Genomic DNA, 54,418 nt, shown 5'->3' on the forward strand with positions numbered 1-54,418 from the left:
GGAAAAGACTTCAACAGAGAGTTCAATTCTCATTAGAAATCTGTGAATTGAGAATCAAGAAATCCTGACCTAAAAACAAGCTGAGTTCCAACATATTCTGAGCTGATATCACAGCATGAATGTGAGCTCCTCCTTGTGTCTGTTGAAGATAGGGTGACCATATTTTCAAGCCCCCAAATGGGGACACCTTCATTTTACCACAAGCCCACATGTATGGATCCACAGACTGGTTATCTGCTCTGTTCACACAAGGTCAAGGCAAAGGTGTCCTCCTAGCTCGCCTAGGTAAGCAGCATCAACAACCCTGAAATTGATTGAAACATGTACAGACAAATCACTATTGAACATTGATAAGTTTGGGCTCATGCAACCCTAATAAAGCACGGGACTATTTCAATCGCTAGAAACAGCAGAGTCCTTGACAGTTTTTACGGTTCAAACTGGCGACTTTCAGCCCAATGCATCTGTGGTTGTCGGACAGAACGTGTCTTAAAAATGCCTCTTTTTTAGCTTTTCATTGAAGACATATCTATTTTTGACCTTGTGATAATACAAAACTGTAAAAAAAATGCATTTGGGGTCCTTGGGTCCACATTAACAATAAACTGGACTGGTCACACAGAGCAGGCTGTTCTTTCTGAGGTGACTCAGATCAGACTCCTGAAGACCTTCTACCAGTCTGTGGTGGCCAGCGCACTCTTCTTTGATGTGGTGCGCTGGTGGGGTGGCATCAAGACTGGTCAGGAAGGCATGCTCAGTGGTTGGCCTGGAACTGGACAGTTTGGAGACAGTGGCTGAGAGGAGGTTGAGGGACAAAATCTCAGCTCTCCATGATGAGCTGTGGCAGATCTTCAGTTCCTTTAGCCAATGTCTCATCCCCTCAAGGTTCAAAACTGCGTGCTTCAGGCGCTCCTTTGTGCCTACAGCCTTGTTCAACAGCAGTGAGTCCTACAGTCTGTCACTGACATTACCCACAGTGGCTGTCACACTGCCACACCCGGGGACTCTTTTCCCTCTCACCGTCATCGACTGCCTGAATCATTTCAGACACGCTTCACTAAATTAAACTGTCACTCGTCATATTACTCAAGTCAATACATATCAAAATGTCACTTTATCTCATAACTGGTCAAAACTTAACTTAAACTTGCCACTTAATGTGTCTAAATGTCCTTTATAGTTTCTAGTGTATAGTTTGGATCTTAATTAGTGTATAGTTTACGTAATACTTGCTAGTTTATAGTTGTATAATACCTATAGGTTGAATATGCTACTTATTTAGTTTTTATCTAAACAAGCATTTTTACTCGTATGCATGTTTTTCTGATTGTCTTTTACTGCTGCAACACTTGAATTTTGTCATAAATAAATCAATAAAAAGATAAATACATGTAGGAGGCAACTGAGACCCAAAACATATCTGTAGTATAAAGTGGTATGGAGCTACTCTTGCCTGCCAGGTGGGCAGTTTTATAAGCGTGACGTTACATGAAAGCTATGAATTTGGGAAGTATGGTTACCTAGTTCAACCTAGTTAAAGAGCATGTTGTAAATTGTCATTCAAAAAGTGAAACCGCTATTCACAATGTTTTTACTGGCTTCAATTACCGGGTCTGCTTGTTTTGGAGAGAAAGGGAACTTTGGCAAGTCAAAAAAACACTTTCCCAGTGAAATGGTTCCCAGGCCCCCGCAGGACGGCTCACAGACCAAATGAGGAACTAACTTCTCGGGAAGTGTCCATGTGACTCTCATAGCATGTTTCCATCTCATGCCAGTAACTCTGCTTGACCTCTCCTTCTTCACTGCAACCTGTTGAACCTTCCCCAGGAACAGACTCGTGGACATGCAGCATGGAGGCTCTGGGCCCTTCAGGGTTCTTCCAGGCCTAGCTTCTCCTGCATCTTTCAAGGTAAAAAACCAGCGTTGCAGCACATCCTCGCCCTATAAACATGCCGTGATAGCCTGGTGAATCTTAAGTCCCCTTCTTTTGGATATCTTTTCACACCTGCATGCAATGCTTGTAACGGCTTGTCAGCTGTCCTGACTTCATTTTTATTACAATTTTTTAAAAGTATGTTACGATTTTCCAAAATTTCCATACTGCTAACAATGCATAGTGAGTACTTGTCAAGGAATAGCCTATATAAATGATATACTTATGAACATTTGCTTCTACTCTAAATGTTTGGAGCTCACACACTAAATAATAGGAAAATAATAATACTAACTACTGTCGGCAACAGTGCAAAAGCTCTGTATACAAAGTGGATCCTACCATAAACTGATATTCTGTGAGCAGGAAAAAGAACATGAAGAAGCCTAAGCATGGTAAAACATATTAGACAATAAGCTAAAGCCTACTGCATCCTGTCTAGAACCTATATGCACACCTGACTACTGGATTGAACGACTGTATGGAATGAGTCTCTGACTTCTCAGCAAACAGCAGAACTATGAAAAAACACACACACGCACACACATTTGTCTTACATGGACTAAAAGGTTACATACACATTTGGGCTGGAGAATGCAATCTTTGTGCACAGATGCCCTATATTTTGTTAATAATAATGTAGGGGCTGTATATATTATTTACTTATTTACCTCTGTGTGGTCTCCCCTGCTGCCCTTAAATACAGTATGTTATGTGGCTGTGGTAGGGCAGGAAAAGGAATCACCTGTGTGAATGACAAAATAAATATGATATGATAGAACAAAACTTTAATTAATGCAAGTCTGGAAAAAGCAAGGTTAGGCAATTCTAGCTAGACTCAATGTCACTCTCAAAGTGTGCATTTGACATAACATCATTTGAATTGTCTATCTAGCTAAACAGCCATATCACTGTGCCCAAATCAACATTAGGACTTTCACCAACAAATGAAAGGTCACGTTTACAGCAGCCTATATTAGAGATTTTAAGAGCAAATTGAATTGAAATGTGTTGTCTCACTCATCTCTCATTGAATTGGATCGATGATTATCACTTACGTGACCAATAATGTAATTGTTATATTCTCCAAAACGTTGAAGTCCTTCAGTGTTGTTGTAATTAGATGTTATTTAGTAAACAAGTCGCATGAACCATAACAAGGGGCTTTGAGTGTTTACTTATCACTATGGTTTCAAAGTTTAGATACAGGCTGATCACATCCATCGCATTCATTTCAAATGGGGTACATAGTTTTGTGTGAACTAACTTCTACCAGTTCAATTATATGGAGTTCAGTCAGTTCAGTCAAAAAAGAAAATGTCACACATTTTGGAGTTTAAGAGTACAAATAAAATAATAAATAAATCCTGGGTCTAAAGGCAGCACAAATATGTGTCACTCTGACGCCTTGGCCACACTGCATTCCTGTACATGTGCTTCTGGAAACCTCTTGCTTTTTATTTATGCGTCCATACTGACAGATTAGAGCTCTCTAACCTCTAGCTGTCACCATGCATCATGGGTGTCTCTCCTCTTTATCACGTCATGCTTAGTTCTCACACTTTGAGAGTGAACATAACCTTTAAATAATAACATATCGCCTATGGTTTCACTTTTTGTGTAGAATATGTCAGACCGGTGAAAAAAACAATACAATGGCTGCATTAGTTTAATATTTCTGGCTTTACTAAATACATTAGGAATTTAAGATGATGTGAAATGATATATTAATTTATTGATTACTTTTATCAAACTCTAATTTGCCTGCCCGTAACAATTTGGCCACACTACATGTGAGGCTACAGACACATGCTGCTCCTTGCTAGCCTCATCTCTGAACAAACCCTGCCCTCTAGTGTCCAAACCCGCTCATAAAACCTCCCCTAGTCCATGGGCTTCCTGAAGTCATCAGAGAGCAAAAGGTGCAGGGCTCAGGGAAGCAGACAGAACATGCGAGTCCACTGACCTCAGCAACTATAAGCAGAGACTTCATTCTCAAGTTTCTTTTTTTAACTCACTGCTCTGCCCACCTCCTCCTACACCCTCCACCATCAGTGACAGTGATTTAGGATGGTTTTGATGATTGTGCCTCTGTCTGTCAGCACGTGTCCCATCAGACTTGCTTGTATTGTACTTACTCTTGGGATAAAACTAAATGAATTGTAGAATTTGCAGGATGGTGCTCTCATGGAAGATAAGGCTAAAGGAGCAGCTCATGAAGTGAGTCAGCAGAAGCACTGTCTATGTGTGCACATCAGAGCATCTGGAGTATAATGCACAGGTTGAGGTCGGCAGTGAGACCCAGGCATGAGATCTCTTTTCTTTCTCTTTACACACTTGATGAACACTGATTAACATTGTTGACTTCACTTCTTTAATTGTTAGGTCACTAATATAAGAGCTGAGTTTTATTAAACAAGTAAAAATGTGATATAATGTGGCTGGGATGCAAGCCAGTGTTTTTAATTATGGCGGTTTAAGGTGCAACTATGGAGAACTGTTTTTTTTTTTGCTAAATATAGATCAGCTTCCTTAACCCTTTCTCTTCATATTCAATTTTACTAGTGAAGGTATACAGTATAGAACAACGACTGACAGATCTTTGAAATGCATGCTTATGTATCAATGCTGGGAATCTCCCCTGTTGTCAGTATCTTATGGAGAATCTTTTGGTAGAATGGGGAGAAGACGAGCTTGTTGAAGTTGACCAGGCGACTGAATCGAACAGCCAGCTCTTTGAGCTCCCTGCTGACTGGAGTCAGACCTCCTGGGAGAGAAGGGCTCTTATGTTGACTGGACTCAAGGGAAGCCAGGAGATAGCTCTGAACTCGTGAGTCTGAGATAAGAAGGGAGGAGAAGAGAGGACATCACTGTCATTGCAAAATAAAACTGAACATTTAACACAGTTAATCAGATGCTGTGAGCTTTACTACTTCTCATATGGAGAGTGAGACCCAGTGAAGACCATATGAATGATAGATTTCCAAACAGGCATGGCGTTTTAAACAGATTACTTCCAAACATTTGTAGCTATACTACACTTGGCTACAGGTACAAAGAAACACTTCCTTCTAACAGGCAGAAACCTTGAGCCCAACCAGAGGCATTGGTGAACAGCCATCTGATGCATCTTGATGGGCAGATAAAGTAAGAAAGATTGCCTACAATCATCTAATGTGGTAACTTTCTTCCCTTAGTTTAAACAGAAAAAGTTATTGGTCGTTTTTTTGTTGAAAATCTACACATTTCTTTAAGGTATATCTAAATGATCATGATCTTCATCTTACCAATCAGCTTGCGGACTGTGTTGTCTGGCTGGATGGTGGCTGAGATTTGTCCCCTGAAAGTGTTCTGTTGTTCAGCTGAGAAGGGAGCATATCCATGTTTGCTAAGACACTCCGTCAGATCAACGCACAGTTTCTCCCCGATGGTGGCTAAGGCCTCCTGTTCACTAAATGACCTTGGAATCGGCAACAAAAAAAGTATGTAAGAATATAAACACAACTTTGGTAACAATATTACCACCTTTTAAACAATTGCACAAAAAAACACGGACGAAGAAAGCAAAGAACCAAAATGCAACCAAAGGTAGCAGAATGAAAACAGAACCTACATATCCTGTTTTTTCGACTAAGTCCAGAATGTTATCATTTATACAATTATTGCTAAAACATCAGTTTGTATGTTGTAATAACATTCTGTCTTCTCTGAGCATTGGGAGCAAAAAGGCGGCAGTAGTAGGTTCTGCACAGTTTGGGTTGGATCCGGAAAGGTCACTGGTTCAAGTCCTGGTACTGACCAAATATGGAATTGGGACTGCTTGGTGAGAGTTGCCAGTCTTACTTCTAGGCCATTGCTGAGGTACCCTTGTCTTAGGCTACAAACCCACAGCCTCCTCGTGTAGCCTCCTCAGTCTGACATCTAGGTACTGTCTGTGTATGCTGAGCCTATTTGTATATCATATCTCACAAAAACAGTGATTCATAAAAAATATATCTGTAACAGACAATTATGTAAATGTGTATTTGTAAAAGATGCCAGAAGGACTTGACAAAATGTCAGTATTTGCTGACGGTCTGCTTTCTCTGTATGAGAGTTGCAAATTTGACAGCAACCAAATGCAAAGCAAGCAATTTGATATTTTATAACTGCTGTGTTGTTTTCATTTACAACACTCGCTCACAATCTCTCCTTCTGCACTAAAGGCTCTTTCATGAAGGCTGCATGGATTGTTACAATCAGTGGAATATGATACACCTTTACACTACCCCTGTTAAGAATACAAATTGTGATATTTACAAAGATTACAACAAGCTCAGGAGTTTGTGTAACTTACAAATATATTCACTTGAGTTTCATAACAGGAGGATTCATTATCTGTACTTCTGAAGCCAAACTGACCAGATAAACTCCCCTTGGATTGGTTTGAAAAGGGGCTGTTTTTCACGTCTGTATCCTCATCATGCTACTTTATTTTTTTCTTTGATGGACTGCCCATACATCACATTTCCTGTTCATGTCACTCCAAGCCAATGGATGCATAGTGTATGCATTATTGTAGTTGATGCACAAAAATATAGGACATGTAACTTCCCATACTTAGTAGGGCACAGAGCATGATTATCTTGTATGATTAACAGATAGATCAGTGTTATATCATCCGTCATCTCATTACACTGTGATATTATCAAGTTCCTAAAACTGGCTAGCCCCTTCTCACACTCTTCCCTGGTCAATGCTGGATCATCACATGTTGAAAAATATAAATACAGTCTCCCTTACTAAATAAATACTGACTCAGTTATATACTGTATTTTATGCAGAAGTGTCTTAAGCTGAAACTACCTCTTAAGCACTTAAAGAGACAAGCCCATTTCATTAAAAAAAAAGCTGTTTTAACAAGACAAATAAAGGATCAGTCAAATATGAGAGGTGAGTGGTTTGTTACTCCATATAATCTTTGCAATATGCATTTGATCTGACATTCAACAACACAGATCTAGATCACTTATCTAGGACCCATGACCATTTAAAACAAAGAAAAGGCAATCAGCAATACTTATAAAAGTGAAAAAAATACTTTGGGTAACAATAAAAGTACTAGTACTCACGGTGTGTGTATGTTTGCAAGCATGACATTGACAGTGTTTTTAAGAGTCTCAATAAGCCCTGGGAGGCCAGAGATAGCTTCTCCTGTGGACGTGTAGACGATGAGGAGCACAGAGGAGAGCAGAACTAACTTCTCAGCCTCCTGCTGCATGTCCTGGAAGCGAACCTGATCCATCAACACTGTCTAGAGACGAGGGGAAATACTGTTTCATACAGGCTCAGTAAAAAAAAGATAAACAACTTCAAGAAATGGAAGTGAAAAGATGTTTACCTCTGGGAATGGGTCAGACGCGTGATCCCACTTCAGCAGGAGTAGATAGGCATGATTATGGACATCAACTGGACTGAGTGAGGGAGGCTCAGATGAGGCAGAGCCAGTCTCCCTGGCTTCTCTCAGAGATCTCATTGAGTTCTCAAGCCACTTCTCAGTGTAGTCTAAAGCATCTAAAAAGAACAGATCACTTCAGAGAGCTGTATGTATATGTATGTATATATATATAAATAAAAGTATCAGTTTCTCTGATGTTCCTATTCATAGGTATGTGTTTCAGTAAAATGAACAGTTTTGTTTTATTTGATCAACTACTGACAACATTTCTCCCAAATTCCAAATAAAAATATTGTCATTTAGAGCAATTATTTGCAGAAAATGCCAAATGGTCAAAATAACAAAAAAGATGCAGTGTTTTCAGACCTTAAATAATGTGTCTTAAAAATGTTAAGGATGGAAGCAACCTGACGCAGACACTCACTGTATCCCTCTGCCAGTAAAGCCAGAATTTAGCCCTTCTTCTTTTCCTCACTCAAAACTTTTCTTTTCAACTCTTTTGGCATGGTCAATAGTTCTGTTTTTTTATTGCGATTACTTTTGAGGCACTACTAGCACTGTTTGTGCCATCCAGCTGGTCCTATTGCAAGAGGATAGTGATGACCACAGCAGTGGTTTTTATACTTTTCCTCTTTTAATAAGATTTGGTTCAGGTGATCACCTAAACAGTACCTCATTAAGTAGAACGAGGTGCAGTGGTCTCTTTGTTTTTTTCCAGAGCTGGTAAAAATATACACACACACACACACACACACACACACACACACACACACACACACACACACACACACACACACACACACACACACACACACACACACACACACACACACACACACACACACACACACACACACACACACACACACACAGTCTATATAACACAACTTATATTATGGAATACGTATTACTTACTGGGTTGCTTCTCTAAAAAGTCCCCGAATTTGCTCCTCTCATACTCAGCTGATTGCTGCATTAGATGAGGCCTAATGCTGCTCAGAGCAAAGTTAGCCATGTCCATCTTCATCAAATCCAGTACAGAGAATATTGCCCTGAGAGAGAGGATGGCAGAGGAAGGCACATACACAGAGAAAACATAGATTTGTCACAAAATTATCTTTTTGAGTGTCTCCAACAGCACTGAAACTCAAAGTAAAATTGTTGTTGGGTTAACTGGACATTCATCAGAAGTATGCTTTAAGAACTATGAACAGTAGATATCAATCAGCACAGCCACGGTCTCACAATGTGGGAGCTCAAATGAAGGAAACAAAGCTATGTACCACTGTACACTGAGAAACATCCTACATCTTAAAAAAGTTCTTCATATAATCAGTGTAAGTGTCAGCTAGAATTTGAACCCACCCCTTCCCCTTGAGGTCAGATAGTCCTTTCCTTTGGGAAAACTTTTTTATTTGTACAACTGTTCTTGGTTCCTATACATGCTATCTGATGTTTTACACTTTATACCAGCTGTTAAGGTAAAATAATGTTTGTTTCCAGCTCAGAGTATCCTGTCTGAGATCAAGGTTTAGAGATTATACAACAAAGAATAGTATAGACTTCAACTTGTATTTTTTGACTGAGAAGGCTAAGTCTCCAGCTAGCTTATCTAAACTGATAACAGTCTACTGTAAGGGATATATAAAACCCCACTTTAAGAAGTCCCTTTAAGGCTTCACTGATGTGGAGATGTGTCCCTCCAAGACTTCTGTCCTGTGTTTGAGTGGAATAACATTTTAGGCCTGTAACAAACAGAACTAATGATTGTCTGTCTTAAGGCTTACCTAAGTAGAGGAATAATACCAGTGATCTCCTTCAGGTTATTGATGTCCTCATCTCTGCAGGGGGCGCACAGCGAACCCATCATCCCCATGATGAAATCGGACAGTTGACTGATGTCAAGTGCTCCATTGTCAGCCTGCTGCTGTAAGAGAGGCAGGTCCAGAACCTCCTCTATACGGGAGCGCAGACGTCCTTGGCCCGTTTGCAAGAAAGACAGTAGCGTCTGGGAGAGACGTACGATGACGATTGAAGACGGGCAATATAGAAAAGACAGGAATAGAAAAGGTATTGTAGTATATGCCGACATATGGTAAAGCAGGGCAGCCATGACCTTCTCAAAACACAAACTACAGGACCATATGTGAAGAAAAAAGATGGCAACCACAATCAAAAGTCAAGTGTCATGAGGCTTGTTTATCTCCTACATTAAAAAAAACAACACTCTGCTTCACCTTTTTAATCTCAGCCAGCAATTTAATGGCATTTTCATACTTTGGTGGATCCTCCTTCAACTGAGAATCCAAGCAATCCCAGAAAGCTTTGTGCATAATATCCTTCACTCTGCGCTCCAAACTGTACACAGACATGAGAGAGAGTGTTAGTTCAACAGCAACAAAAGAAGACAGCCACAAGAGGAAACAAACATAGAGGACTGTTACCTCCCCTCTGGTAGCTCTGAAGGTTTGACTTGAAACTCCTGGTTGACCATTATCTCATGAGCCAAAGCCATGTTTGTGACTCCTTTGGCAGCTTCCATCAGTTCCTCCACCGAGACAAACCTGGGAGGACTGGCTGTGAGGGGAGAAAGTCCACCCATGAGTCTTTTATTACAAAATTAAACAACTTTGGTGTTGTTAGATTTTGGATTAATATCTGACTGGCTATTGCATTTGTGAAGTTTGTATACTGTATTGTTTTATTATCATTATCTGGTATTGTAATAATATGATGTATTACATGGGTCAGCAATGTAAGATTGGTGTAAAGACATTGGAATTTAATCATGGCCCTAACTAAGGCAAATAAATCTAGAGAGGAAGTTTAATCCCATTTATGTATGAGTCATATAAATATGTTTTACCACATTTAATACTTTAACACTTTAACTTATGTATCACTGATTGCACAGCTCTGGACAGCTCCCTATGTCAATACTGTCCATTTACAACTCTGTTTTTGCACATTTACATCTACCTCCAGCAAAGTATGTTGTATTTAATCTTTCATATTTAAGACTAGAAGTATTGCTAAGTTAAATCCTGGTGTATATATTCCCATTCTTAGTTTTGATATTTTCAGTGCTTATTTACTTTGTATTTAATATTATATTGTGTTTTTTGCTCATATTGTGTGTTTGGACAACCTGCTGCTGTAACACCACAATTTCCCAGTTTGGGATCAATAAAGTAATTCTATTCTATTCTGTAATTATCAAGCTTCAACTCTTAAAACCATGGTTGTTGCTAGACATGACAAACAACAAATATGCCGGGATAACATCTCTGGTTTTTTGTGCCCTATGTAAGTTCACATGTTCCTGCTAAAGATGGCCAGCTGAGGAGAGCCAGACCAACACAACTTGTAAAATACTCCGGGCGGTGGTTGAATAAGTCCAAGCTGTAGCCAAGAACTTGAAAACAGTATGCTAAAAAAAAAAGTCTAAAATCTGATTGCCCATATGGACTGTCTAAAATAAAGTTCTGGTCACCAAAATCACATCTTTAGAAGCAGATATTCAGATAGCAGATGTTCTCTTTTGGTGATTGCTGATAGCAAACGATTTAGAGGTTTATGTGTACCCAAAAGCAAAAGAGGTCAAACTTCATTTATTACTAACCCTAAAAGCAGGTAAGTCATGTTCAAACTAGAGATCTCTTAATATCTGTGCCCATACACTCATAACAAATATCTCAATCTTAGATTGCTCACTCCAAATCCCATCCCTTGAAAATCTAAATTTCTTAATCAGAGTGGACCTTCACTTGAAATTTTCCAACTGATCTTGAGTCTAAATTTTTAAACATTAAACATTTCAGCCTGTGTGTGTTGCATGACTTACAGAGTGTAAAAACTGAGTTTCCCCTTGCGGGATCAATAAAGTAAATCTTAATCTTGGCACAAAATTTGGCATGTATGAGGTGAAAGCCTATTCCTTTGCAACACCTTAGGATGTGACTTTAATTAAACTATATCAAGTTTTATGTCATGACAATGAATTTCATATGGACTCTTAACTAGAGATCCATGTTATCATTTTAATGATGAGCCAGAACTTTTCATTCCTTTGCTCATAAGAGGATTCTGATACAAACAGTCATATCTTTCTAAATGTTAAGCACATCCAGTGTTTGTGTTTGTGTGAATGATGGTAATTGTTGTTCTGTGTAATCAGCTTCTTGGTCACCTTGAGGAGTTTCCCCTCTAGTCGGGCTTGGAGTATCTGCACAGACCCTTTTCCTCCCTTTCTCCTCAGAAGCATCTTGCATCCTCTCCTTTGACTCCTCGTCTCCTTCACACTCCAGGTGGTCTGTCCCCTTTGGCATACTAAAACAGCAAAATAACAAACGTGTTTCTCATAAAATGCAATCTGCAGGATTATGAATGCTGTACAATGCTGAAGTGCGGATGTTTTCATAGCCTACGTGTTTAATGTGAAATGATTTTAAACATGAAGGCCCTACACCAACGAGAGCAGCAGGATACTGTTTCTCCTTGTCTAGAAGAGAGACTGAACAAGCCTCTTGAGACTGCGGGGAGGTTACTAACCTTGTAGTCGGCAGCCCAGATGACAGTTTGGTAAACAGTGAAGCTCAACGTATCTGGTAAACCTTAGCTTCAGTGAGATAGTGCGAATCACTAAAGCTCCTCCTCACAATGCAACAACAGCGGAATTATCACCTACAGATTCATTCACCAACAACGGAAGACAAAGCCGAACACATAAAGAAGGCTTCCTTTATCTGTTTCATCCTACAAAAACGATAGTCATCCACTGATGGGCTACTAGCGCTAACTGCGCCTTTTCCGGTGTTGGGATGTGTTGCGTATGACGTAGCGGTCGAGCCCTCTCCTGCATGTGTCTGCTGACCCACATTCCCCCTTTATTTTTATTTTTGTTTATGAGTTTTTTATTTATTCTTTATTTCGAACGATTAAAAATAGATGAAAATGAATAGCCTAAACAAATGGAAAAAAAAATCTGTATAAAAAAATAAAAAAGCCAATTTCAATATAATACACATTTGACTCGTTCAAAAAGGGATCGGAAGAAGCCTAGGCTTGTCAAGTCCTACCCCCATTCTTCACCATTAACAAATGCAAAATCCAATAAAATAAACTAAACGGACAATACAAAAAAATACTCAAATCGAGCTATTAAGAAAAACAGAACAAAACAAAAACAAACAAACAAAAAAGAACAAAATGAACAGGCGCCATTAACATCTGTGAGATTTACATTCTCCTTCCTCATTTCTGTTCTTTCCAAAGATATATCTTTTGTACATTTTTTTAAAAATTGCATTATATTCATACTTTGTTTAATCTTTTCGTCAAGATCATTCCACAAAACCACCCCACAAATGGAAATACACATACTTTTTAAATTGGTCCGAGCATAATGCTGTTTCAAGTTTAGTGTCCCTCTGAAGTTATAACCCCCCTCTCTGTCTTTGAACAGTTTTTGTATGTTTACAGGTAACAGTTTATTTTTTGCTTTATACATTATTTGTGCAGTCTTAAATTCTACCAGATCCCCAAACTTTAAGATGTGTAATTTAAAAAAAAAGTATATTGGTGTGTTCATAATATCCTACATTGTTTACTATACGACTATAGTATGGCTCTTTTTTGTAGTATGCTTAGTGATTGTAAGGTGGTTTAGGTGGTTAGGAAAACATAAACTTTACAAGCAAATCCACTGTCAATATGAACATTTTGTGGTGTGTTTCAAACAGACACAAAAACATATAAATAAATAATAATAATAATACATGAATAACCAGATACAATCTAGATGTATATACTTAAATAGATTTAGCGAGTGTACTTCTAATATACCCCGATACCAATTAGGCAATTCTATATAGTTATAATATAAGTATATTACAACTATACTAATACTAATACTATTAACAACAGCATCAATAATTGTAGTAACAATAAATACAATAATAGTACGTATGCAAAGTAATGATTGAGAAAGAAATAAGAGAAAGAACACACAAATCCAATGTCTATTCACTTGTAATATATCTAATTGTAACAATTGCTATTATTGTTTTAAGTAATAATAATAAAAACAAAGAATTTAGAAAAAAACAAAACAAACAAAACAAACAAAAACAAACAAAAATCTCTCCCCTTTATTAATCTCTCTCTCTCTGTCATGGGTTGTAGGTCGAAGAGATTGGATTTTTTTTTTTTAAATCTGTCAATCAATGCTAAATGATTAGTAGCCTAAGGCATTTTGCAAAAATCTGGGAATAAGTGCCTTACCAAAAGATTTCTTCACCAATGTGTTCATAAAGGTGTCTTGTAATACATGTAAAAATATTTAAAATCCAACTCCTCTGTGAAAATCTGTAAGGCTACCTATTGGATCATATTTATCCTGGCTTTTCATAAAGCAGTCCAAGTATCGCGGTAATAGAAATTGGCTGTGGCTGAAGATTCACTAAAGGATGGTTGAAGTTCTGTTTAGTCTTTAATTAGGATTTCAGTGTTGTTTAAATATTAATGCAGGCTTCACAGCTGACATGGAATTAACATTCAACATTCAACATTCATTCGTTTTGTCAGAGGGGAACATTAAACCCAGGTCAAAAATGGACAAAGATAATCACCTTAAATATATATATATCTTATGCCAAATAATAGCACACATCATTAAATACCACAACATAAAATACCATGATTGATATTTGTTTCAGTAACAGAATTGAATACTAGATTGTGAGTCAAATAGTGTGTATGTGTTATTAGGGGGGGCTCTTTCTTTTGGAGGGGTGGCCACAGGGGGGACCAAGCTCAGTTTTACAGGAGCACTGGCCCCTGTTGGCCCCTGCCTAGAACCGCCCATGCTCGGGCTATTATAAAAACATTCAAAACAACAACTCCTCCAGATACCAGAGCATTCAAGATAATTCTAACTAAACTCATTAAAACAAAGTGCAGGTGTTTGAAGGACTCTCCACTCATGATGCCCACAGTTGACTCTTTCCCAAACTGTTTTAAGACAAAGTAAATATTTTCTTTGATTTGGCAAGTCTAGTGGCTTTCCTTCAGTTGTACTCTTGGGACAACATTACATCATTGATCATTTTCATCACTTTCATCCACTGACGGGACATCCCTGCCTCGACATACACAGGCAGTGCGAACATTTACAAAGAATATATTCTAATATGACATGTAAAGGCTAAGTCGACCCTTCCCTGAAAACACAGAGCCCAGTACAAAAAAGTTTAACTAAAACATGTCTACATGGTTTATATCTGAATATACATTTTTTTTTTTAATAAATAAAACCTTTCAAGATCAATCACTGCACCATAATATTAATTGTAAATAACTTCACTGGTCCAATAATAAATCATTTCTTTATTTGTTTTTTTGACATATAAAGCAAATACAAACACAAATCTTTCCTATATGTAGCCTACCTTGAAAAACAAAACTAAGATTAAAATAATTAAGCTTGATTACTATGGAACAACATGTAGTGAAACTGGTCTACTTCACTGTGTTCACACATTTAAGGCAAATCGACAGCAGATTCACAAAAATACTGGTGAAATATCTGTGGGTGGGCTTGGGAAAACTGTCCAAGTAGATGCTTTCTCTTCTTAGTTGAAATGGTGTTGTCCAGGTGGATGCTTTTTATCAGAGCCCACAGTTCCTGGTTGGTGTTCTTTGTTTTTTCATCATTATAAGTCTTTCTGGAGACCTGTTGACAGAATGAAGAACCTGAAGGGCAGGAAAAAAAAAAAGCATTTAACGAGATGGGACTTAGTGTGCCAGTTAACTATAACCATCGAAGAACACTTTAAACTAGAATATACACAAACTTTAAAGTTGTTAAAGTTATAGAAGAGTTTCACAAATCCTTTACACATACGCAACTTAAAATGTAAAAAGAAGAAAAAAAAAAGCATGCAAGCAAACAAATGCCCATATATATATATATATATATATATATATTACTTCTATATTTACACAGCAGAAACTGAGTAAAATGAGTCAATGTGATATTTCTGCACCACTAACACTTGTTTAGTCAGTATTCACTTCGCATGCTACATAAAAAGCAGCTGCAGTTGTTGCTAATTGTCTATGTAGTTGGGTTTTGGGAAATACAGGTATTGTGGGTTCCTTTAAGTTTATACAAGATTGATGGGAGTGGTTATAGTGGACCACAATTGCACATTTGAGGGATATAATCCAATCAATGTGCCTAAAGCATAAAAACATGTAAGGAACTGAACTGAGCTGCACAGTATGGCTGGTGTTTGGTTATCCAGTGTGACTGAACACTGCCCTGCAGTCTCTTTATATGGGGATCAAAGAGGCATTTTATTTGCAAATAGGAAAACATGCACAAGCTTCCAGTTAACAAAGACACAGCATTCATCAGTTTAAGAACATGTCTTGAATCCAATGCGTTTTTCCTTGGGAGCTTTCTGAAAACAAATTGAAAAATCTTAAGATATTGGTAAATGAAGCCCATTGCATGTGGAAATCATTTTTGCTCCTCTGCAAACTTGAAATGCAGCATTTATAGTTCAAATTATGACATCACTTTTTCTATCTGTAAGGTATATAAAAAAATATAGTTCCCATTATCAGTTGGAATACAATGAAAAGTACAGGGCATTAACATTTCAGTTATGTGCAATGAGGACACACAAGGTCACTTTGATCTGTAAAAAAAAATAATTCTGCTATGTGTTTCATTTGTAAAGAGAAGATGTACAATGGTCCCTTTATAAATTAATGAGGCTGATACGTAAAGTGCCCATCAGTATGTATTCACACACCGCTACACAGCATCATTTCAGGGTAGAGTGTACTTATTCATGTGAACCTCTGACCTTCCTTTCAATTGAGAGACAACCGACTACCACTTAGCCACAATGCTTTCCCTTGGGAAAAAAGTATGTTTAATGAAAAACATATGAGTGGTAGTAATATCTGCAGTTGTAAAAAAACAGCTACCCATTAACATGGTTTTTTTTCTACCTATCGATTTAAAAACAATTTGAGCTACTATTTAAAAATGAATGGTTTATTTGTCTTATACAAAGCTATTTGTTGTTGGACACTGCTGTTAGATTTCCACTCATGAACAGTCATTTACCATTTCGATTAGGCTTCTTCCCCTCTACAAGGAAGGACAGCTGGTCACTCACTCCTCTGTGCAGAGCCCCAGGTATCTACAGCAAAAAGAATATATTAGAATATAGTCTGGCTTTGAGACTGGTTTCAAGTTTGAGAAGGAGTTCTACATGAATGGTATGCATTAACCCAACCTATGATAGAAATTGATTTACATGTCTCACATCTTCAAACTCACACTGTGTGCAACATTTGTGCAAAGTCAAATGTGGACAATGTCAGGACCTGACTGTCCAGACATTTCACAAGTTAAAATGTGACAATTACCACACAGCAAAGTTACAAAACTTGCTTTTCATTCTAAATGAAACTGTGGTGTAGAATGTAATGGTACAGCATGTCATTTCCTTACTTTAAATATGTCCTTAACGTTGCTGAGCATGAAGACCACCATCAGGTCATCTGTCTCCTTTGACAGAGCCTTGCAGCGGAGAACTGCTCCAGAAAAAGATTTCATCACTGCCAGTCTATTGTCCATCTACAGGGTACAAAATCACATCTTGGATGCCAATTTACAAAAAAGAAAAACAACTGGTACAGGATCGAAAATAAGCCCACTACTTTAGTGTCTGTCTGTGGCAAAGCGGTACAAAAATGATTTCTTAAAGACCTTTTTACTGAACTAAAACTACATCTGACACTATATCTCTACACATGATATGGTTAAGAAAAATCCCATAGAAATACTTCATGATCAAAGTGGATTAAGGAATGTTATATTTAGTAGTCTTAGAGAGCTTTCAAACTCACAGAAAACTCCTGATGTTTGTCAGAGGAGCTGTATGCGTGAACTCAAACAGCCACAGTTTCTCCTGCCAGACCCCTAGTATTCTTCAGTAAGTCAGAGAGACCTGATGTTAGAGCGCAGCAGGATATTATTTGGAGAATTAACCTCAGTGTTTCCCCTAGGTTTACAGCGTTGGTGGGGTGGGGACAAGCCGACACAAACACTTGAAGGGATCTTGGTGTTCATGTGTTACTTTTAATGACAGATGTCCTGTTCTATGGGAACGGTATCCTTAAATGACTTCTTTCCTTGATTTCCCACTCTATCCACTATCCTATCTCTACAATAAAAGGCACAAAAAGCCCCCAAAAAAATCTGTAAAAAAAAAAAATATATATATATATTTTACTTGACCTTCAGGGGGGGCGGGCCACCCCCCTAATATAATGGTAGGGGAAACACTGAACCTCTTAGCCTATTAGAGGGCAGGGTCACATTTATGTACTGTGACTGCTGCAGTGTACAGGGTAGTATGTATGCTATGATCTCTGTGCACGTATTTAAAGTCTGCATTCTGTTTGTCACTATGTTGTTCTCCACTCTTGTTGATGTTGTGATTCCATTGAACTACATGTAGCATTGATTTAAAGGCAAATGTTCTCATTATAGCATAGTATAGCGGACACATCACATCTTACCTCAAGAGATGTTGGTGCAAGCACAATTCTTAAGACATAATGCCTACCACAAATATGTTATTATGCTGGACTAAACACAGGTTTTCCACAGATTAGATCTCTATGAGGATAATGGGAAAAAAAAAAAAAAGAATACACTGGCACGATCTAAACATTTGTTATCAGGTATCATTTTTTAAATTCCAGACATTGATAAGGTAAAAATGTCCTGAGAGTTTGGTCATTTTGAAAATGTATTATACAGTATGAGATTTAGCAACTAGCGTTCACCTTTTTGTCCAGTTTTATCCCCTGAGGGTCTGCTGCAAGAGCAGCGAATGTAAGCAGTTTGTGCAGTTCCTCCCTGCAGGTGAGAGGCAACAGCTTCAGACAAAGCTGCAGAGCTTCAAGAGCTACAGCTATCTTAGAGTTCACTGGTGAGGAAAGAGAGACAATAAAGTTAGTGATGTGAAGATACTTAGAATTTATGAGAAGTTGGGCAACTCAGGGAGGGAAACAGGCTTAGTTACAATTCACTAATACAAGAAAACTGTGATGATATAGAGTAAGAAAATCTAATTTGAGAAACTGCAAGACACAATACTAGTTTTTACCCAGCAAGTCAATGATTGCCATGTAGATGTCAGTCATGTGCTCTGGTAGTAGTGGAGGCCTGTGGCTGTAGTGGGTCACCAGTGTCCAATATAACAGCAGTTTACACTGGTCCAAACAACTGGGAGAAAGACGGGGCTGTTCATCTGTGTTATGGACTGTGGCAGACACATTTTACAATTGAGGACACAAAACTTTAGTCAGATAGTTGCCTTGCACTTGAGAAGTGCCCACCTCTTTTAAGACTCATCAAACTACTTGCCTTTATCTTGCAAACTGTTAGGAGCTGGCAGTTGGTCACAGCAGTCCAGTGGAAAGCAGTGAGGTAGATCTCTGCTCAGCTTTACTACTGGCTGATCAGGGAGAAAGACCAGACAGTCCAGAGCTGCACAGAGCCACTCATCGTCCCTGAGAGAGAAGTCATTTAAAAAAAACTCTGATTAAAGTCACTGTATTGTTATCTCCAGTATATCTGTTAGGTTCAGATTTACGACGATTGACAACACTCTCTAATCTGCACTATTTATTTAAAGCTAGCCTTTTAGCTTATATTAGCTTGGCAAAGGGACTATAAACATGGGTCAAAGGGGTCATGTGACCAGTACAGACGTAAGACTGGTATGCTTTTTATGTTGAGTTTAGAGAAGATAATTAAGTACAGTTAATATCTTGTTTGTCAATTAGGAAAATCTTATAACAATGCATGCATACGTTTTGAGTCCAATACTTCAAGATGAATATGACATTCTTAATAACTGCCTATGAAAGCAGCTAAAGACAATCATCAAATTAAAATATGCTGTCATATCAGTCACAATCTGCCTTAGACCACTACAAGATATTCACTAAAAGCATTTTCTAAGCCCCAAACAATGTAAATCAACATACTGAGAGTCTCTGAAGGCCTTGAGGATCTGTCTGTCCAGGTGGTTGCTGCTGTTTATCAGGTCTGTGTTTTTGTGAATCAAAAGGTTTGATGGGGTGGAGGATGGGTCCTGGATGCATTGAAGAACACCTTCCAGCAGTGGGAGCTCAACCAGGTTCAGCAGCTTTTGGATGGTCTGCTCTTTCCATATGTCATCTAACACTGGAGAGTGGAACAAGACAAAACAAAAACATACTGAGAAGTTGTATAGTTTCTCTTCAATTGTAAAGACTTCTTTATCATTATATTATACGGTCCAGACAACTTCTGTGTCTTATAGAAATATAATGAACTTCAATGTTCTTTGATGTAAATGTGTACATAACACTTGGGATTTTCCAGTGATCTATAGCAGTGGTTTCAAAAGTGGGGGTCGCGAGACACTGGGAGGGGGATCGCGAGACACTGGGAGGGGGATCGCGAGACACTGGGAGGGGGATCGCGAGACACTGGGAGGGGGATCGCGAGTTGCCTTCCAAAAACAAATGCAAACTGGAAATGACTTGAAATTACATATTTTACCTATTATTGTGAAATGACATCCAAAAATGTTGTTCAATTAGTTGAAGGCTGCTGTATTTTTTATTGTTGTTCTAATGTCAGTGTTTGGATATGTCCATTAGTGCGTGCTGCTGTGTGCAAGTTATGCTTTAACCACTTGCAGGGACAGAAGGGGTCCCCGGTCTCTCGCATCGTTATTTTGGGGGTCGAGGGATGAAAAGTTTGGGAACCCCTGATCTATAGGATGACATCATTAAGGGAAAGTATAGTGGTTAGTTATTTGTTGTCTAAAGTCTTTACATTACTTTAATCAACAGTGCCGGTTTGAAAGAACGCTTTAGACCAAAGCTAATTTACAGTTTTCACTTTTGCACAACTCACTTGCCTCTTAAATTGAATTATAGACACAAAACACAGTCCTAAAGATGAGAAAAGGGAAAGAATATGCCCTTTTGGGTTTTTTTTATGCTCATGGAGCGATGTAGTGCTTCTAAGGGCGGTGTTCTGAAAAAAGTTCTTAAGCCTGTGACAACAAGTAAATGTAGAAGAAGATAAACTATATATTGATCATTTTCACATTAAAGCATTAGGGCATTGGTCTCTCACGGGATTGTGGTAAACTGTCTGTTCGCACTTTGCCAGAACTCAGACCAGTAGTGTCCAGCAGAGGCTCCAGTGACAGGCCAGCAGTGTCCAGTTGGTTGGCTTTAGTAAATGTCTTGGTGGTCACCTGAACATGTGTCCCTGGGGGGCATGCCTGGTCCTCCTGCCTGGAATGCAAAACACACTATTCTACAATGGTTGAGGACATGATAAAGACTTTGTGGATATGCTGAATGTGTGTGTGTGTGTGTGTGAGGGGGGTATAGGTCATGTCACAAAATGACATTAATACAAAGGAAGGATTTGTCAATTACTGGTAGAACCATCCTGTTGACTTACTCTGTAGTAAAGAGCCTGGCAAACACTCCCTGACCACGTTCACAGGAAATTAAAGGACTCTACTTTTTGGCTGATCTTCTGGCCAAAATGTAATTAATGCCCCTGCTTGGAAAGGAGAAGATTGAGGCTCTGCAGCCCTGTCTCACCATCCTCATCCTCCCAACACAGAGCCCACTGATGAAGGTGAGTAGCATTGTGTGGCATGTCAATTCACAAAATTCCAGGAGGGGCATTACATGTTTCCTGTTTTAATGACTAAAAAAGATAAACCCTTTTTAAATAATAAGAACTCAAACAAATGTATTCTCTTTTCACATCATGACCATAATTTAAAAAAACCCTACAGTTTCAGTTGGAGCTTATATTATTCTATTGATGAGAATTTTAAACTAACTCGAAGTATAAAAGGTAATACACATTCAAGGCATATTTATACAAGTTAGTCATGAATGCTAAGCACATTTGGCCATTATACAGGAATAAATACTTCTGTATAGTCCATTTTAATGTTTTTCTATTTTCACAGCACACTGTCAATCAATATTGTACAGTTTAAGTACAAGATAAAGTCTGCCAAGTATAACTAATATAAAGCCCTAAAAGTGTTGATAGGTTTTTGTAGTTAAGATTAAGACATCATACCTTTCTGAAAAAGTAATGCAGAAGAGCTTTTGGATCTCATCTAGAGGCCAACCTCTTTCCAAATCATCAATTGATTGAGTACACACAGCTGCAAACCTGTAGACACATGATGATAGCTTAGTATGGTCATGCATTCACTGTCAATGTGTAAAGAAGAAACACATTAGTGTGTATCTCACCTGTAAAAGGCACTCTTGCTGTCCTGAAATAAAGTTGTCCGTTTGTCTTTGCCAAACACTTTATTACCCACTGTCTCAAACACATTATGGTCTAAGAGAGCCTGGCAAACACTCACCACTTTGTCCCGAGAAACACAGGCACCTTAAAAAGTAAATGAAGCAGTAAGAAGACAAGGCGACTTTTCAAATCCCCCTACGTTCTTGTGACATTTCAGCATACAGAAACATAGGCCTATGCGTAAAATCCACACCTAGCAGTCCAACACACACCCTGAAATCCTTTGACATTGTGGATATGTTCTTCCACCGCATCGGCAGCCTCTGAACCCAGAAAACAGTCACTGTGAGACTTGAAGTGGACTCGTTGACGTTTCACTGTAACCGAGGACCTGAGGTGGGAGATCAGGCCTCTCCAAATGTTGCAAACCGGTTTCCTGCTGTCTCCATGTGCTGACAACATGCATGGAGAACAAACCGAGTTGATTAATTTACAGATGATCAGGACAGAGACCGTATAAGACAACAAGAAGAGCACGTGAAGGACATTACTTTAAATTAACCATCATGTAATTGGGGGTTATTAGTGGGGACATTTCCTTTTTGGTGCGCACAGTTTATATAGCTCAGCCTAATGTTTGTCAGAATAAAATAAAACAACGAGACAAAGTAAAACCTCAGGTACCTCGTTGAAATAGTTGTTCAATTTAGGCTACATACCTTGAGGACGCCCAAACATTTTGGATGTAAGGTTCAAAGCAGCGGCTCTGTCTTTAATTGAAGCCATGTGCACACGGGTGGAGGAGCGACAGTCAGCACCTAATGGTATATTGTTAATGGATAGGCTATGTATGTACATATGGTGCATTATGTGGTGTCGGAAAAACGAGTTTCCGATTTGTAAAATGTATGAACGAGTCAGAACAACAAGTCGGAAACTCGGGAAAAGTTGCCCGACTTACCGACGCTATCTCATAATCGTCATCACATGGTAGGCAAAAATAATAGCCTATATAATAATATTTGATAATGTTAAGATACTTTTGATTAATTCACGTATTGCACGTATTGCAACTTTTTGCTGAAACACAAGTTGTTACAGGGACATTCATACATCTTCTCTTGGAAGAAGTCGGAAGAATGATTCCCCAACTTGTTAAATTGGGGCCATCCGAGGAGCTCATGGATGCAGCATTATACCGGGTTCTGGCAGAAGCACCTTTGTGTAGATTTGCAATTTTAAAATGTACCGCTAGATGGCACTAATCGTAAAGTGACTCTGGCTGCTGTTGTTATTGGGCCTATCGAATAGTCAAAGAAGCTTTAACAAAAAAGATAAAACCTTTAAAATAGACCACACATTCAAAATGTACCAGGAGAGTGAGAAAAGCTACATATTTTATGATTATGATTATTATTTTTCATTGTTTCAAGACAAATACATTTACAACACAAGACAAACAAACTATAGGCCTACATCTATGTACAACTATATACATGGGGGTATCAAAAAAACTCAACTAAATCTAAAACAGAAAAACAGGGTTACAGTAATAATTTTTCACAAATATTCAAGGTTTTGTTTGCTTTTTTGTCTTTCATCCATATAGTGTTTGTGTTCCATTTCTATTATGAATTGTTGTATTTTCTGATACCATTTACATTTGTGAATAAAATATTTCCCATACAGAATAAACAAGTTTAACATAAATAATTGTTCACTGTCAGTCCCACTCTTGCTATAAAAAAAGATGATATCCTTTTCCTTTAATTGAACAATCAGTCTTTGTTTTAAACAAGAGCTCTAACTCGAACCAAAATAAATGAATATACAAACATTCATAAAATAAGTGAAAAATGCTTTCGGTTTTGTCATTACAAAAAACACAAGTTTTCTCCACCTCTCTGAATCTTGCGATTATTTGGTTTACTGGATAAATTAAAAGTATAATTTTAATTTTAATTTAATTGGTGACACAATATTTTTGATTAAAAATCCAAACTGACTTCTATTCTATATTACCAAACTGAGCATCCCAAAAGGGTTTGAGGAGTTGTGATGTCATGACAAAGCTTCCTTAGGTGACTATTGGTGCACTTTTGGTGTGTTAAATAAATTCCCCCCACCATAAGGTTCAAATTAAATTGTGGGTTCACCTCTCCAACCCCCTGTAGTAAACACAACAATCCAGAAGGAATGGCATCAAAAACAATGGCAAACTCTTCAGAGTAACTGGTATTCCATATTTCTTTAAGAATTCTGTGTAAGTAAACAGCAGTCTGTTTTCATTTAATCACAAATAAAATGTAATTTTTAACCCAGATGTTAAAAAAACAGTGTTTTATTTTTATATCTGATATCCTTATTGTTCCAAATTAGAGTTTTGTGTGGAGTGAAGTTGTGCTTATAAATCGTTAACCAAGATAATAAAGCTTCTTCTCTGATGTACGTCGCTTTGGATAAAAGCGTCTGCTAAGTGAATTGTAGAATTGTAGAATTCATATCAAAATTACAATGTAAAAGAAAATCATTACCTCCTTCCTTCTGAAAAAATAAGCTCTGGTATAATATACCATAAACTATTATTTCCTTATATCTTTTAACCCAATTTACTTTGAAAACCGCGTTTGAAGTACCAAAATCTAAAAATATAAACCCCCGTCACATAACGAGTTACACAATAGACTTTTCCTTAAATAATGTGGTTTATTCTTACACACAAAATCAAAAAGCTTCGTGTCAATCTGTTTCACTATGGATATACCAGACGTGAGAGCACCTCACTTTTAGACAGTAATACACGTCCTTTTAAAAATAAGTCTCTTCATAACCATAAATCAAATTTCTTCTTTACATTTTCAATCATGGAATTAAAGTTCAAATCCACCCTTTCTTTTTGATCCTTACAGATTTTGATGCCCAGATATGAAACAACATCTTTTACAGGAATAACACAAACTACATTTAAATCATTTGGTTTATATTTTAGAGCAAACAGCTGACATTTATTTTCATTTACTTTTAAACCTGATGCCAAGGTGAATGCATGGAGACAGTCAATGGCTTTCTTTACTTCATTTTTGTTGTATAAAAAGATAGTGGTGTCATCTGCTAGTTGACAACATTTAATTTATTTCTCCTATAAGTTAATACCTTTAAAATAATCTTTGTCATTATGAAGTGCCATCGTTTGCATGACTAGCAGAAAGAGGAAAGGAGCTGCTGGACCCCCTTGTTTCATTCCTCTACAGATATTAAAACTAGGAGTGGTTCCATCTGATAATTTGACCGAACTTCTGCAGTCTTTGTGTCTGAATTGCATGTTTGAAATAACTTCCAAAACCACTGTATCAAAGGCCTTTTAGTAGGCCTAGTCCACAAATCAAATGTAGCTGTTGTCACTAAGCAGCTATCAAATCCAAAATGAGGCGAACGTTGTTACTTATGAGCCTTCCCTGCATAAATCCTGATTGACAATCATCAATTATTGTGCTGGGCACAGTTTTAGTCTTTGTGCAAATATTAAGGACAACAGTTTAGCTTCATTATTGATGAGAATAATCAGTCTCCAGTTTCAATATCAATGCATCTTTACCTGGCTTGGGTATAAAGGTAAAAGCCCTTGTGTTGCCACTATATGTAGCCTACCTTAATACCTTAATACCTTAAATAAATCTAGCTTTCTGAGGTACTGAGAAATTGTTGGTCTCTCCTGCCACCGAGCCTACCTGTTTTTAATCAGTTTTATTTTTCAACTTTCTCAAATGAAATACCGTTGTTGTTTAATGTGATACACTGACCAATGAGGGGACAAGCCAGGGTTTTTCTTCTACAGAATGTAATCTGAGAAAGAAAAGCCAGATTTATATTATTTTTATATTTTGTATTTTAAGTTAAGTTTAAGCTTTAAGTTGTATTTAAATTGACACTTTGATGAAGCATTTCTTTCCCTTCACTTGCCCATACACACCAAAAATACATAAAAGTGGCTGTATGTTTGTGGACTTTCATCAGATCTGTGTAAGACGGATTCTCCTCTAAGCAAATATCACTATGACGTTCTGGTGTTACGGTTAAAAGAGTGACTTTCAGACAAACGCGACTGAAAGTGTCCTAACAAATGCCTCTTTGTTCCGTTTTTGTATTCATAATATCAAAAATACTTATTACATTTGTTTGAATTAAAACTAGACAAAGAGGCATCCGTTAGGACCTATGGTTAGGAGGCTCTATAACTTCCGACAACCACAGACGCATTCAGATGAAAGTCACCAGATAACATGGTCACTCTTTAAACCGTAACACCAGCAAGAACTTCGCCGTTTGTGGCGATATTTGGTGTCCCGTGTGCTGTGTGACGCAAGACCCCAAACCTCAAGGTCTATTTGAATTTCTCTGTTAACTTGGGGTGTCAGGTGATGTTAACGCGTAGTTTATAAAACATGTTAAATTAAAAATGTGCTGCAGTTCAACAGTGTTTTCAACGGTGGGCGCCATACTACTTCCGGGGTCCGCGATGGTCACGTGACTGAAAGTTACGTCAAAGTTACGTCAAGTTACGTCCACAGTCTATGGTTACGTCCAACTCCGTCCTGGCGCCCTTTTACTACTTGCCGCCGGGCGTTATCGCTGGAAAGGAGAAATGATGCACAGAAATAAAAAGTAAAGTACAGTCAAGGGAGGACACAGCTGCTGTTCCATATTGTGTGTGTGTCTGGTGAACAGTGTCCTAAGGTAAGGAAGGCCTAAGTATACCTTTAAACAGGGCTGGAGCAGCGATTTTAAAAGTGCGGGAGTTCTAATGCTAGTATATTACCACCCTCTAGCAAATCAACACATTCTGTTTCATTTAATGTCCAATAACTTATATTAGCTGACAACAAGACAAAGTTACAAAAGATTATAATTAGACACTAACTTTATGAACATCCATTGTGAGTAACCCAGTTAGCTCTAAAAAAACAGATTCAAAACTGCTCTTTGTGATGCTTTTATTTTCTTATTGCCTTATGCCTCAGTCTCTTTATTTTCGGTTTTCATATAAAATGTGTTTTTATTTTGAAAAACTGCAAAGGGGACTTCCGCTACATCATAAAGTTACGGGAGTAAATAAATACAGCTAAAAGAACAACCAAGAGGACAAAATGTTACGCTTACGTTGTTTTGTGAGGTGGATTTATCCTAAAAACATCTGTTTGAGTGACTAACTCTCTTTCAGATAGGCAATAGTCTCATATCCATTATTTATTCCATGTGAAAAAATGTAATTATAATGAACTTGGCTGGACGCCAATAATATTTTGTTTATCAAGGTCAAAGTTAAATAACACTTTGGAACACTTCTGGATTCTTATGAAGAGAGTCTGGTTATTAGCCAAAACTGTAAGCACATAAATGTAAGGCAGAGTAATAAGAAGCTGGAAAGTGTTTGTTTTAATCATATGTTTTTAATTTGAAGAGACACTTCACATAATATGTAACATACAGGAATGTGTAATTTGGTTTTGCCAACATATACATTTATTTGTTATTATCCTAAATATATTGTCCTAATGATAAAAAAAACCTTTAAAAATAACATTTACCAATGTCAAAGAGCTGTCTCATTTACTTTTAGTAGCATGTAATAATGATAAATTGATCAAAGCCCTATAATCTATGGAAGAGGCCATTTGAAAGCAGACATTTAAATATTAATAAAAATCCTTGAACGTGTTCCAATAAGTACTACTACACCTACCCATGTACACGAAGCAGCTAAATTCAACTTCCATTGATTTATTTTGTTTTAACACAAGTGCTGTTCATATTTTAGGGATGGTCGTACTTTAATACCTGTGTTGCTGAAATCTCTACTGGGATCACCTGGATTACAATATGAGGGTTGTGGTTTAACTGTTTTTGTGCTTCTTAGTGCTTTATGTTAGTTAACTTGTGTTGGTTGAAATAAATGCTCCTATAATTTGTCTTTTTCATGGTCCATAGTTGGTGGTTAATACCTGTTCAACTTTATAATAGAAGAAGAAAGTAAAGACGATCTGCTCCCTCTCTCACACAGTCACAAACACATTTTCAATGAGCATGTTAGACACTTACATTATCACTATGGCACACTAACTCACATTTACACATTCCCTCCTCACCTCCCTCTTCAGCCCGAGGTGACACTGTCATTTTTAATAGTTGCCAATTCTAGCAGGGATCATTTAATTCTCCCAAATGATTTACACCAGTGCAAGTTAAATGGGAAAAGGGTCTCTTCTATTAAGAGATCAGTGGCTAGTGGAGACCTCCCCCTTAAATTGTCATATTTTCTGCTAGGTACGTGTTAGGTGTGTGTATGCAGTGTGTGTCACTCAGTTTCCTGGTTATGTTGAGGAGGCAGACAGTTGCCAAGACCATCCACAGGTCAACTTATATAACCTAGATAATTTAAAAAGCATTGACAGCACAATTTGTCCATGCAATGTTATTGCTTTGACCCCTATTAGTGTCAATGGGCCAGTTCATTTTTGAGCAAGAGTGCTTATCAATGTGTTTCCTTCACACTGTGATGGGGTGGTGTGAAACAAAGACAGAAGAACATCCTGATGGTAATTTAAAAGCCATTAGTTTAGATTGTAGTGATTATGCAGCATTTGAATCTTTAATGTGCTACTATTATCAAATAATTTAGCAGTAAAAAGTGTAGAAAAGGAAGTAATTATAAGAGTGTGAGTCAAATTGCAGACTGTTACTGCTTATTAAACAGCCAATTCAATTAACCTTTTCTTAACATAAACTTTATTTTATTGATTAACTGTCAGCAAAGGCCTGGTGGGACCTTGATCGGCCTTGAAAATACTCAATGGATCTCTGTGCAGACTCGGGGACACTCAGCACACATGCAGCTGTGAGTAATGTCTTCTGTTAGTAGAGGAACTGTTTTATTTTATCATTTTATGATTAGATTGGAAAAAAAAAACGGTCAATATGAACATGTAATAATCGTGAATTTTGGTAAAAAATACATGTTTTTACTTTTTGATATTGTATTTAGTGTCGCATGACTTTGGCACTGTATTGGGCTTAATCCTTGGCATAGTTAAGCCTTTTTTTAGATTGGGTTATAAAATTGGCAATATTATTATTTGTGTGTGTGAGGAAATTATTAAAGATTTTAACCATTAAAAAAAATGTGTATGCAGAAAGGAGGACCTGTGCTTGAGGAGGAGCTGTCTTTCTCCAGCAATCGTAGTCAAACAGGAAGTGGAAACACCATCTTACTACAGTTGTTGGAATTTAAAACCCATCTCCTTGAAATTGTGGAGGAGCTGCAGATTCAGAGGGTATAGTAGCAGTATAGTTTTGGCTTTTCATATTTTTTCAGTATTAAAAGAAGGGTGGGGCGCGCTGGTGGCCCAATGGTTAGGGCGCGCGTCCCATGTATTGAGGCTCTCGTCTCGAGTGGGAGGCCCGGGTTCGCTTCCACCCGTGGCCTCTTTCCGCATGTCATTCCCCGCTCTCTCTCCCTGTGTTCCAACTCTATCCACTGTCCTCTCTCTACATTAAAGGCACGAAAAGCCCAAAATAAATCTTTAAAAAAAAAAAAAAAAAGGTAAAAAGCTATTACTCAGGGAATTTCAAGTACTCTATTAAAGAACAACACTAAAGCCTAATTACTAGGCTTCACACGTATAATTTTCCAGCAGCAGATTGCATTCCACTTGTTCTGACCTGTTCACCAAAGAAACAATATGTCCTTGTTGATTTGTATAATCTAAGAGAAATTATGACATTTAATACATTATGTGTATGAGGAATAAAATGTCATATTATTGTCCCTAACCCCACAATCAATTTGTAACCCCAAACATTTAAAGAAATAGGTATACTGTTAAACATCAGAAAGAAGTTATGTGGAATCAACTACTCTTTTCTCATTGTGTATCTTAATATAAAATATTTATTAATTTTATGTAAATTAGACTTTCCAGTCAACTCCAGAAAATTAATTTCCAAAGAAAATTATAAGCACATGAAGCAGAGTCCCTAGAATGCAGAGTTTGAGAAGTATTGTGTACATCATTGCTGTTTTAAGCAGATTTTATTAATTAGGGTTATTTCTTCGTTCCAAAAAAGTACTGGATTGTCAAACTAAGAAAATTTTAAAGAAATTTTAATTATTCAGTTTGACTAAACTGTTTAAATAAAACATCCATTTAAAATCTTTAATTCTAAAAAGTTTTCCAAGATTAAGTACCCGTTACTGAGTTCATTTTACATTTACAAAACTCATACTTAAAATGTAATTAATTATTCTACTTGCATTAAGTCAACTCATATTTTAAAGCAGCACAGCAACTTAGATTCAGCTTGAATTTAAAGACAAAGTAGCTGTAATCGTTTTTTTTTTGAGGGGGGGTTGGCTCACTTTCTCAAGCTCCTATTCCTGATCAAACCAAGGTATGAATGTTCAGAAAACCCTTTATACAACAAAAAATGCAATACCTTATAGTAGCTTGTGCTGATTAAAAGATAAATATCTTAAAATTATATTAAGTTTCATATATACACAAGCCTTTTATTCAATAATATGCACATTTATTTAACATAGCTGATTGTTAGTAATATTGTTACATTTCTTGAAAAATTCAATATAAACATGTTTATTTGAAATAATAATATAAATATATAAAAAATATAAGATATAAAAATATTTTTAATGTACTTACATTACTGTAATCTGCAACCAAAATACAGGACCGAGCTATGTATGTATTGCCCCTTTCACATATGCAATGCACACCTAATCATTTTCCCACATTGTCCCTGATATCCTGAACGCTATCTGTCAAATTTGCTAACCCTGACTTTATCGTAATGTTTTCTTGCCAGAACCCGAGTAAAATGTCTGTGTAGAGTGAGGGTGATGTGTAAACACAGCTGGCAATAGTCTTTGCAAATTCATCCCGAGCGAGTTGGCAGGGTTATCACATTGTTCACAATGTGTGGAATTTCCCTGCATTATACTCTTTAACGCTTAACATATTTGTCAATATATTGTTTGACACCGTTGTGTTAATCTTGTTTAAAATAATGTAATGTCTTCCTATTTGAACAGCTGGTCCACATGCAATAAAAATATACAATATATATACAATATATACAAATAAATTCGGCCTTTTTTTCACTGAGATTATACACCATACACCATGCACGTGTATGTATGGATTTAATACAATAAAGATATAATTTTGGAATAAAAAATAGCTTTTTTTCTTAACCCTTGCCATTCCTATAAAGTTTGCCTAAAACTCCTAAGAATGGAATACCAAAAATACCAATGGCCTGGGTGGTCAGAATCGAACTGAACCGAAAACCTTTACCTGTATTGTTGCTTCCCTAGTGTCAGTATAATACAGTCAGATACACCTGTGTTTTCCATCATCATAATCCAGATACCCCCTCTGTCCTCTGCTCCTTCAGGAGCATTTAAAAGATTGGTCGATCATCCGTTATTGCAGAGGGTTATTTCCGGATCATAAGAGGAAAAGAAGTCAAGAGGAAGTATTATTTAGCATAATGAAAGGCACCCAGGAAGACAGGACACAGCTCTATTTGATCCACAACTCTGAAATATAATGATCACATACACAAGTGCCCCCCCCCCCCCCCCTCAAGCAAGTACTTTCAACCTGACAACACATTGTATGTGTACTTAAAGAGTAGGGTGGGCAAATGGGATGTTGGTTGTTTGTTGCCATTACTTTTTTATTGTTATAGTTTTGTTAACCAGGACACAAACATAAGATACTATGAGTATGGTTCCCCTAAGGCGCTGCTTTTATTAGAGTAGCATTTTGAAGTTTTTATGGGCTGGAGAGGTTAAGAAGCAAAAGGATGTCCAGACGTTCCTTAGCAGGTCACATTCCAATTGTTTTTTTTTCTTTAAAACAAAAACACAGTACAACCCTCTGTTTCAGTCTGTAAGAAACTAAAATTACTGAAATGGCATACATGCAGAGAAAAAAATAAATAAAGGTGTGTGCATACAGCTTTCAGAGCAGGCTAAAACAATGTCGTAAAAGCATGAGACACAATCAAACATCAGCAACAATAACAGGTTGATTCCCATGTTTACGATCAGTGTCTGTGAGCGATGCTGTGCAAAGCAGGGCTACACCACCTCATTTCTTATTTCATTTTTTTTGCCAACTTGAACATGGATAAGGAACAAGGGAGATCCAAAAAACACTGGGAGTGACCAACGGGAAAATCCTCCTTGATTTTCTTAAGACTTTCTTGCACAACATAGCTTCTTTGCTTGTTTAACAAAGTGGAGATAGTGGTGCATTAATAAGATCCATAATCAAGTTTGACATATTCTGCTTTGACTTGTGTTAATACAGTACCAACATTTCCATTTCGGCTCTTCACCATCAAAAGCTTCTTAATACAAAGCACCACACTTGCAAGTGAAAGCTAGAGTAACCCACAATTCACACATACTCCGTGCGCGCCGCGGTCCGTCAGCGCCGCGCACTAACACACAAAGAAGTGAATATTTAACAGATAAAGTTTGGGCAGTGAGCGTTTGTTGATGTGCGTTGCAAAGCCATATCTGACGCTCCCATGCTGTTGGGAAAAGCCATAAGAAGCCTTTTGCAATATTCACGTAAAAACAAAATGTCGCATGAAATATTGTATTCTTAAAACATACATACCCCTTGCATGAAATAACGTCTTCATGCCCAGATACAACAACAATTCCTAAAAATGTTGGATGCTGTTTAAAATGTAAATAAAACAGAATGTTATTATTTGCAAAACATTGAATAACATAATGATACGTATGTTGTCTTTGTGCTACTTGGGGTTTCAGTGTTTAGCAATGTTTATCACATTTTATTTACATTTACATTTTTCACAATAACCCAACTTTATGACCAGTAGAAAGCATAAATTTAAAGGTTCTATATGTAACTTTTTACATGTATAAATCATTTTTTATCACCCATTAATAAGCGAACGGTTAACTGATGTGAAACAGTAGATGTTCACTGTCTATCTGTGTTGCCTGTGTACAAATTTTCCCCGGGTCATACACACTCCCGGTCTTCACCTCCACAGCCAGAGGCCGTCTTTCACACACTTCTATCCGCTCTAGGAGCTCTCAAAGACAAACTCATCACACACTCCTGCTCTCAGCCAGTGCCTGCAGAGACTGTCGTTTGTAGGATGGAGAATGAATACAGACACACAGACTCCTTCACAGACTTTCACATATGTGTGACCACTTACCTCCTCTGTTAACATTATGCCGGTAAATATCCAGTGTTTGGCGGCCGATGATGATGCTCGTTTGTGTACGAGCACATATGACGAGCACGCAAGGGAGAGCGAGCAACAGGTTACTGGTGCAGTTCACCTAATGGCCATGCGGTATCGCTACAGACGCAGTATTTTTGAAAGAAGTAAAAAGTAAATAAGTTGAGGAATTGTTCAACAAATCAGAAATGTAAATGTTTTAGTATTCTTAGTCCAAAGTTGATTTTTTTTGTCCCCTTGGATTTCTATTGATTACTAATCTTAATAAAGCTTAATAATGTCTTTAAAAAAATACACATTTACAAACGAACACACCTCTCAAACACAAAAACTTTTCCTCAGTGCAAAATTAACAGTTTTGTTTCTACTGCAATCTTTTTTTTTTAGGTGACATGCCACCCTTCTAGCATGGTTTAATGGGGACTTTAAAAATAAACTCAGCGAGTAAACCAGCTCCCCCATGCACATAAAAAGTCCTGAGGATATAGAAAGCAATTGACTTTTACCTTCCTTCTCTGGGAGAAGAGGGAGGATAGGCATGGCTTTCCCCATATATCACCTCCCTTCTCAGTGTGCTTTTCTAAAAGACACAGAGAAATGAACAAAAGAAACATACTGGCTCAACTCCACTGAGTTAGTTGGCTAAAGAATAAAATAAATTGCGTATTTTTACCTTGTTCTGTGCCTGTTGGCATCACAAATGCAGCAGCCATTCCATCTTAAATCACTGAATTGTTATTTTATTTATCTGGTTTTCCTATTCCAGTTTTCCTTTGTGTCTGATTGCAAATTACTCCTGGCTTGGAATGATTGTTTTCTCTTAGCAAAACTGGTTGAGAATCAGCCTTTATGTAACCTTTTGCATTTCCATGGTTCAGGATGCAAAGACACTATTTGAGGATCAGATCAGTAAGCTTGTGTTGGAGAACCAGGAGCTGGAGTGGGAGAAGGTATGGCTGGGCCTTGCTGGTTTTGATCAGTACTTGGGTATTGGGTTGACATTCACAAAATATAATATGATCTTAATTTCAATTGAATTTAACAAATCAAACATTTTTAAATACTTGTTCTTTGTTGTTGCTTTGATCATTGTTTTGATTTTGTGTGTGACAGGCATCCCTACAACATCAAATAGAAACAGTGACAAACCAGCACACTGAGGCCCTAATGAATGCACAGAAGCAGGTATGTTAGCAAATGTTAACAGTGTTTATACTGAAAACTAATGATTTGATCATTGCATTAAAACCATTTGAATTTATTTACCCCTCTAGTTCCAGGCCAAAATAAGTAACATTGAGGAGGAGAAGGTAAGAAGAGGTTATTCCCCAACATGTCTACAATATCATTTTGTTTAATTGATGTTATAAGTGGAGTAGTAAATGTGCTCTGGTATTCATTGTTCTTTGGCACTCACGGTAGTATTTTTCTTATTCAAATTGCAGGGGATATTCCAAATCAGTGTTGAGTTAAAAGACAAGGAAATGATCAACTTAAAGGAGGCAATGAAGTCGCTACAGGTACTTCAAGCAAGGACAGCCTCTTCTCTCAATGTGAATCTCTCTCTCTTCAACACATCATCAATGTTCTGTCTTCCTTTCTGACAATCTTTTTTTAAAATCAGAAGTAAGGTTAATATCATTAAGCTGTTCAATGAGATGCTTATGCCCGACTAGAGTCGAGGCTAGACGGTGTCACTGCACAGGCCTGACCTAGTCTCACTGCTAGAGTGTTAATCTTCAAGGATGACACCACAGAGTTGATATACAGCCATCCCCACGGTCTGCTGCACTTTAACAGCCCAGCGGCGTAACAGAGACAATAGACTGTTTGGCTAAAGTGAGGCCCCATGTGTGAATTCCTTTGACGCGGTCTGGTGGATTCATTTAATTTAACAAATTTCCCCATCAATGACAGTTTGCATTGAAGTGATTTAATTGCCATGTCATGAAAATTTGCTTTATTGCAATTTTGGCTCCATTAGAACAGTGCGGTTTAATTGATCTATAGTTAAATCTAAATAATTAATAAAAGCAGTCTAATATTAGTGAATACTCTGTCTGCAGCTACATAAAAGGCAAATAGCATCTTAATATAGTACGCAGGTAATGGCCCTTTGATTTGAAAATGTATGCCTCATTATTTGTATTAAATCAGAGTCATTTATTAATCCTTGGGGAACAGAAGTGTGTTTCAAAACAGTCATGTTGTTGCCAAAAGTAAACAAACTACTGCATTGTCTTTGAAACAGGCTGATGTGCTTCTTAAATCTGACACTTTTAATCTAATTTTAAAACAAATTCACTATCTTGGAGCTACATATTCATATGATACAATAATATATTTCCTTTTTTGTTGTTTTTTATTTTATCAAATATTAAATATGAGTGCATCTCAAACACAGCTTTAAAAAAAAAAAAAAAAAAAAAAAAAATCTAAAATAAGGCCAAATAATGCCCCATCTCACCATATCCCATATCCCCTTAAAAAACAGGTAGCGGAACCCTTGGGTCCAGAATGAGAATCTGATTCTGAAATCTGAAATAGATACTAATAGATAATAAATACCTAATGCCCTGTACTGATGCTCTGCCATTATTCGGCCTTTGTACTTTTAACCCACCGAACCCACCAGTGGCATAATACTGGAGTCCCTGTGTGTGATATGACTTAGCTTTATGGTATATCACATACACACACACTCAGCCCTGGTCGACCCTGTCGTCTCTACCATCAAACATTGCCACTTTTTAACACCTGTAACACCTCTGTAACAGAGAGCAAAAAAAATGACTTGGCCCCACCATTAACACTCGGACGTTGAAATAGCACTCATGGCGTAAAAAGGGGCGTAAACGTCCTGCATTGATAGCTAATGCAAAAGGGGATAATAAATCACTGGCTGTTTTTTAAATGATCCCCAAAATGTGATTCGCTCTACAGCAGCCTATGAGTATCTGCACACTTCTAACGGCTTAGTTTGAGACAGAAAATACAACTTAAATATCTGAACTGAGTGACTTGAAAACAGATTCATATTTTAAATTTGATTTGGTCTGACAGATAATTTAGCTGCAAATGTTCATGAACCATTCATCAATGATCATATGGGAAACTCTCCATTTTTCTTTTATTCCAGTATCTGGGCGTTATTCCCCAGTATTAATATAAATAGATTTTATGGTTGGTGTATTGGGCTTTATGATTTAGATGTTATTTAAATTCATCAATCCATGAAAGATTAATGAAAAGTTTGATTGACTTATTGATTTATTAAAGAAAATGTTACAGATAATCAGAGTCAGAATCAGTAAAGACTCACATAAATACATAGGACGCACATTTTTCAGATGGATGTAATATTTGTATTTGCAAAATAAGTGCACACATATATATACAATAACATTTTAAATAAATGGTATCACAATTTAGATTAAAAAAATTATAAACATGGGTACTATTGAATACATCTGATAAATGTTTTGATTACTTGAGTTAATGTTTTTAAATTCATACACTGTTACATATTTTTGAACTGTTCTTCACCTAATTTTTCTTTGACTGCTTTTTGACAGATGCTGAAATACAATTTGGAAAAGAAAGCAAATGAACTGGTAATGAATTTTTCCACTCATAAAAATTGTTTTCAAGGGATTGATGAGTGTGATAAATTATTTTTACACTGTAGTGGTGCCAAGAAAAGATAAGTTTGAAAGATGGAGTTTATGAGCAATAATGGATAAGGAGTGTTTAATACTTTAGACTGCTACAACAAGAGATACAATATTTCAATTAAAATGTTTAATAACTACAAATTGCTTGTTTTAATCTTTATCACATAGCAGTGCCTAATCAGAGGAAGTCAATGTAAGCTTGTTTTTTGGAGAGAGGGACTAGTGTGAATTAAAGTGAGGGGAGTCACCTGGAAAAGTAGAGCGAGAGTAAAGTGATCTTCTCTGCTTGATACAGACAATGCCTCATAATGGCAGTTTGAGGCTTTCTCTGAGTTTATTCCTATATCAACAGAGAGAAGCAGGTACTAGCTGTGCTAAACCATCTTCCTTTGTATCACTTGACAGAAAGCTTCCCTGTAGTGTTTTAAAGCTGTTTTCACACATGCACTCCTGAAAACATTCTAGAAATTTAGAGACTTTCAGGCAAAATCTCTGCAAGCTGCCTGTGAAATCCTCCTGAGATGCCAGTTCACATTTGCACCTTACAGTACGGGGTCTGTAGTCCAAGAAAATGGTGTCCATAGTTGCATTCCATGTGTGGCAACTTTTGTGCAAGTGGTTGGAAATAAATTTGAATCTTAGATCATAATTGTTTGTCAAGTTAACCTTAACACAAAACCAAAAACATGCACGAAACAACGCCACCCTGGGATATTCACCCAAGGAAATATTTAAATATAACGGTACCAATTTATAAGGCACTCAGGTTCATTTCACTAAGAGGCAGGAGACATAATTCAATTTATAAAATTGTAATTAACTTTATCAAAAAAATTTGGTTAAAATGAAGTTAAAGAAAAACAGCAAACACACAGGGACATTGAGGGAAAAGAGGGACCATGATCATATGCTTATCAGTACTACATGTACGTATTGAAAATATTCAATTTAAATGTAGCACTGATATACAACAAAATAGGGTAGAAAAACATAGTGGCCAAATGAAAACATAATGAAGCAGGTTTATTACATCTAGAAAGACCGCACAAGTCTCGCAAAGTCGGAGTGAAAAACTTGACACAAGTTTCAGGAGCTTTGTGCATATGTGAATAGTGCTCATGTTTGACAAAAAGCATACAGATCATGAGCCCCTCAGTCCTCTAGCATAGTTTGGAAGAAAGACTAGAAGCAGCTGAAGTAGCTAACAGCTAACCTAATTTCAAAAGCTCAATTTATTAAAGAATGATCTAGTTTGTTTAATCCAAAAGAAACAACAAGTTCATGTTTTCAAACTGTCTAGAATAAAACTTTCGTTTGGCCCACAGAAGTAAGTTCATGAAACCTTAATGTCATTTTACTAGAAAATGTTATCTATAGAAAAAGCCAGATTATTGTTCCAAATGTACTTCTTGTATTAATTCTAACCAGGACAAGCTAACCAGGTGGCGTCTGTAGCTTTATTTTTAACATAGATTTTTTTTAATCCATTTTGTCTTTTTTAAAAAGTACATTAGATTTTTCCCAAAATGTTGGGCAATTACTTTAAGAAAAGAACAATTATTAAGTTTACGTTTATTTTAATGTTTAGAAGGCTCTCATTTGTTTGATTTTACTACACTCCTTGCACAGGAACAGAAACTAGCATTGCAGAACAGGTCAAAGGACAGCCACCTGATCCAGCTGGGAGAGGTTGAGAAACGTTTCAGTGCTCTGTCCAGGCAGTGCAACATGGTCAAACAGGCCCACGAGAAACTTGAACAGAATGGTAATATACGGTTGGATGGATACACACACAAAAGCATATGGTGGTCATAGCAAAGGCCTAAAACTTACATCATAGAGCACAAAGACAAATTGCACCTAAAGTTATGGTATCCTGTTAAGGAAAGGTAACAACATACTCTTAGATCAGATCTATGGCATCCTGCTGGTAAATAACATTTTATATGATTCTTTTGATCATCGTTCATTGTAGCTTTGTGTTGTCAGTTTAGAAGAAGAACCAGGTAGGGCTTTCTAGTTCAATAGTTTATTTAGGATGAGTTCTAAATTGACATTTTCTCTAATACTGCCATGTATCCACTAAGCAGATGAGTTACTTTTTTTTATCACTAATATTTGGATTATGCGAAATCCCAGCTGCATTCAAACCTTAAATAATATGTCTTGCACATCATATGGATCACTCAGAGTAAATGATACTTTGCACTTAAATGTATGTGTGCCTCACTGTTTAGTGGAGCAACTTTATTACTTAAAAAAAGGCAAAATGTAATGCTATATTCAGAGCGTACATGTTTTGTCTTAATCTGTAGACAAATTTATTGTAATAATATTTAAAATTGCACATATGTATCTTAAATTAATTATGTTATCTTGCTCTGTGTAATTGTAGTTGATGAGACCATGAAAATGAACACAAAACTGACTTCTGCAAATGGAAAACAAATATCAACCATTATATCACTGAAGAAGGTATGTCAAAAATTGCTTTAATATTTGGAATCATTTATGGTCAAGACGTCATATTTTGATAACAACTAGCTGTCTCTAAATGGTTATTCTTTCCAACATTCCCCCTTTGTTAATAAGTATTTAGTTCTGTACCACAGCAAATACAATTGATGGATTCCAAAGATATTGTCTAAAGTAAAGATTTAGACAAAAGTATTCAAAATACTCGTTTAAAATGAACAACTTGGATAATCATTCAGTGTATGGTGCTTTTCTCAGGGGTTGGAGGAAGCAAGTAGCAAACTGATCAAAACCAACGTGTCAACATTTCGAAATGACAAGACCCAAAATCCTACAGGAACAGAGAGGTGTTTACAGCAACTGCATCAGAAACTGAACATGGTAAACGAGTCTGTCCTATACTGAGCTTTCACACCATAATCAGCAAAGTCAACATGCCACAAAGATAACAATAGTTATAGTCTTCTATATTCCTTCTGCATTTTAAGGAAACTGAAGTCATCAAGAAAATCAGGGAAGAAAATCTAGGTTTAAGAGAAGATAAACAGGTAAAAACTTATATTATATTACTGAAAATATAAAGGAAACATTTTCTATCCAAAGTAAAACTGAAACAAATGTCTCTCCTTATGAATTAAAGATAGATTTTACTTCATCTTAAACCGAGCTTTTTCAGTCACTTCTGTCATGTGTGTATTTATTGTGGATGCCTCTATGTTCGTTTAGGAGGTGATGAGATCGCTGCAGCATACCCACCAACTTCTGTTGAGTCAGACACAGACAGTTAGCAAAGTGGAAATGGAGCTGCAGACATATAAACAGCGGTATCAGGTCAGTATTTAATTCACTGCTAGCGTTCGACAAAACTTTCTGTATTGTAAATATTCATGTAAGCTTAATTTGAAACATAGTTACACTACCTGCATACAGTCTGTAAGTGGATCACCACAGGAAAAATTTAAAACTTTATTTAATATTATTATTTGTATTTATTTGTCCTGGCACCCTCCCTGTATATGTAATACCATGACTCCTCAAACCACAGGTCACATAACACAAATATATCCAAATCCATTGCACACTCATAATCAAATCAAATATTCATAATTATTATTTTTTTCAACAATAATCCCCACTCTCAGGCTAACCTTACATCATCCATACATGCTGTAACTGGTTTGTGTTGCATTGTTGTCAAACTTATGTTTGTTAATTGAAATTTAACTCACAAATAAAAATACTTTCAAGTTTAAATGAAAGCGTAGAATGTCAAGCTATAGAACCACATTGTATAATCATCCAGTCTGTAAACGCCCTGACACACCAAGCAGACGGCAAAGAACTAGTGGCAACGAAGGGCGCCTGTGGCATCGCCTCACGCCAACCACCTTGTGCGTTCTGCTCATGAGTGAGAGGAATTACTCTCCATGCCAGCAGGGGGCGGTAGTCCGTTGTTATGATACGACAACACCATCTTGGATAAATAGATTGCCCTTTTGTTGCTTCTCCTAACTTTGGCCTTATATATTCTCTTTTTTCTATTTTCTATAAGCCGTATCCTTCAATTATTATTGAGGCCAAAGTTATTAAGAATGCATAAATGATAGAGTATGTTTTTGTGTTGTGCAGGTAAATACCCAGCACTACCTAATGGTCACTCTCTGATAAGGAATCTTTCAGGGTTCTTAAAATGATAATAGAAAGTTTAAACAAGGACAGAAATAAATGACATCCATTATTTCTCCTTTGAAATGTGAGTGTGGTGTATCACAACACATGCATCATGAATATGGCCCCTGTGTGCAACTGAATTATACTCAAAGTGTTTATTATCCCTTCATGGCTTTACAGTTTATTCACTTTTCAGTACCTAGATCCCTTTTTTGAATTTTACTTCACCTATTAATTTATATATATTAAACTCATTATTTAAAATGACAAGAGCCAGCTGATTTGTATTAGAAAGAAGCCCTCTCTCTCCCTGTCCTGTGTAAGACTCACATTAATGTTAAATAAGCACATAAAAATTTAGTGTTGCATTAAAAATCCTATAGGTGATTAATTTTATTGCAGGACCTTAAGCAGGAACATGAGTTGATGCAAGAGAAAAGCAAGGCCATGGAAAACAAGGTTGCCCATCTGATGGAGAGTTCAATATCCTCAAAGACCAGCTGGGACAAAGAGGTAGGAGAAACACTTTAATATATAATATTACATAGTGACATGCTGTGTTTAAAAAAAAAAAAAAAAATCAGGTTAGTTTGTAATGCTAAAAAAAGGAAAAATGTTGATGATTTATAATTATCATACTGAAATAGGTGATCAAGTCTTAAATTCGTCTCTTTGTATTTCACAGAAGGCTGTGTTTCTGGATCACATCAAGAGTCAGCATCAGGACCTTCAAGCTGTGCGAGAGGCTTATGACAAAATTAAACAGGAACACTCCAAACTCTTGCTGAAATCTACGCTTTTAAATGGACTGAAGGTAAAGACAGACAATGGCACAAACACATGTAAAGTGGCCTTTGAAACACTCAAAAAACAGGGTAATTAGAAATGACACAGAAAAATGACAAATGCGAACAGACAAAGATATTCATTTTAGGATTTTACTTTCCAACTTTTAGCTTATTATAAGATGAACTTTATTTTCCCAGTGGGAAATTTTCCTTGGACTCCACCGTGCTTTGATGCAGCAACAAGATATCAAAGTACATTCATTTATCCATCAGTAATGCATGTCCAGTTAAATAATCATTCAATTCTGTACATAGAAATGACTAAAACCATAAATATCATAATAATTAAGAACAGTGATGAACAACTGCAGGTTCAACGACACATCCACACACACACTCACCCCCACACACTCATACACACTTAAGCCTCTTTTCGAACAAAGATCCCCAGAACTAAAAGGTTCAGGGGCTTCTCTTCAAGGAACTAAAAGGTTCCTGTGGCCCAAAGTTGTCAGCATTTCCTTGAACCAAATTAGGCTGTATTGCTTTGCGAACAGCTTAATTGATTAACAATGAAAGGGAGACGAGTGCTGTGTTCAGTGTGTCAAAGGGAAAGAGGAATTTAATGAAAAAGTTAGACGAATTAAACTGGAAACCTAACCCCCCTCATTTTACCAAACACATAAAAAACACCTTTTAGGAAGATGAATGATATCAACCCCTTCAGTGAATTTCTTAAAGTTAATATTGGGGGGAAAGTATTTTTGTAATTATGACATTGAAACTTTAGAACATCTAATTTTTGATTTTGAATACTCAAGATCTTTATTGGGGTCATTTCACAGTTGGATTTCTGAAAAAGATTAACAGTCGACAAAGTTAGAATATAATATAATCAAAGATGGAATTCTAAAGGAGAATAAAATAAGAAAAAGTACAATTCACTCATTATTTGGCCAACTTAAATGTAGATTCTTTATGTAGAAGTCAAACCAAGTTTTTTTTTATCTTCATGAATGAGTTAATAACTTAACGCTTAACACATGACACTTAAATTAAAACTAATCAAGTTTAAGAGAAAAACAAACTATAAAGTTTGACTCCTGATTAGACTTCTGACTATTCTTCTTTTGTTGTTTGCTTTTCTATTTATTTAGATTTTTAGTTATGTTTTGTTCATTTGTTCTTTCCCGTACCGTGCTTAAGCATGATTGCCCCCCTCCTCCTCATTTCCCTGCTGGCCTTTTATACATAACGTTGTTATACAGCATATGCATAGCTTTATGTTATAATGAAGCATGCTCAGTTAAGAAGACAGGCGAACTCCAGAAACATATTTAAAAAGTGAAGCGTGGTCGAGTCTGCACATCAGAGAACAACACAGAGACAACTACTACAACTACTTTACAGAGCTTACTTTGAGTCATTTTAATCAGATACAGCTATGAATGGGTATCGTTAGGATTTTATTTATACTGGTACTGCTTATCGATACCGATACTTATTGATACTACTTTTATTACTTGGTGCAAAAACTAAACCTATGACTTGAAAGATGTCTAATGTAAAAGATAAAATATATAACTAGAGATTTCGTTGCAATAAGAGGATTGACTTTATGTGTATGTTTCAAGGAAACATTTGTAACTTAAAATGATTATTTTTGAAGTTGAAACACTTAGAAATAGATGCCATTTTCATTACACTCCCTGGACATTTTAAGTAACCTCAGAAACTCTGACTTCTGCATATGTCCTATAATGGTTATACTTTGTTTTTACCATTTCATTATCGTAAATGTTTAGTCGTCTACAATGTGCTCTGTGATGCTTCTCGTGTTACGTTTCTATCACAGTAAAATGCTGATATGTTAAAATAATGTCATTTTACTGAGACCAAACACATCAGGGTGCTAAAGATTAACTTAATGATATGACATCAAGACACATTGCTCTCCACGGGGCAGGAGAGAGACAGAAAGCTGCAGGTAACAACACTAAGGTAAATCACTGAAGTCAATGAATATCTTCTCTCTGTTAACAGTGACAAACAGAGTGACAGATGAACGATCCTCCACAGGCTGCAGAGGCAGCGCTTGATCCTGCGTATAGGAGCAGAAAATAATTCTCTGACTCTGGTTTTCTGAAGCACATCGTAGTAACGACGAGCGTCTCTGCAATAAATTTCCTTTTTTTCTTTTGTTCAGTTGTTTTGCTCATATTTATCAAAGACTCCTCTCAGCTGAGCCTCGGCCCACAGACACAGACAGAACACTCCAGATTACTCCATAATATAGGCGGTCACACTGGGAATCCCTGCCGTGCCTAAGCATGCTTCACCCCTAAAGTCCAAATCGTTTGACCAGTGTGACCGCTCCGTGCCGTGTTCAGGCACAGTACACTTCCTTGGCCTTGGCACGCTTGAACAGTCATGTTCTCTGTGATGTTCTCTGATGTGCAGACGTGGACTCAACTGCACGTCCCTTTTTTTTTTATTATCCTCGAGTCCGTCTGTTTGTAAACTGAGCACGCTTCATAATTACATAAAGCATGCATGTGTTGTATTACGAAGTTATGTACAAGAGTTTGCTTAGGCCCGGTTTGTCCTGGAGCAGTGTAACCGCAGGCTCGTGCAGGCCAGTTGGGGAATGTGGAGGGCGGGAGCAATCATGTTTAAGCACGGTACAGGACAACATTGCCAGTGTGACTGAGCTCTTATGGCGCGGCCACACTAGCTATCCGTACCGGCTTGGTAGAAAAATACAGACAGACAAAATGTGCATATTTTGTGAGTATTACATCATGTTTCTGTTTTCATGTGCAAACCACTTTATATTATTCTGTGGTATTTTATCTTTTATTGAAACTTTTTCCTCGGGATCAATAAAGTATCTACATATCTATCTATTCAATTTTTCTATTCAATTCAAAATTGCTTTATTATCATGGAAAACGTACGTTTACATTACTAAAGCTAAAGTCAAAATAAAACACAAAATTAAGTAGAATTAAAGAAATCAAAGATTCAATATTAAACTAATATGTGTAATTATTAATTATATTGTAAATATATGTAATTTTAATGACAGATTTAAATTAGACCTGTCCGATATAGAGCAGACCTCTTTTGCATTAGATGTGGGGCTTTTGCAATATAATTAAGGTTTTTATTCCTGATTGATTTGAACAAAACTGAGACATGAGTTTTATGTGATTTCTTATTATTATAACATGTGAAGTGAGCTCAGAAACTCACCTGATGTATTCTGTTTCTACCTGTTGGAAATTATTTTAAAAACCTGGCTAATCATAATAAGTAAGGTCTTTTACCTGCTTTTTGTAAAGTGTCTTGAGATAACACTTGTTATGAGTTGACGCTATACAAATAAAAATGTATTGATTGATTGATTGATTAATCTAAGTTCGATTAGCCTGATCCTGAGCAGACTTGTTCACCAACATAAGTTACCATGGTAACTTAGTTAGGATTCATCATTTTAATCCTGCTTCATGGTATGACCCCTGGTGTTTTGTTGTTGTTTGCTTTAATAATTGTAATTAAAGCAACTTTAAATCCTAAAAATGTGACATCTTTTCTCTTAACAGAGGAGAGACGGCCGCCAATGCCAGAATTATAACAGCCAGCACTTTCCAACTTTAGAGGAGAGGATTGATGAACCGATCTCTGAATCTGACCTACCAGCTCTGCAGAACTTGGCCTCCACTAAGACCAAAAACAGAGACTCTCCGGAGGACACAGAAGCAAAGCTTATAACCACTGAAGCAATTGGAGGTCAGCCAGATTAATATACAGTACACTAAACTATTTATAACTTGTTCTTACAATTTAGTAAGCAACTATCTTGACTGACGACTAGAGAATCACATCTCAACATTATGACCTTTATTTATTCTTATGCCATCATCCTGAGTAGAAGTGTAACACGATACTGTAAAATATGATCTGCCCCCGCTCCCAAAAGCAAAAGCTGAAACTAATATTCAAGTAAAATAAATTATTTATTATTATTAGAGAAGTAAAAACATGAGCAAGAACCCAAACAAATATGTCTGTGTTAACAAAAGGCCAATTGCAAACTTACCTGAAATAGAACAAACCAAAAAAGACTTCCACCAAACCTCCTTAACCTAAAGCAGAACAGAAGAGGCTACAGAATTTTTACGAAGGGTACAAAATAACCAGCTGTTGCAAACCTTTTATTTTTCTTAACTTTTCTTCTGTGATCTCTTTCAGGACAAGATGTTCGAAATCCTACTCAGCAGTTTAAATTTAAACAGCACCTTAACCCCTTGAACTCGTTGACCTTCCTACTCACCAGAAACAACCTTGTCGGCCTCTGTAGTCCTAATGGGACAGCATGCATCATATCAAAAGAACACTTAAATGTTAGCACAAGTGTGAGGGGTTCTAATGTCGGGTCAGATTTAAATTCTTCTTCTTCCTCTTTTTCTGAAGATGGTCTGCAGATTAGCAAAACTGTGTTTTGCAGTGTGAAAGACTCATCAACTGCATTATGCCTTGACAATGGGTCTATTGATGAATCTTTAGACTCGCTAAGCCAAGATGTTAGTGTTGAAGGGAAGGGAACTGAGCAAAATCAGGGATGGATTGATGATATGAACAAAGGAAAAAAAGACAGAGAGGAAAGTAATAGAGAGCAGCATTATAGCAAAAAAGAAGTCCACAGAGAAGATGTGAAGGGGGGCGGAACTGATGGACTACAGAGAGGAATAATCATTACCCAAAGAACAGGAAGAGTAGACAGACGAGAGGATAGCCAGCAGTCATCAGAGGATGCGGGGGACAGCAAACAACCTGGAACAGCCACAAGAGATAGAAAAGAGGAAGAAAGGACAAATGGAGCAGAGGAGACAGAAAAACCAAAGCTACACAGGCCAGAAAACCAGATAGATGCCCAGATGACTACTTACACAACTACAGAAAAGAGCAATCCACAGCAGGACCTTAACATCATGGATGCGGAGACACTACTCCCTGCCTGTGTTACCTCAGACTGCTCTCAAAAAGTCTCTGAAAAGGATGTTGACTCAAGCTACGTGACCACAGGATATGACATTCATAGAGAACAACAAAGCTTTAGTCCTAATGAACACCAATGTATCAACCATTGGCCAAATGATCTCATTCAAGAGGTGCAACTCTTCTGCCATGATGAGGTCAAGAGTTTTGCTCAAGATGCTCTGCCCCCCACTCAGGTGATGAGTTTAAGTCGTCAAATGCTAGAGGAAACGCCGGAAGGGGATTTGTCCAACAAATCAGCAGGACACATCCCAAATAAAGTGTCTGACGCACTGAATCAGCCAAGTATGTATAGCTCACAGGACAATGTTGCATCGCTAGTGGCCCAGTTGGACTGTAGTGTCAGTATTCAAGAGTCAGAATCAGCTCATATACAACCAAGTAATCTTTCCAACACAAAGAGAAAAGACGAAATGTCTGAAACAAATTTGAATGAAGAATGTGTATTAGTGAGAAATTTGGATGAAACACAGGCATTATCTCAAATTCAGGAAACCCAAGATAAGGAGCGTGCACAGCTATTAACCGATTATAGGATGGATTCTAATGCATATGAACAGGAAGCTCAGCCCAACATTCACATAGAGGGAAACAATGTAAGTAACGCTGCCATGGAAACTAAAATGAATACTTACAGCTGTCACAAGAAAATTTGCATAAGAGAAGATGCAGGAGATGCAATGGCAACCAATTGGGAGACAGACTGGAAGCCATATGTCAATTCAAGCCATGTGAAAGATGCATCATCAGCAACTAAGCAGACTCCAGCAAATGAACCACTACTTGATGTTGAGTCAACTTACAGGCCAGCACATGACTGGAGCATTGATGAGAGAGCAGTTAACCACTTAACTAAGTCAGATGGCTCCGTCCTGCATCAGTTTGTTCAGGTAATTCAATTAATACAACATGCTTTTTATTAGATAAGTAGACAACCAATGGTCCAAAGGCACTTCACATTTGTCTCTTACCTTCTGACTTTCTCCATTGTTCTTCATTCTCACTTTTCCCTTTTCTAAATTAGGGCGTGGTCTAACTGGCAATCTGTTCCGTGCCTAAGCATGCTTCCCTCTAAAGTCCAGTTTGTTTGACCAGTTGAACCACTCTGCAACGTGCTCAAGCACAGTACACTTCCTTCGGAGAGGTGTACTTCGGCACAGTACACTTTATGCACGAGCACAAGCACAAGCACGCGGGTACACACCGCTGACAGCCTTCATTATGGAGAAATCCAGAGTTTCATGTTTGTATCTGACTAACATGACTCAAAGTGAAGACACAAAGTAGCTGTCTTCTCTCCCAAGTTCAGACGTGGAGTTGACCGCGTGTCTCTTTTATTTTTTTAATTTATTTATGGCTGTATCTGATTAAAATAACTCAAAATAAGCCACGAAGTCAGTAAAGTAGCTGTCATGTTCTCTGTGATGTTCTCTGATGTGCAGACGTGGACTCGACTGTTCGTCCCTTTTTTTTGTCTTTTTCTCGTGTCCGCCTGTTTGTAAACTGAGCACGCTTCATTATAACATAAAGCATGCATGTGTTGTATTACGAAGTTATGTACAAGAGGTAACCATGCTTAGGCCCGGTTTGTCCTGGAGCAGTGTGACTGCAGGCCGTGAGGGCCAGCGGGGGAATGGGGAGGAGGGGGTCAATCGAGCTTAAAGGGATACTTCACCCGTTGAAACATGAATCTGTATTGACATTGGGTCATATCTGTAGTAGAAATGTGAAATACATTTTGAAGTTGATGCCTTCTTGGCTGAGGAAAGGCAGAAAGTGTCTTTTTGGCTCATGTGGATGAAAGACAACAACTCCCAGAATGCACAGCACTGCAGGCCACTCCCACTTATCTAGAGACCACCACCTACTAAGCTAGCTACCACCAGACTGAGGCGAAATTCATCTCACACAAATTCTAGTGATGAGTTAGGCCCCTTGTCCACCAAGCATTTTTTCCAGGCAGAAAAGTGCTGGCTGTACACTCGGGAGTGTCTGCATGAAGCGTTTGTGCACTGAGAAGAAAAGCGCTGCACATCTGTCCATTCAAGTTGAAAATCTTTCAACTTTTTAGAACGGCGCTGTTGACGTCATGGGCGCTCTTTTCAAAATAACGATTTTTTTGCATTATCGGAGGCTCCTTTTCAGACGAGAAATACGAAGCTTTCCCGTCTCAGGGGAAAATGAGGACGGGATTGATGACCATTCAAAAATACTACCAGGTTTCTAATGATACAAAGCTTAATGCAAATGGGGGAAGTATCCCTTTAAGCACGGTACGACAACATTGCCAGTGTGACCATGCCCTTAGTCCCTCTCCCTGCAAACTCTCACTGATTGTTAATAAGATCATAGTGCTGCAAATGCAAGTGACTGACTTCAAGATAAACTGTAAGAAAAATCATTGGTTGTATAGTTACACAAATTGTAGTAAGGGTCTAAGCACCTTTTATCAGCAGATTCTACACACTGGTAATGTCACATAGACATCAGTGTTGTCCTGGCTACTTTCTCCGGGTGGATACTGTTCCCACTGATATTGTCTACCTGTATGTTCATTGGTTAACGATCCATTACCTAGACATTTTTAGTATCCTCAGGAAGAAAAAGCCATTGAGAAAAATGACTCCTTTTGACCTTTTGATAAACTTAGTTACCTTTTTTTTTTTTTACACAGGAGAGCAGAGCTTCTTTATCCGTCAGTTTGCTTCCAGTCTCCTCATCCTCCCACACAGTCAGCAGACTATTATGGCAGACCACCCCAGTGTAAGTTCATCTTGTTCCAGAATAAAAACTTGATTGCTTAGCATTGCAAACTACACTATAACCTTTCTAAAAGCTTAATTCCATAACTAAACACGCTGTGAAGGTTACTGCTAAAACTCATGAACAACAATTGTTGTGGATCATCAAATTTATTTTTTGTGACAAATATGACAATCATTTTGCAATTCATTTATATATACGTACATAATACACATACATATAGTTTGTCAGAGCACACATACTGTAGACAGTCAGTATGACCACAAAGTCTGTCTTAATTCTTAATGCAACTGCAAAATGTAGGTAACTAGTATTTATTCTTAATTGGGAGTAACTGTGTAATTTCTGGTTGTTTCTCCGTACACCAGGCATGGCAGAGCTCCTACCTCAACTGCAGGTCCAAGTTTAGAAACAGACTGGGGGACGTCCCACATCCTTCCAGTCAGGGAAGACCAACACTCATTCAGAGCCCAGATCTCTAAAATTGAACAGTTTCTTAACACAGACAGACGAAGAACTGACAACTAAATATCCAAAGCTTACTGTTTTGTTGAGGGATGCTGTGTTTCTATAGTTAACTTTCTTCTGTTGCACATACATTGTAACTCCTGAAAGAGAAGGTTTAAAGTATTAAAAGTTTGATTCATTTTCCTCCGCAAACATGGGAGTTTCCCTTCTGTTAATGTTTTCAATGGGTTTAAAGATAAAAGTTGTTAAATTGTTTGAGGGGGTCCACTTTTTGGTAGAATCAATTTCCTGATGTGATCACATGTTCACACATTTCAACAGTTTCTAATGTTTTTGGAAATTGTTGAAATGTCATTGTTCATTTTTTGGTAAAACCTTTAGTCTACATTTGGACTTTGTTGCATGAAGTTGAATATAGCCTTAGTTAATCGTATGATTAAAAAGCATAAAATATGTTACACGGTACTATTATCTATTATTTTGCTCTAAAGCAGACATCTCTTCTTCACAAGGAAATTTTTAGATTTCCCGTGGCAGTCGGGCTGGCTGAGTCGAATCTGTACTGCCTCACTTACTAAAAGAACACTATTTCACACGTTGTGGGGGTTGGATGTCATTTAATGGATCAACAAAACATAAAATTCACAGCACAAAATGTTGAGTCTTGCACAGCATGGAGTCAGATAAACAGACTGCAAATGCCAAGCACCATTGTCAGTTCAAAAGGCCTGTAACTGTTAACATGGTAATTAAAAATAATTAGCCTCATGGCATATCTGGGTTGCATGTCTCAAATGAGCTCTAAGGGGTTTAGGCAGCTATGGGTGACACCATGTTCATTCTTCTGCTGCTGCAAAACATGTTAGAACCTCTTTAAATCAATTAAGAAAAAGGTAATTAACAAAACACCCACAATCCCAATTAACCAAAATCAATTAGAAATGAACAGTCTAATTAACACATGCTTACACAAGTCTCTCTTTAGTCTCTGACCCTGTGTGGGCATGAAGCAGCTGACTAGAGATTCTTTTACATATATTTGTATTGTCATACATGTATCATATAAGGGTTAAGAAAGCATTTCTCTAAGCTGAGAAGCAGAGGCAAAACCTTTTTTTCTTGCAGTTTATACTAAAGTGTTGAATGACTACTGGTGACAGTCATTTTGTACCAAATATTGGAAGGTTGATCTAAACAAAACATTTTAACAGTAAAATCTCTTAAAGGTCACTTTTCCATATGAAAGGGGTGTATTTTTTTTACATGTTTTTTCAATGCAAGGTTTCTTTATTTAGTTGAATTTCTTATTTGTTTAACAGAACATTGTGTAGCTAATTGTAAACGTTTGTTTTGCAGAAATGCTTTAAATACAGAAATTATTATTATTGTTGTTGTTGTTGTTGTTGTTGTTGTTATTATTATTGATAATAATGGTCACAGCAGTCAAACTTGCTGATGCAGCCCAAAAATGTTTTGTTGTCATGAAAATGCTTGAGCAGGCGATCACAGGGCCAGATAGAGCCCTTGTAGAGAATATGACACTCTTGTGGTTTTTCTTGAGATAAGTATTCAAAGTGGTTAATTTCTTCTCTTCTGTTCTTTTCCCTAACCCTAGGAAACCCCTTTATTTTCCTCTAATGCATTTTACACTCAATCACCTCTACTTGGCACTGTAATAATCAAGTTGAAATTTTTGCAATTTTCTCCTTAAATGGCTCAGCCTAAAGTCAAAATTCTTATTTTTATCTCATGTCAGCTGGTTCTTTGTTCTGATGGTCTTAAATATTAAATTTAGTGTCCCATGTTTTCTCAATCTCACCTATTTGCACAAGTCCTGAAAACAGTTTGGCCATCTGTTAGAATCTTCTGTTATCTGTTAATCTTACATTGTTTCAGCTGTTTCTTTATATTTATCATTTTAAAATGTTCAAATCATTACATTTGATGATAACATGAAATATCAACATTTCATAGGATATATTAAGGGACTGGGTATTAAGCCCATCACTATTTACCCTCAAGAGAATACCAAAACAGCAGTACGCCATAACTTGTGCTCATTTGCATGCATTGTAACAAAATTCAGTTTGCACAATCTAGTGTCATGACTTACTAGTAAGTTAATTCAAAGGATCAGTTACTGGGAATGACTTTTTTCACAACAAGTCTAACTCAGACAATTCCAGAATAACCAAAAATCACTGACACAGTCACTCTACATAGCCTTAATTAAAATGCTGCCGGTAGCCTAGTGGTTATTGTGCGCGCACCATGTACCGAGGTTGGAATCCTCCCAGCGGGAGGCCCAGGTCCTAATCCAAGCTGGTGCTCCTTTCTCCCACGTCATTCCCCACTCTCTTTCCCAAATTTCTGACTATATCCACTGTCTTATCTCTAAATGAAGGCAGAAAAAGCTTCTTTGTTTACCTTAAAAATGCTGCAAAAATAGACACAGACATTCTTTGTATACTAAAGAAATCATGTTCAAATGATTGTAAGAAATGTCAAATGATGAGGCAACTTTTGCATTCAATTGATAATTGTAATTCTTGCTGTCATAATATTTGAATTACATCAAACATTTTCTGTTATTCTAATTAATCTCATATTTTAGTTGCACATTTAAAATTTCATAAATTTTTCATCATGTGTACCTGCGGGCCACAGAGTACTGTTGTTCTTTAGCCATGCCCAAAGCAGTTTCAGGTACTAAAGACAACAATTAAAATAAGTTGTAAAAAGCATTAAAGTCAATTGAATATATTTGTGTACAAAGGGTCAAGCTGCTTATATCCTCTTCTAAAGCAGAAACATTTTCATTTCTTGGTATATTTTCTTTCAATGTTGCAAAAATGTCCACTAGTGAAGATAGAAAGTTTATACTGCTAACAAAGACCCCTGCCTTCTCTAGCTCCCACATTCATTCTCCTCACATACTATAATTAACAGTCCACATTTGATGGTGGCATAAGGTTTCCTCTTGGTCCATCCTACCACATTTAATGATTATGAATAGACATGAATGTTAATGGGCTCATAAAGAAATCTGAAGCGGTTGATTGGCTCTGTCTACTATTGCTGACCCTTATCCCTATGGGTAGGAAGGGACTGGAGGGGTTGAGAGGTGGGGGAGGTGTTGATCATAAAGGAGTCACTTTTAATGTTCACACAAATATGCACGTTCAGTTTCTCTCTCACATACACTTTCTGTCCCTTCCTCCCTCTTGCAGACGTACACAGGATGGGTTATAAAGTGTTGGAGCTTTGAAACAGTCAATAACTCCCTGGCTAGGGAGGATACCTGCTGTTAATTAATGCCCAGTGTTTTATCCAGGGTAAATAAAGAGACTGCTGACATTCACATTCCATCAATGTGTCCCCCCATACACCCTTTTTTGTGACTTTGTTTTTTTTTATATTAAATACACTGTTGGTGGTGGGTGCCATGGGAAAAACACCTTAAGACTTTCTTTTATAGAATATAATATAATAGAACATAATCTTAGTGTTCTCTTTAGTAGCACCTACAGCAGATAGGTAGAAGTGCAGGTGTGATTATATACATCCATACATCAGCTTTATCTGAGTACCAAATTTCTTTGTTGTTTTTTGAGTTTGCACTTTCTTTTTCTTTTTTTACTTTAACAATCTGAAGTCATTGTTTGTTCAGCCATAGATATAATTAACTCTTAACTCAACAGTGACCAGATGAAGAAAACACCACTTCAAGCCCGGCGCAGTCTAGGCCTGTGAAGGCTGTTTCGTCATGAGCCGGGGATCCAACCGAAGATTTCTGCCTTTTAATAAGGCAGTTTTTTCTTACCACTGTAACTTTTGCTGCTTTGCTAAAGTGCTCATGATGGATAGTCTTTGTAATATAGCAATAAGTATGGTTTTTACCTGCTTTTTGTAATATTAAAAAACACAAAATATATTGACTTAATAGAGACTTATAACACTGCATATCTTTGAGATTAAATATTTGTCCCTGGGGTGCTGATAAATATACCTTGAGCCTATGTGTGCCACGTCCAGTCAAGGGTTTAGCAGTTAGTCAGTTTGAGGTTCTAAATTTGATGTAGCCCATTAAAAACCTTTGTTATAAATTGTTTGAGTATCACTTTAATTCGACGGTCAATAAGAGTTTATAATACATAAAAATCTTATCATCTAAACAGATTAAGCGATGTTAATGGCTGGATGTAAAGGATCCTCCCAGAAGGAGACTGCAGACTACAACATGATGCAGAAATATAGAAGACTTCAAAACTGACAAGATGGGTCTTCAAACGGTAAGGTCAGGCTTTTTCTTTTCCTACATGAGTTCCATTTAAATATGAGCTTCAGTGTTAAAGATGGAACACTAGTCTGGTTGATACAAGCATATTTTGAACACTTGTTTTTCATTTTCTCTTAAAGGGGGAGGTGTTTACTCAATCCTAATTTTATTGTTAG

General features: G+C 37.2%; 3 protein-coding genes and 1 long non-coding RNA gene across 4 annotated transcripts; 2 read left to right on the forward strand and 2 right to left on the reverse strand.

The window, feature by feature from the left end:
- Positions 1-2,699: 2,699 nt before the first annotated feature.
- tcp11l1 (t-complex 11, testis-specific-like 1) lies at positions 2,700-12,201 on the reverse strand. The gene is made up of 10 exons (XM_020656345.3): positions 11,922-12,201; positions 11,560-11,699; positions 9,815-9,947; positions 9,608-9,728; positions 9,158-9,378; positions 8,286-8,422; positions 7,314-7,486; positions 7,045-7,226; positions 5,221-5,393; positions 2,700-4,769 (listed from the first exon to the last, which is right to left on the reverse strand). Exons 2-10 carry the CDS (start codon positions 11,696-11,698, stop codon positions 4,549-4,551), a joined length of 1,500 nt encoding a protein of 499 aa, XP_020512001.2. The 5' UTR covers position 11,699; positions 11,922-12,201; the 3' UTR covers positions 2,700-4,548.
- Positions 12,202-14,736: 2,535 nt separating this feature from the next.
- LOC110000965 (DEP domain-containing protein 7) lies at positions 14,737-22,707 on the reverse strand. Its single transcript, XM_020656351.3, has 12 exons — positions 22,473-22,707; positions 22,026-22,205; positions 21,756-21,897; positions 21,577-21,672; positions 20,599-20,762; positions 19,455-19,653; positions 18,829-18,974; positions 18,569-18,724; positions 18,246-18,388; positions 16,903-17,028; positions 16,513-16,588; positions 14,737-15,122 (listed from the first exon to the last, which is right to left on the reverse strand). Exons 1-12 carry the CDS (start codon positions 22,618-22,620, stop codon positions 14,911-14,913), a joined length of 1,788 nt encoding a protein of 595 aa, XP_020512007.2. The 5' UTR covers positions 22,621-22,707; the 3' UTR covers positions 14,737-14,910.
- A 10,345-nt stretch (positions 22,708-33,052) lies between these two features.
- On the forward strand, positions 33,053-36,770 carry LOC114921522 (coiled-coil domain-containing protein 73-like). Its single transcript, XM_065956589.1, has 6 exons — positions 33,053-33,145; positions 33,942-34,013; positions 34,177-34,248; positions 34,338-34,373; positions 34,509-34,583; positions 36,639-36,770. Exons 1-6 carry the CDS (start codon positions 33,053-33,055, stop codon positions 36,768-36,770), a joined length of 480 nt encoding a protein of 159 aa, XP_065812661.1.
- Positions 36,771-45,797: 9,027 nt separating this feature from the next.
- On the forward strand, positions 45,798-51,330 carry LOC136179690 (uncharacterized). The gene is made up of 3 exons (XR_010666652.1): positions 45,798-47,622; positions 49,407-49,495; positions 49,864-51,330. It is a non-coding gene; the product is annotated as an uncharacterized lncRNA (long non-coding RNA).
- The last annotated feature ends 3,088 nt before the right edge of the window (positions 51,331-54,418 follow it).

Source organism: Labrus bergylta, chromosome 7 (genome assembly GCF_963930695.1).
Source record: "Labrus bergylta chromosome 7, fLabBer1.1, whole genome shotgun sequence".
Classification (NCBI taxonomy): Eukaryota; Metazoa; Chordata; class Actinopteri; order Labriformes; family Labridae; genus Labrus; species Labrus bergylta.

What these genes read in the sequence shown, in the direction of transcription:
- tcp11l1 (XM_020656345.3), bottom strand. Translation starts at nt 11,698, where the DNA reads ATGCCAAAGGGGACAGACCACCTGGAGTGTGAAGGAGACGAGGAGTCA. An exon ending in TCAGAGCTACCAGAGGGGAG is followed by an intron (nt 9,729 to 9,814) that starts GTAACAGTCCTC and finishes GTCTGTGTACAG; the next exon opens with TTTGGAGCGCAGAGTGAAGG. An exon ending in GGTATTATTCCTCTACTTAG is followed by an intron (nt 8,423 to 9,157) that starts GTAAGCCTTAAG and finishes CCTCTCTCTCAG; the next exon opens with GGCAATATTCTCTGTACTGG.
- LOC114921522 (XM_065956589.1), top strand. Translation starts at nt 33,053, where the DNA reads ATGCCGGTAAATATCCAGTGTTTGGCGGCCGATGATGATGCTCGTTTG. An exon ending in GTAACATTGAGGAGGAGAAG is followed by an intron (nt 34,374 to 34,508) that starts GTAAGAAGAGGT and finishes TTCAAATTGCAG; the next exon opens with GGGATATTCCAAATCAGTGT. An exon ending in AGGCAATGAAGTCGCTACAG is followed by an intron (nt 34,584 to 36,638) that starts GTACTTCAAGCA and finishes GCTTTTTGACAG; the next exon opens with ATGCTGAAATACAATTTGGA.
- LOC110000965 (XM_020656351.3), bottom strand. Translation starts at nt 22,620, where the DNA reads ATGCACCATATGTACATACATAGCCTATCCATTAACAATATACCATTA. An exon ending in TGCATTACTTTTTCAGAAAG is followed by an intron (nt 20,763 to 21,576) that starts GTATGATGTCTT and finishes TTTGCATTCCAG; the next exon opens with GCAGGAGGACCAGGCATGCC. An exon ending in GGATAAAACTGGACAAAAAG is followed by an intron (nt 17,029 to 18,245) that starts GTGAACGCTAGT and finishes TGTACCCTGTAG; the next exon opens with ATGGACAATAGACTGGCAGT.